The sequence below is a fragment of the Xyrauchen texanus genome, chromosome 6, assembly GCF_025860055.1.
Source record: "Xyrauchen texanus isolate HMW12.3.18 chromosome 6, RBS_HiC_50CHRs, whole genome shotgun sequence".
Classification (NCBI taxonomy): domain Eukaryota; kingdom Metazoa; phylum Chordata; class Actinopteri; order Cypriniformes; family Catostomidae; genus Xyrauchen; species Xyrauchen texanus.
The window spans coordinates 10,915,813-10,976,760 of record NC_068281.1 but is presented as its reverse complement, the minus strand read 5'-3'; the positions used below and the strand labels follow the sequence as shown (position 1 = coordinate 10,976,760).

At 38.0% G+C, this 60,948-nt stretch overlaps 3 protein-coding genes across 5 annotated transcripts; 1 reads left to right on the top strand and 2 right to left on the bottom strand.

Moving 5' to 3' along the window:
- Window positions 1–7,953: 7,953 nt before the first annotated feature.
- Window positions 7,954–19,513, bottom strand: LOC127645274 (guanylate-binding protein 1-like). Of its 2 annotated transcripts, XM_052128836.1 has the most exons (11): window positions 19,363–19,513; window positions 18,403–18,658; window positions 16,712–16,839; window positions 16,394–16,503; window positions 16,109–16,308; window positions 13,669–13,911; window positions 13,302–13,450; window positions 11,794–11,925; window positions 10,022–10,234; window positions 9,689–9,791; window positions 7,954–8,912 (listed from the first exon to the last, which is right to left on the bottom strand). In XM_052128836.1, exons 2-11 carry the CDS (start codon window positions 18,590–18,592, stop codon window positions 8,518–8,520), a joined length of 1,863 nt encoding a protein of 620 aa, XP_051984796.1. In that variant the 5' UTR covers window positions 18,593–18,658; window positions 19,363–19,513; the 3' UTR covers window positions 7,954–8,517. The 2 variants fall into 2 exon arrangements, with proteins under 2 accessions (XP_051984796.1, XP_051984797.1); XM_052128837.1 differs by lacking the exon at window positions 13,669–13,911.
- Window positions 19,514–22,191: 2,678 nt separating this feature from the next.
- On the bottom strand, window positions 22,192–48,296 carry cspp1b (centrosome and spindle pole associated protein 1b). 2 transcript variants are annotated; one of them, XM_052128833.1, is made up of 26 exons: window positions 47,905–48,296; window positions 41,267–41,365; window positions 41,131–41,188; window positions 40,944–41,038; window positions 40,031–40,182; window positions 38,993–39,052; window positions 37,796–37,884; window positions 37,151–37,247; window positions 36,821–37,018; window positions 35,830–35,924; window positions 35,600–35,693; window positions 33,523–33,634; window positions 32,903–33,050; window positions 32,694–32,753; window positions 31,884–31,999; window positions 31,299–31,448; window positions 29,258–29,401; window positions 28,906–28,974; window positions 28,702–28,762; window positions 27,241–27,367; window positions 26,021–26,130; window positions 25,755–25,783; window positions 25,535–25,595; window positions 24,276–24,373; window positions 23,612–23,726; window positions 22,192–23,532 (listed from the first exon to the last, which is right to left on the bottom strand). In XM_052128833.1, exons 2-26 carry the CDS (start codon window positions 41,363–41,365, stop codon window positions 23,375–23,377), a joined length of 2,595 nt encoding a protein of 864 aa, XP_051984793.1. In that variant the 5' UTR covers window positions 47,905–48,296; the 3' UTR covers window positions 22,192–23,374. The 2 variants fall into 2 exon arrangements, with proteins under 2 accessions (XP_051984793.1, XP_051984792.1); XM_052128832.1 differs by lacking the exon at window positions 47,905–48,296 and adding an exon at window positions 42,299–42,396.
- A 1,485-nt stretch (window positions 48,297–49,781) lies between these two features.
- On the top strand, window positions 49,782–58,220 carry vcpip1 (valosin containing protein (p97)/p47 complex interacting protein 1). The gene is given in 4 exon segments (XM_052128831.1): window positions 49,782–50,996; window positions 50,999–52,483; window positions 52,662–52,748; window positions 55,634–58,220. Coding segments are annotated over 4 exon segments (3,327 nt in total). The 5' UTR covers window positions 49,782–49,891; the 3' UTR covers window positions 56,284–58,220.
- Window positions 58,221–60,948: the final 2,728 nt, after the last annotated feature.

Below are 60,948 nucleotides of genomic sequence, written 5' to 3'. Positions count from 1 at the left end.
TAGTGGCGAGTTAACAGCAGCAGGCGCGTCGTTAGACATGGGCATCCGGGGCTTCAGCCAAAAATTGAATTTATTGATAATTATTATTATTTTTTAATAATTTTGTATTTATTTAAAAAAATGTACCGGGTCTTTTAATCTATCCTTCGGAATCATGTATTAAAGACGATTAAAATGTGTTCAAGCAGATCAACGTTACTATGGTTACAGAATGCTTGTATTTAGAGTGCGCACCAGAGGAGAGAGCCTGAAAGAGTCATCGGTTAACTTACAGCTTTAGGGCTTGACTGTCATTGTTGTTTGTGGCTTCTGGTGGTAGCTATTATGGACATTAGACACTTTTTAAAAAGTAAAATAAGGAGTCATGAACGATACGAGGGAGGCAAGAAGAGTTATCTACTGGCGCCGTTCCCTCATCATTAAGCTCAGGTCGGTGAAGGCTCTTAAGCAAACCCTGGTCTAACTTACTAGCCCTGTAAGTTACTCACTGTGGTATTAATGCAGAACATGTACTGTATATATAAAGTACGTGGGACCTTACTATTTCGCCTATAGCTAATCCATTTTGTGAGCCATAATCCGTTTCTCGTGAGGAATGTAGATGAAGTAGCCTATACATCTGATTTGGCGATTGAAACACGATGTGTAAATTAACGTTATTCAGGGATGTAGTGGAGGCTAAACGCACATAAACGCCGTTTACGCACCTCCCAAAATTCGGAAATAGCGTTTACCCACCTCCAAAGTGGGTTTATCCACCTCTAAATTGCGTTTATCCACCTCTAAATAGATAGTTCCTAAGCCATTTTAAATTAAGCTTATGTCGTTTTAGTTTCATAATGTTCATTATTAGTTTCATAGGTTGTTAAACCTAAGACGAAGTCTTTCATTATGCGCTGCTGCCAGTGTTTCCCATGCGCGTGCATCGATATTGACTACTACCAGCTATATACAGCGTGCTGTCTTGTTGACCAATCAGCAGGAAGCAGCAGACTGCATCAAGATTCATCCGTCACTCACTAGCCCAAACGTCTCATGTAAAAATGGATATCCGGCAATTTTTTAAGCGCCGTCAAGACGGCAGTCCTCTACCTCCTGAGGCCAGCAAACGGCCTCGGCTACAATCCCAAAGTGAGTGAGCTCGGAAAACAGTACTAAACTTCATGTTTTTGAGGTTAATTTGGTTAGATTAATAGATAATTAGATTCATGTCACTGACTCAACAAGTCACCTCTACCTTTTCCCATTATCCAATGTTACAAGTAAAATTCAGGATACATTATTAATTATTTAATATTCATGTATTATTTATTTGTGTTTCTGTGAATAGCTGTTACAGTTCTACAAATAAAGCATTCTATCTTTTTACCTATCATTTAAAATGCTAAAAAAAATGCACCTGAATGCAGGAAATGAAGTGTTTAATGGCCAACATTTCCTGGGGGAGGTCCCCCAGACCCCCCATTTATATTATTATTGCTTATTATTATGTGCCTATGAGTTTCAATGCTGGAAACGCCTCTGTGTCGTCCTGCCATAGATTAAACATAACCTGTATTTAATGTATCCTGGGTTGCATTTCCTTTTATGTTGCATAGATTTTCCAGTACAAGGACATGCATCATGTGACATTATTGTTGTTGTTGATGTCAAAATCTACAGAAACTGTACTTAATATGGGCCCATTATTATCTCATTTATTACATAATATTACATATTTATACACATATTACACAGAAGGAAAGGCTCCTCATTACCATGGTTAGGTCAGTGTGCTATAGTCTTAAATAATAATAATAAATTAATGTATTTATGAAAAATAAATACTAGCTGAAACACATCTTGAAACTTTAAACGGCCACTGTTGATGTCTAATAATAATTCTAATAATTCTACCTTTAGATTATTTCATATGAAACTGAAACATTTTACTTTTACTCGTGTAAAATCCTGAAACAAATTTGTAAAGGTGATGTGTGTAATTATTAATATTTGTAACTATTTTGGTAAAGGGGCCACATTGGGCTTTAAGTAGTGCATGGGGGGGCCACATTGTAATGCTTTTGTGATACAATGTTCTGCATTGATTTGGTTTGTTGTAACTTTTAAGCCCAGAAATAGTTGTGTACTCAATTTTCTGAAGTGTATCTGTGACTAATGGGACTATTCTGCAATTGTCTAAAGTATTATATTGCTCTCAAAGATAGATACTTTTCTATCAGGCATTACAAAACTCAATAAAGGTGGAGATTATACATTTATTTTGCCATCTCTACTTCCCTGTTAATTTATTATTCAGTTTTAATAATAATAATAATAAAAAAATAAATAAATAAAATAAAAAAAAAATGTATAGAACGACTAATGTTTGTCGCAAAGCGGACGAGTTTACTCTTTTTTTTTTCTTTCTAAAACTTGTCATGATGCGTTTCTCCTCGATGGTTTTTCAACACTCAACAGAATAACACAGGCTGCATGAATATGATAAATAATTACTGCAAGAGTTACATTAACATACAGGTGCGAAGGGACTTCAACGTTTCTAAATTGCACAAATAAAAAATAATAATAAAATAAGTGAATTGTAAAGTATTTGTCTTTGTTTGAATAACTACTCAACCCTAACTTACACATTAATACTGGAAAAAGAGCCCCTTTGGTGTAAAAACACATTAAGTCATTTTACGGCGGGATTTTAAATGATGACCATTCACCGTAAATAAGGGCTCCCCCTCCCTACAAAAGCCAATTTAACCACTGGAACCATGTAGTTGTTTTCCACAAAGTTCTAAGTTGTAGTGCCCCAAATATCCTCAAATACAAAGTACGCAGAAGTCATCAATATAATTTAGTGGTGCATTATTACAGGAAATACTTCAGCCAGCCTGTTTGACTTCCGTGAAGTTGTTAGGCTACAATTGCATCATTATGAAAATTGCTTCTAAAATAAACCAGGGTAAAGAAAACACGCAAATATTCGAAAGAAACAATGAAAGACGACAATGTCGTATATTAACTGCAGACAACAACGAGAGCGCGCGATGTATAAATAAATATACGCTAGGAGAAAAGTCGGCACGCGTAAAGAGGACCCCCAAATTGTTTCACACAGACAAAACTGTTAAATGTTTATTTAAACCCACATTTTACATTTCTGAGAAAAAAATATTTATGTTACCTGCACTCTAGCTGCCATCTAAACCACCACGGACATAATTTCAACGCGTCTGCATTCTGTAGGCTACTCTACCCTCATCCAAAAGGTTAAGTTTCGTTTTGGTGTCAGAGGGATAATGTGTGTCACCGGTCATGTCTGCCCTTCCCTCATGTTGTATCATTGCTGATAGTGTAAATGGACAAGCACGTCATTTTCAATGCAGGACATTTTCTGTCATCCCACAAGAAATTACTGAGAGAAAAAAAAAAAAGAAAGAAATGAAAATATTGCACTACATTGTGGGATAATAGTGTTTCATTTGAAGTCGTCATTATGGTGTTTAGTGTTCCCTTTGGATGGGAACTTTGACTTAATTAATTCTAATACATTTTCTTCTAATTGGTGCAATTGTGATTTAGAACTCTATGTGTTGCATCGTGATGTACAGAGAAAATTATTTCAATATAATGATTGAATTTATGTCTGGTCATGATGTGTAATTGGAAGTAAAGACACACTAGCATTTTAAAGATTAAAATGAGAGTGCTCACTGATCAGCGAGTATAGACGCTGACTACTGTCATATACGGTAGCTTAATGTTTCTGCGGGAATACTGTGTCATATACGGTAACACGGGAGTTCATGGGGGTGACTTATATGTGTGGTTGTGAGACCTGTGGAAAAATATATATATATATATATATAGGCCTACATGTAAATTTAACAACAACTGGACGGAAGTATTTAATTTAATATCTCAAAGCCATATCGACAATACCCAAGCTTTTGCAAAGTGTGTCGCACTGATTTTAATATCGGACACGGTGGGGAAAATTACGTTACTCACCACATTAAATCACAACGGCACAATTTGTATTTATTTAGACTGCCTCTGCCTCCCCCAATCTGGGGAGAGAAAGGGATCAATTAAAATAAATAAATAAATAAATATATATATATATATATATATATATATATATATATATATATATATATATATATATATATATATATATATATAAATTTAGAAGCATATACAGGATGATGATGCATCGTCCAATATTGTATATTATCATTGGAAATACTGTAAATAATAGATTTGCTCATTTATGTTGTCATAGCACCAAATTAAAAAAATATCAAAAGGGGCAATTTTACCCCACTACTGGGGTAAGGAAATTGAAGACAATTTACCCCCAGGGTAAATCTGGACCCACTATCATCTGATTTTTACAGAATGTATAAAATGCATCCGATAACAAGATCACAGTAATAAGGCAGCAGTTGGTTGCAAGACACACCTTATAGGATAAGAAAACCCTAAGTGGTAATACTCAATTACAAGGCCATAACCACGTCTTGAACATTGGGGGGACCAAACCATTTTGGGGGTGGAGGATTACGGGTGTTGAGGTCAAAAATATAATGGTCTACTTTGGTCCTTTAATATAGTAAAGGTGCTGAATGCAATAATTTTCTGAATAAATGCTTGAAATTCGATAAAGGCACAAAATTAAAATAAATGTTGGTTTTAAAAGATACATGTGAATTTAAAGTACAAGACAACCACTGTGTCTGGATTTCTAGCAATGTGCCTCTTACAGTCATCTTTCCTTTCTTTTTTGTGCTGTCTCAAAGAAAAGATTAATATAATTTGAATAAATTTTTATCACTTATATCTGTAAAATGACATTACTGGTCTGACTTTTTGCTGGCAAGCAAAAAGAAAATACACAACATTTTTTACTGCCCTCAAGTTGTCCCTCACAGTTTTTTATCCCAGTAGAATTTAACACAATCTTTTCTTCAAGAATCCTAATGCTGCTCTTTTCCATACAAAAACAGTTCATACCATAAAATAGTCCATACAACACATAGCTGTTGTGTGGCCCCAGAAAGCTTGGAATATAGTGCACTTGTCTTATGGACTACTGTTATGTTGTCTTTATACTGAACCTGTAGTAGTGCTTTTTAGTATTTGTCCTTTTTGAAGCTTGACAGCTCCTGCTCACTATAAACTGTTATTCTATTGAATAGAGCAGCTTAAAATATCTATTTTTATGTTTCAAGAAAAAAACCCAGCATATGGGTTTTGAACAACATAAGGGTGAGTAAATGATTGAGTAAAAGTACATTTTCCATTTTTAGGTGAACTACTCCTTTAACTTGTGGCTCATCTTTAAAATAAAATGGTCTCTTTTAAAAGAAGACTCTCTTCATATGTATGTAGATAGATATACTGATATGTCCAGCAAGTTTGTCCAACAAAAAGCAGTCATGTCTCTACAAGGAAGAGACTTCAATGAATGGGAAAAAATTATAATCACATAAATCAGTTTTATTTGCACAGCACTTTCACAATAAATGTCTTTTCAAAGCAGCTTTACAGAAAACTCTGTAACTCTGTCAAACTGGAAATTTGAATGTTTTTGATATACTTTTAAGTGTCTACAACTAATAGTTTTATTGTATAGTTCACACACTGATGGGAAGATCTTGAACTTGATGTCCACTTATAACCTGTCCCTCCTCCAAAACTGTATCAACATAAAAATACAGAGCATAATATGAAACATTAGGGGCTGCACTGGCCAACTGTGAACTGACTTGCTAGAAAGACTTTGGCCACACTCAGTCCAATGTTTACCTCTTGGCATCGCCAAAAGACGATTCTGTTATGTACCACAGTGAAAAAAAACATTAAATGTGCCAACTGGCCCATATCGGCATGGAATGTTATAGTTTTGAGAAGAGAACTGTTCAGCCTGATGGTGGAAAAACGGCTATATGGATTACTTTTATGCTGCCTTTATGTCCTTTTTGGACCTTCTGAGTGCCAGACACCATTCACTTGCATTTTATGGACCTACAGAGCTGAAATATTCTTCTAAAAATTTTCTAAATCAGGGTGAGAAATGTAATTTATAAGAGAATTCTTGTTTTTAGGTCATGTTTATTCTGTTGGTTCATGTTTATTTTGAAAATCTAGTTCCTGTTGTCATGTCATGTGATTTCCTGGTCCCTCATGTGATCTTGTCATGTGTTTCCCCTGTTCATGTGTCTTGTTTTCATTTGTTAGTTTGATTACTTTGTTATTAGTCTTGTCTTTTCATTGGTTTATGTTCATTTAGTTTTGTTATCTTGTGTATAGTTTAGTCTTGTCATTGGTCATCTTTGTCATGTGTTCTCCCATGTCCAAGCATTTAAGCCCTCATGTTTTCCATCGTCCTTGGTCAGATATTGTGTATATAACTTTGTTGTATCCAGTCCAGTCTAGTTTAGTTTAGTCATGTTTTATTTGTCAAGTCTTTAGTCAAGTCATTTCAAGTCTAGTCTAGTTGTTCATGGTTATGTTTTGATTCATATTTTTAGTCAAGGTTTTTGGATATCACATTTTGGAAATAAACTGCACTTGGGTTCATCACTTTGCCATCATCTCTTTGTCTGCCTGTCATTGCCTGCCAGCATCATTACAATCCCTTTAAAAGCCGAGTATATTTACTTCAATGCAAGCACAAGCATTTGTGAGGTGATCATTACTAAACTAAACTTTTCAATATTTATTATTTAATTTATTGTATTTCCTTTCAATTTATTCATACAATCTGTGACTCCTAATGTAAACTTTATTGGGGACTTCAGAAAAGCTATTTGTGAACACAGTTTCCTATTCTCAAACTTTAATATTACACCCCCCCCCCAGGGGGGTAAGACACCCCAGACCTTTATGTAGTTGCATATCAATATTGTAACTATTGTTTAAAGCTTTAACCAGTGATTAAAACTAGTTATTAAAAGCATGTGCAGTTATGAATTTAAACATTTAATTTTATATTTAATCCATTGACCAACCTGAAATAGAGACCAACAAAGCAAGTAGAGAAAACGTTAAGAGTTAAGGTATGACAATATATTGATTTTACCTATTAATCTGTGCTGATAGTTGCTTTTTGGAAATATCCATGCAAGTAGTTTTAATCTGGTGAATATTGGCTATAATAATAAGAGTAATAAATACTTAAATACCTTTTACAATGCTCTAAATATAGAGAATTGTAAAGGAGCCAATTCACCATCATTCCAAAACAAGAGTCGAGAAATAAGTAAGTGTATTCCGGGCTTGTTTATAGTTAAAAGTCCTGCATATGCACCAAATCTTCATATTTTTATGTCTTATATTGGGATTTTGGTTGTACAATAAACTTCATCTGAGGTTTAGTATATTTTGGACTTTTGTAGACTCTAAGTCTCAGCCTGTCATAGTAAGGAATGTCTAAAAAAAAGTTTAACATTATATACAGTAGATCAATTTTAAAAACGTAATCTATTAAAAGCCTTTTCCACTTCCTAAGTTCTCACTATCAGCAAATAAAAATTGGTCAATCTCTATTTTAGAGTTTAGAATACAACATAAACAATGGCAATATGGTGAGAGTGGTGGTGGCGTAGTGGGCTAAAGCACATAACTGTTAATCAGAAGGTTGCTGGTTTGATCCCCACAGTCACCACCATTGTGTCCTTGAGCAAGGCACTTAACTCCAGGTTGCTCTGGGGCGATTGTCCCTGTAATAAGGGCACTGTAAGTCACTTTGGATAAAAGCTTCTGCCAAATGTAAATATGGCAGTATACTTGAACACACACACTTTTATGTTGCTTTTATGTCCTTTTTGGACCTTCTGAGTTCCAGGCACCATTCACTTGCATTTTATGGACCTACAGAGCTGTATACTTGAACACACACACACACACTTTTAAGACAGCAATTAATAACTGAGTTTAATGTAAAAAGGCGTTTATTTACTTTTTCTGAGAACATACAGAATCAAAATGATGGTTTACAACTTGCACTGATATACAGATATTTTATTTTAATTTCTGGTATTTTTCATTTCATAGGATTTGCGATGAAGCACACTATCGGGTAGCCTACTGAAAGTCTTTCCAACATGCTGAATAGTTTAAAAAGTTAAGGCTTGGTGCTAATATTTTAGTACATAAAATCAAGTTATCAAATCAAATGTCACAACTTAATATGAGCACTTGAATTGGTCAGCAAGAATGACTACTATCTGAAATTGCATTGTAATGATGAGAACTTATAATGTTTCTGACTTGGACATAAGCAAACTCTACTAAAGGCCTAATCTCCGCAACAATACAATACATAGAAGACTATTTCAAAACAGCAAAAATCATGTTTAATTAATTTCACATAATCTAATGAATACTCATGAGATTAGCCTTCACAGTTTAACAACAAGCACGTCTGGGCAACACCCTCAACTGTCTCTTTCCCACACATTTATAAATGAATGAAATGGGATGTAACAATGTTTTGCATTTTTTATTCATGGTTCATTATTTTAGTCCCTTCATCATCACTCTGTGAGTGAGAAAGCTGGGAATCAATTGTGCTGCAGTGCTGATAAGAGGCATTAAAACTCCCTTAAAAAAGCCACCAGAACTGCTCTCTTTCTGTTCCGCTTTAAGATTCCTGATCTCTTCATCAAGAAAACCAGCTTTCTCCTTAAAGCCTTTGTTTAGCAGCTCTTCCTGCTCCTTCAGTTTGCTCTCCAGAGCTCGGTCCATCTCCTGCTGTTGCTGCTGCATCTCAAAGCTAAACTTCTCCTCCATCTGCCTCATTCTGTCCTCCTGCCGCTCCTTCTCCACCTCCATTATTCGTTCACTCTCAATTCGTTTCTCTTCCTCTTCTTTACACCGCTGTTCCATCAGAGCTGCCTTTTCTTTTTCCTCTGACCATTCAGCCAAGATAAAAATGAAGAAAAATAATATTTAAAACAAAATGTATGCATTGGTCAAATATATTTCTATGACTTATGGTATTATTATTTTTGGTAGAAGACATATTCATAATTTATAATCAGTTAAGAAAGCTTATTCATTTCAATAATTAATGTTTCTGTAATCATTTATCTATACATTCATGTTATCGATGAACTTGTTAATATTTAAAATGTATACAGAAATATCAAGGATTTATTTTATTATTATGCTAAATAAGATGTCCATAGTTACTTTGTTACTTCTGAGAGATGTTTATGCCTCCTTTGACATTGTGTAGCAGAGATACAAGAACAGATGTCTTTGCCAATTTGCCATGTTTTGCTCTGTGTTATAGTTTATGATCTGATCCCATACAAACCTGCAGCTGGGGTGTTTTTATGTACCTCTTCCTTGACCTATTCGACCGAACCACACATTTCTCACACTGTGGCACAATAGGTTTCAAAATATGTTTAAAAAAAGTGGTGAAAGTTGTCTTTTTATAAAATGCACTCTGCCTATTTTAAGGGATTTCACACACATATAAAGGTCTAAAAGAGCTTTCGAGTTCACTTCGCATTTTTCCATCATAAAAGCAGATCCTCGTCTGTTGGTTTGCATGAATCCAACAAGAACGAAATACAAATACATTAGAATTCAATAAGGATCAACATATTCATGTATCTTCTCCCGTGGGGTGAGTAAAACACTGACTACCACCCCTGGATTCATAATAAATATTTACCTTGAATCTTTCTGTCATTTTCAGTGAGTTTTTTATCAGTGAGAAGGATGCTGTTTGCTTCAGCTCCCCGCTCCTTCAAAAACTCATTCAGCACGGCCTCCGCCTGCACACAAAAAGATATCTTAGAAACACTTAAACAAAGATACAAGCATCCACTCTAACGTGTTTATCTATCATGGTGGTCTGTGGAATGATAAACCAAACCCTAAACCTAACTCTTACAGAAGCCTTTCTGCATTTTTAGACGGGAAGCCATTTTTTAATGGATCCCCACACAAATGCATACACTAACAAACACAATCTCACAAAAACAAACACGGTGAATGTCCTCACCCTGACTCCTTTGTTGGGCTCACTGCGGTATTCTGCAACGGCGGCGTCTCGGTCCCTGCAGTAAAGTTCGTATCCTCCAGGCTGACTGTACAATCCATTCTGCATCTGTTCACTCATCTCAGAGAACAAATTCTTCAGCAGGTCTCCACACTTTTTCTCTGATGTCTTTTCATTCTTGTCTATCAGGTCGATATAGTTCGTATCTATGGCTTCCTGTAATCATACACATGTAAATCGTATCTACACACTGTCTTTGTATGTCTGTGTGCATGTCTACAAGTTAATGGACCCTATTTTAATTTACAATGCCATAAGTGCAAAGAAGTGGGCATGGCCATTAATTATTGGTATTTTCATGTAAGCATGCCCCAAGTCTCGGCACAAGTAGGTTTGGTGAAATCGCCCACGAAACACGCAATTGGGTTGGATCAAGTACAATTGAATTTTGAGGTTCTTCTCTGGGATTTCCACCATCTGCATCCTATTATATATAGTCCATATATAATATAGTCCACGAACTCTGGGCATATTTCTATGACAGTGACGCTCCTTTTATACACATAGAAAATGTGACTCTCTTCTGAATTTGTACGCTCAGTTAAATTAAAGGGAATATAAGTATTAATAATTTTCATCTACTGCTAGTATTAACAGTGATTGTATCGGCATGCACTTCACTTCTACCAGTCGATTTGGATTTTAAAAAGTATGTATTCAAAAAAATAAACCAAAAATATTTATAAATTCAAATGACACTTTAAACAAAACGAAAATATAATCAAAATAATAAAGTGGTAAAAATAATACCAAACCCAAACATTTTAGTCCATCCTTCTTCCACTGGCCCCTTTTGCAGTGATTTAAAAATCAATCTCAACAACAGGTGGAAAATTACTAGTTTATTACTACTTATTATTAAATCATAAATCCAATTGTAAATATACAATAATACTAATACATATGACATTACAATTAAAATAATAATAAAAATAACTGAAAAAAATAAACCATGACCTCAAAAAGTTGAAAACAAATCTCAAGTGATTACCCCTGAAAAATGTTGATATCCAGGGACATTATTTGATGTTCTGTACTTTCCTAATTTGGACATGAACTTTATTTCCACCTGCTGGTGGAATCTCCAAACTGCAAATGCAGGAACTGAATTAAGAGGTGGTATTGAAACGTCTTAGAGCAAAGACCTGTTTCTCAGAAAAATAGCAAATTGCACTTTGCACCGCTTCATTTACATACAATACACCCACAATTTATGCGCATACACCAACAATAGCGCAAACACTCCCACCCATGCTCATTTGCGAGTTCACAAAATTGTACTTAGAATTAGCGTTCTCATGAAAATTTAATAAGACGTTTGTGCACTCACGAAAATAGAACCCAATTGGTTTTATTGTTGATTAATTTAGTTTAATTTGTTGGTAGAACCTCATATATGTGTACACAATGTAATCAAGTTTGAAATTATGATCATGTCTAGAGACTGCAATTGCAAGATGTACAGGAGTTATAATCTGGTCCAGTTAAAACCAATTGGATTACTCCAGAATACATGGATTAAACCTCTGGAGTTTTATGGATTATGTTTCTGCTGCATTTATGTGCTTTTTGCAGCTTTAAAGTTTTCATTACATTTCACTTACATTGCATGGACGTACAAAGCTGAGATATTCCTCTAAAAATCTTTGTGTTGTTGTCTTTGCAGAAAAAATTACAAGTGTGTGTGTGTGTGTGTGTGTGTATTTGAAACTCACCATCAGATTTCCAAGGTACTCTCCTTTATCATCTTTAAAGGAACATTTCATGAACTCCGAGGTGGCCAAACTGCTAAACTTCTGGTGCTCCGCAGTAAGATCAGTCACATTTACTGGGAACTTACTCTTCACCTGCAAAACACATGTAAACACATTTCATTTACATGGTGTTTACTGTATGTGAGTGCTTTCAGTAAATGACTGCAGCAATTTGATTGGTGTCTAGCTAATAGTAGTGCACAGTGAAAGGGAAGGTTTTAACTGATGAGTTGAAATAACTCCAACATGGTCTTGGATTAAAAAAAAAATAACCTATATAACAATAATGTATATAAAGTTTTATTTATATAGTGTCCCTTTTATTTATACATAGTAAACCCAAAGTTGCTTCATGCTCAATGCATACACTGCAAACTAAACAATAGGCTGGTTATGCATAAGTGTCTACTGAAAACTGAATAAAGAAGATTATAGGTCTTTTGCTACCATAATACTTCCCAAATGACAATTGTATTGCTCAGAGGTTGCTCTTTCAAAGCTCGGGAGTCTTAATGGAGTTCTCACTTGTCTGGAACAGACCAGCATAACAAATGTCATAGGATGGAGCCCAACAACATGTTAGCACAGTGGGAAGAGTTGTTTTTTTTCGGGAGGGTTGTTTTGTCTCTTGTATGTCTGTTGTGAATGAAGCCCTACAACTAATTGCCCTGTGTGGGATTAATAATTTTGTAAACTTGAAATAAACATTTCTAGGAGTACAATGGGGAAATCACTTACTGTGAGAAATATGAAATTGTACATGCTGTTCTGCTCCATGTGTGTGTGTTTGTGCTTCTGACCTTCCATGTGTGTTCAGTTGACCCCAGATGCAGGCTGCAGTGAGCACGATAGTGAGTCAGTATATTTAGCATCTGCTGACCATTTTTCTTTTCCTCTTTATCATGTTCTGCATACTTATTTCTGTGATCTGATTAAGGTCACACCCGTCCACAAAGTCAACCGTAACGTAATCACGCTGGAACATCTGTATATGGCCTCTACACCCATTTTCTCCCCCTAGACCCTAGGCCTTGTTACTGCTTTTCCATTGGCTGTTTATTGTCTCATGAAAATATAAATGACTTGACGGCTCTAATAAACATTGAATAGATTGAATACAGACCGAGTGTGTGTGTGTCATTCTTTCTATTTCCTTCGCGAAGTCTACAGAGACTCAGACTCATGACTGCACTTCACTGGGCACGAACATAGGTAGACGGGACCGGGGGAATTGGAGATCGCGACCAGATCCAAAATATTCCTTCTGCTTATACAGTGCATGTAAACAGGAACGCTGTTTTCTCACAATAAGCCTCTTTCTGGTGTCCATGTAAATCTATAGAATTGTCAATTTAAACTTTTTGTAAAAAATAAAAAAAACCTGGGAAAGTTTAAAGCTGTTTTAGATAAATAGGTGTCATTTATTGAGTAACAGCATAGACTTCATTCTATTTCGGAATGTGTCTTACCTCTTCCATCCCACTCTGATATATTTTTAAGGCTTCTTGAACAGCAGCCTGGTTCTCTAGATTTGCCAGAGCAACCACGGCATTGTCCAGACAGGGCACACGACCACTGCTGATTGTATCCACATAATTCTGAACCAAATGACCCAGTCCTAAAAGCACACAAAAACATACAATTGCTCATTTAATTAGGTCAATCGATTGATCAATTCAGTAGATTGTGTGATTAGATTTACATTAGCTCAATTCAAATCTTGTTAAAATTGTGATGTTCTCATGACGAGCTTAAAAAGCCTCTTTAATGAACAGGCTTTTGTATTTAAACACAAACCTCTCAATGACTCTTCATTTACTATAGTAAAACACTCACTTCTTCCAGTAACTCTGTGTCCTCCTTTCAGTGTTTTCACAGCACTCTTGACAAACATGTAGTCACAGAAATGGCCTGTGACCTCAAGAAATTCTGGCAGTAGGTCCTGTTCTTGTAGAGTTTCTAAGCGTGTCATTTTTTCTGGTGAGGTTGGAGATGGGAAAACGAAACACTTCCGGGTAGGGAAATAATTACGGATGCATTGTCTGGGCAGGTTGTAGTCACTGATTTTCTTACTTACACCTAAATTAGGTGTTCAGGAGGAAATCACACATTGTTATGAAATCATTTGCTCTTCAGTCACAATTCATTTACATTCAATGAATTGTGTATATATATATATATATATATATATATATATATATATATATATATATATATAAACTCAGCAAAAAAAAGAAATACCCTCTCACTTTCAACTGCTTTTATTTTTTTATTATTTAACATGTTGTGGCAGGGCGGACACATACGGTCCCTTATAAGGTTGCACAATCCTCCGAAGTCGGCCTTTATCCCTCTCAGAGGCTTGATTAGCCGGATAAGGGACCGGGTGTGTAGAATCACGACCCAGCCCGCCCTCCCACACATGTGGAAATATTTGTATGAATATAAAAAGATTCAACAACCAAGATATAAACTGAACAAGTTTCGCTGACATGTGACTAACAGAAATGGAATAATGTGTCCCTGATCAAAAGGGGGTCAAAATCAAAAGTAACAGTCAGTATCTGGTGTGGCCACCAGCTGCATTAAGTACTGCAGTGCATCTCCTCCTCATGGACTGCACCAGATTTGCCAGTTCTTGCTGTGAGATGTTACCCCTCTTCCACCAAGGCACTTGCAAGTTCCCGGACATTTCTGGGGGGAATGGCCCTAGCCCTCACCCTCCAATCCAACTTGTCCCAGATGTGCTCAATGGGATTGAGAGTCGGGCTCTTTGCTGGCCATGGCAGAACACTGACATTCCTGCCTTGCAGGAAATCACGGACAGAATGAGCAGTATGGCTGGTGGCATTGTCATGCTGGAGGGTCATGTCAGGATGAGCCTGCAGGAAGGGTACCACATGAGGGAGGAGGATATCTTCCCTGTAATGCACAGCATTGAGATTGCCTGCAATGACGATAAGCTCAGTCTGATAATTCTGTGACACACCGCCCCAGACCACGATGGACCCTCCACATCCAAATCGATCCCGCTCCCGAGTACAGGCCTTGGTGAAAACTAACTCCTTTGTTGATAAACGAGAGTCCCACTATCACCCCTGGTGATACAAAACCACGACTGGTCAGTGAAGAGCACTTTTTTCCATTCCTGTCTGGTCCAGCGAAGGTGGGTTTGTGCCCATAGGCAACGTTGTTGCCGGTGATGTCTGGTAAGGACCTGCCTTACAACAGGACTACAAGCCCTCAGTCCAGCCTCTCTCAGCCTATTGTGGACAGTCTGAGCACTGATGGAGGAATTGTGTGTTCCTGGTGTAACTCAGGCAGTTGTTGTTGCCATCCTCTACCTGTCCCGCAGGTGTGATATTCGGATGGACCGATCCTGTGCAGGTGTTGTTACACGTGGTCTACCACTGCGAGGACGATCAGTTTCCCTGTAGTGCTGTCTTAGGCGTCTTACAGTACGGACATTGCAATTTATTGCCCTGGCCACATCTGCAGTCCTCGTGCCTTTTTTTTTTTTTTTTTTGTACAGGAAACTGTTCAGTCTGAATGGCTCCTTGTGTCATTTATTTCTATTTCTTATGGCTTTATGAATATTTTTCAGACTGCCTAAGCAAATGTAACATTATTTGACACAACTTTGTATGCCAAGATGACTGTGTCGTCAACCCCTGTTCTGCGACAGAATTTTTGTTTTTGAAAATCGGTTGTTTTCCAATAACTGACATTACTGGAAAGTGGTCAGAAGTACAGAAACATTTCAAAAGTTAAACAGTACTATCACTGTGTATAAAATAAACTTGCCTTCCCAAAGGTTATGATTTTCAGCAAACAACAACAAAGTATGATCTCTTCCTCACACAAATCTATTGAATGGTCTCACAGGATCAAATTAACTGTTTTTATGTTATTTTTCACAAGCACCACTTTTGTTCTATGTAACAGAGCAGCTGGAACATTCTGCTAAATATCTCCTTTTGTGTTTTTAAGAAGAAAAACATCATACCATGATGACCAAATAAAAAAAATTGAATATATTGTATGATTTACATATTTGCATTTTATAACAAAGCTCCATCAAATTTAATTGAGTAACCTTTAATAAAATACAACAAAAACTAAATATTTGAAAGTTTTATAAATTAAAATGTTTTAACCATCACACAATTCAATTGGATGGAATTCTGTTACACAATTGAAATACATTAATGAGGCTCAAATATTTTTGGGAGTGTACTCAGAAAACAGCAGGATCAAGTAATCTTGCCTAAAATACCTTTCTTCAGCTGGAGGGCAAAGTCAAGGTACTCGTCCTCTGATACTTTCTTTCTATCTATTTCCAAATCCAAGGTGAAATCTCTCACGACCCAGACAAATGATGGAAAAAAGCGCACAAACTGAGAATCCCCTTCCTCCTCTTCTGCTGCTTCTGATGGAGATCTGATCTTGATCTGCTCAGCAAGTTCAGTAACGTAGCTGCAGCACATTAAGAAACAACAACATCTTATGAAGTATGCGTATATGTGAAAGAGGGTCATGCATGTGACAGGCTAAAGGATACTGCAGCTGTTCCAGTGCATTGTTATCAATGGTGCCACGACTGTTGTACACCAGAGTGCTGCTAAGCAAAACAGCCAGACAGAAGATCCATCCGTCATTCTTGGAGTCTCCCTGAAACACACAGCTCAATGTCTTCAGATAAAACAGCTTAATATTCCACAACATACAACAATTTATCAAACACAAAGCGAATCCACTCGTTGGATCACACCACGGCATGATTTAAACATCTACTGCAGATGCTGCATAACTAAACAGACAAATATTTTATTTTTTAAATACTGTGGATACCGTGATGCAGTGAACATAGTGCACTCACCTTGTTCACATCACCCAGTCCTTCTGTGTCCAGCAGCACCAGAGTTTGTCCTTCTATTAAGGGGTGAGGCACACACCACATCCAAATGCCTTTGGTCTTTGACTCAATAGTGTTTCCGAGAGCAAAGCCTGAGACAATTGCATTGCCATTTACCAGCATTAGTATAATATACACCAAAATATACCAAACATATATCAAAATTGTGTCTTTAGTACAATATCAGCCTCTGGTACCAGGGTATTGATACTAAAATGATACCTTGGACAACAAATAAATGGGCAAAATGAGGGAAAGGCCAAACAAATAATTGTGCCTTGCCTAAAATGAGCAAATTCATTGCATCCTTTCAAAAGTATTGCAAAGAAACTAAACCCACATTAAAGGGATAGTTCAACCAAAAATAACAATTCTCTCATCATTTACTCACCCTCATGTCATCCCAGTTGTGTATGATTTCTTTCTTCTGCAGAACACAAATTATGATTTTTAGAAGAGTATCTTAGCTCTGTAGGCCCTCAAAAATGCAAGTGAATGGATGCCAAAATGTTGACGCTCCAAAAAGCACATAAAGGCAATATAAAAGTAATCCATATGACTCCAATGTTTTAATTCATATCTTCAGAAGTAATATTATAGGTGCGGGTGAGAAACAGATCAATATTTAAGTAAATTTTTGCTAGAAGTTCTTCCCCCTGCCCAGTAGGGAGCAGTATGCATGAAGAATGTGAAAGTGATATGTTTCTCACCCACACCTATCATGTCGCTTCTGAAGACGTTGGTTTGAACACAGGAGACTTACAGATTACTTAATGCTGACTCGTGTGATTTTTGGAGCTTCAAAATTTTGGCACAAATTCACTTGTATGGACAAAAAGATACATTTGTCTAAAAACCTTCATTTGAGTTCAGTAAATGAAAGAATTTACATTTTTGGGTGAACTACCCATTTACATAACCTAAATAAACTACATAACTAACTACATTACATAAACTACTATACAAATGTATTATTAACACCTTGCGTATGTGTAGGATGACATTTTTATGCACTACTTTACAGGACAGGGTAAATTGCAACTTACAACTGTTCTGTAGTCTGTAGTCTGTTCTGTAGCGCTTTGTGAATTTTCAAGACAAAAAAAATCTCCTCTGACAAGTTAGTCTTTTATTATTATTTACGCTTCTTTTCACCTAAACTGCAGAACTGTGCTTAGCGATAGTGGTAGGGATTTTCATTCATTAGTGACTCAAGTCTTTTGAATCTGTGCACCAAAACGATTAGATGAGTTCAGTGACCATTTCTGCAAATTATGTCTTTGCGACAGAAGGAGGTGACAATTGAGCATCTTATACGTGTTTTGAGGAGTCATTTCACGACCAAGATAATTCTGCTTATCCTTCATTAAAATCTCCTAATCTACAAAACTACTAAAAGATTTTAGCAAACTGTTTAAACATCATAAGCATTTTCCCCACAAATTAAAACAGAGCATATAGGCCTATCTATAAAAAAAAAGTTTAATTAACGTCCTTGTGTCAGCAGTAGGCTACGTTGTTTTCCCGGCTCGAGAGGCAAAAACTGGCCAACAATAGCATCGGTTCGGATCCCAACTATTAATATGGATAATTTTTAATGGCCTAACCCTAATATATACTACATATGATAAGAGAGTTTCAGCAGTTAATCTCACCTGACTGTTGTCTTGCCAAACGATTCATAAGGTATGATTTCCCTGTACGGTAGAGTCCCACCACAGACACCACCACCACCGGCTCATTGATCCTACTCAGGAACTCAATGGTGTCTTTACAGACGCAGAGCGATCCATTCACATTCTCCACCAAACACATGGGCCGTGGCATTGTTGTGGCTTTGGACATGCTGGCTCTTTAAGTCTTTCTGTTTGAGTCAAATCAGGTTGATTTTGCTTCCTTGTTGAAGATTGCCTGTGGGAAAATGTTTCTGGAATGATTGCGAGCTATCAGAAGAAAAATGGGCAAAGTTTATTGTCACAAAAATTGAAAACTAATTGATCACGATGGGTATATAAATTATATTTGTTTTCTCTTTTATCTTCACTTTTTGCAATGTTGTTAACTGAATGTCTGTTAATGTTTCTCATGGTCATTATACAGGTGCAAATTATTGTCCAGAGTCTTTTAAATCCTTAAAGCAAGACCAAAATTTTCAATTGTAACTCCTCCTAAAGCTTTCAAGCTACATCCACCAAATTTGGCACAAACCATCAGACCGTTCTGACACAGATTTCTACGTCTTTTACAACAAACTAATTGGATTTACAGTTTTCCCGTAACGGACCATTTGAAATCTGCAAAATCCCATAGACAGAGGCTTTCTAAATCCCTTTATGAGATCATTTTCTAGCTTAAATTCACTGGACACTACTCAGTGTTTGAACCCAGTGTGTGTTTGTTTTCATGCATTGCATGTTACTGCGCTAATTTTTAATTTTAAGTAAATCAAGTTAATACCAGTCACATTGCAAAGTCTGTGGAGTACAAATGTACAAACTTCAAAGGAGTACAAATGTTAATAAGGAAAAACATGAGTGCACCTTTACAATTTTTATCATCGAGGCTTAGACTCATTTATGTCGCATTTTAATACTAATTGAAACGAAATACCTTACCGACACTGTCTCGCTCTCGAATCCCGAATCTGATGGTGCAAACGGGGCGCTGGCCTTATAAATCACGAAGAGGGCGTGGACGGGGTTTCCTCCGTGTCCGCCCATATATTTTCATAGGAGTTTCCCCACTGAGCTGAGCTCATTTTTAACAAACAAGCGACTTCTGGGAAACTGGTTCAGTGAAACTTTCACTTTCACTTTGGTGACTATGGAGCCAGAAATATGCCAAAACAATTTGAATTTGAATTGTGTAAATTTGAATGATAGACTTTTGAATTTGAATTATAAGTGTGATTTTTGCCAAATGTAATATTACGTTGTATTTTAAATAGGTTTGAATTAGAATTTTTTAAACTCCAATCCTGGACATTTCATATTTACGGAAGAGGATTAGGGCCATCTCGAGAATAAAGTCATTATAATGCGAGATTAAACTCGTTAAATTTCGAGAAAAAAGTCGAAATACAATCTTGAGAATAAACTCATTAAATATCGAGAATAAAGTCATTATAATGCGAGATTAAACTCATTAAATATCGAGAATAAAGTCATTGTGTTTCGAGAAAAAACTCGTTAAATTTAATCTCGCATTATAATTACTTTATTCTCGATATTTAATGAGTTTATTCTCAAGATTGTATTTCGACTTTTTTATCGAAATTTAACAAGTTTAATCTCGCATTATAATGACTTTAATCTCGATATTTAATGAGTTTATTCTCAAGATTGTATTTCGACTTTTTTCTCGAAATTTAACGAGTTTAATCTCGCATTATAATGACTTTAATCTCGAGATGTTTTTTTTATTATTATTATTGCTTGGCCCTAATCCTCTTCCGTACTCTTCCGTACATATTTAACCAAATTGAATTATTTATTTATTTTTATGGCACAATTTTATAAATATGGATTTTCAAACAGCAATTTTTTGGTTCTGAATTCTTACACTGTAAATATCCCGTTTTAAAAAATACAGCTTCAAGTTTTCAAGATGAAGAAGAAATTCAGAACACCAAATTCAATATTCTAAAATTACAGAATATACAGAAATTCAGATCTACAGAAAGTGGGTCAGAGTTCAAGCTTCCGTGTTCCACAGGGAAGAGTAGAGGGTCTCGGAAAAGTCGAACGGGGCATTTTGGCCAATTACAGGTCGAAGTGCAATAATTCTCTGGCGCGAGCGTGATTCAAAAGTTCGCAATTCTGACCATGAAGTGGTTCTTAAACTTTTATGATTTATATTTTTATGGTTAGTACGTTAGCACATTCTCAGCACATGAGACATTTGTCTAAGCGGTCTCTGGTATTTGTTTTAGTATAAAGTAGCCTATATTTAGTATGAAAGTGATTCGTATGCAACAGGCATAACATATAACTCAATAATGAATGTAATTCTGCTTCATTCTGCGATCGGAATCCACATCAGATCCAAGTCGGATGTTATTTCAAACACTTGTTGGTGTTTGTATGTGCGTTTTGGGCTCAGGGCATGAAACATCACGAATGATCATTCAGATGTGTATGATTTGAAATGATGAATACAATTATGAAACAGTAAAAAGGCTTATACATTTTTACATTGTTATTATTAACAATAATCAACATTACCCAAAATCGAACCTTTTTATGCTGCTTGTTTAAACTTAGCCCTATATTGCAGCTTTGAAGATTTACGACAAGAACACGTGAAATGTTCCGTTTAAAGTGATTCTGACAGTCAAACTAAAAATAAATGGCACAATGAACATCAATTAGGGTTTAGAACATTGATAGGTCATTGCAACGAATTTGTAAATTTTGATGTAATTATGCAAAAAGGTTAGCCAGTGATTTTATCACACTTAAAACATTTACATTTTACATTTATTCATTTGGCAGACGCTTTTATCCAAAGCGACTTACAAAAGAGGAAGAACATCAGCGAATCATCTTAGGGAGACAGTGGTACAAAAAGTGCCATATTACAAAGTTTCACTATCATCATAATAGTATACAAAACAGATTTAAGTGCAACAAGAAATGTAAATATATATATATTTTTTTTAAATATATAACACATATATTTACATATTGTGGCTAAAAGTTTGAAACAGTATGTAATTCAACTTTTACAGATTGGCCTCCATTCACTTCCATTTTAGGTACCTCACTGTAACCCAGAATTTTGCTATTCTTTTTAAAGGAGGGACAAGTAAAAATAATTATTTGTGGGAATTAATATAATGCCCTATGGCTTTGGTGTGTCACTTTCAAGCTTTAAAAAGGACTCCAAATTATTGTGTCATATTCCAAGTCTTCTGAAGGCATGTGATTTTTTTTGGTGAGAAAAAACCTGAAATTCATTTTGCAGTGAAAATCTTGACATCTGATGTGAGTTCATGAAAGCTATGAGAGAAGCTTGTTCACAGTGGCATTCAGAATTTTCATATTTAGTGAACTATTCCTTTAACCTCGTTCAATGAATCTGTGAGTTTAAACTTACATTTTTGATTTGGGCTCAAAAATAAAAGGCAGCCATTTCTAAACACTCATCTAAAAGATGCAGCTTGAAAACAGACACCTAAAAGATTAAGAAACTGTATTTCAACACATTACAGCAGTTATAGCAATACTCAAACCAACAATTATGCCACGATCCAATCACGGAGATCACATTTTTCCCCATTCTGATGGTTGATGTGAACATTAACTGAAGCTCCTGACCTGTATCTGCATGATTTTATGCACTGCTGCCACACGATTTGCTGATTAGATAATCACATGGATGGTTGTTGGTGCCAGATGGGCTGGTTTTAAGTATATCTGTAACTGATGATCTCCTGGAATTTTCACACACACACACACACACACACACACACACACACACACACACACACACACACACACACACACACACACACACACACACACACACACACACACACACCAGTCTCTAGAATTTACTCAGAATGGTGTCAAAATAAAAAACATCCAGTGAGGGGCAGTTCTGTGGATGGAAATGCATTGTTGATGAGCGAGGACAACAAAGAATGGCCAAATAACCGTTCTGTACAATTGTGGTGAGAAGAATATCATGTCTGAATGCTATTCTGAGATGCAGGTTGGCGCTGATTTGGTGGCACGAGGGGGACCTACACAATATTAGGCATACAGTATATATATACACACACACACACACACACACACACACACACACACACACACACACACACATATATATATATATATATATATATATATATATATATTAGCGCTGTCGATTTAACGCGTTAATTCAGTGCGATTCATTTTATTAAAAATAATGCGATTAATCGCAATGTCCCCAGACCGTAATAAGGAAGATTCCTGAGAAATGCAAGCTTGTAAGGGCAGTAAGTGAAACTTCAGCTGTATGAGCAACACACAGTTTATACAGTGAAGAAAAACACCCTTGAGCAGCAAAACAACACAAACATGCGTTACGTTCTTGCACTCAAAACACTTCCGAACTAAGAGATCTCAAGATGTGTTCTAAGTATTAAACTATATTTAACTTGACACAGTGACCTAAAAATGTATGTTTATGACACAACGAACACGAGACACTACACAAGCATGTCTGATGCAGCTGTTCATTGACGGTCCTTAAACAAGCCCTCATAATAAATCTCCAACTGATTGACAAATTTACTTGTGAAATGGATTGCTGTGAACTGTATTCCTTATTTCATCATTATATATTTAATTATATTTATATGAGGGGCTTTCTCAGCAAATATTTGTATATGCGATTAAATGTGATTAATCGCGATTAATTAATCGGGACACCATGTAATTAATTCGATTACAAATTTTAATCAATTGAGAGCCCTAATATATATATATATATATATATATATATATATATATATATATAGCCTTATATATATATATATATATATACACACACACACACACACACACAGTATACTGTATATGTCCTTTTATAAAGTCACTGTTGTAAAATCACACACATATCCCACTGATCAGTGGCTCAGAGCTCAGAGCCACACATCAGCCTCCTGAGTGTGTCTGAAGACTCTGCTCGAATCCAGGGCTCTGCAGTAGCTGTATCGATGGAGCTAGGTCTGCCAGGAGACTGCAGGTTAAAATGCTCATCACCACGACCATCTTCATCATCAAAACAGCCTCCTAAAAACAATTTTTCTGAAATAAGTTCTTCATCTAAAGAATGACACACACACAGAGAGAGAGAGAGACAAACACACACCTGCTTGGACGTTGTGATGACTGAAGGCTTGTAGTTTATTCATCCTGAGAGTGTTTGTGTCTCTAATTTTCCTCAAATTGACGGACTGCTGCGGAACCTGTTGCCTTTCTGCTGCCTAAACACACACACATACATACATTTATACAAACGCGGTCACTACCAGTCAAAGTTTTGGACACACCTACTCATACCTACACTTTATTATCACCGTCTTCCACACTTTGGGAAGTATGGGAAGCATGATTTATATATGTCCAAAAAAAACTAATTTCAAGCATTGAAGTATAAGCATTTAGATCATTAAAGTTTTTTTAATGATGATGAGAAACTGTCCAAATGTTTGACTGGAAGTGTATAAAATGCTGCCTTAAGTAGACATGTTTGTATCCGTAATTAAAATTAGAATTGTTGAGTATCAATAAAGAAAGAACAATGAAGTCTGTCTGGTTTGATATCACAAGGGAAGTAAACTACATGTGTCCAAAATAATGCGTTTTAACGCATTATGAAAAGAAAACACATCTGAATGTAAGCATGTAATTCTGTCAGTATTAGTTTAAATTTAGCTGTACACCTGTAGTAATTGGGGGAAAAAATAAATCTGCCCTGGGAGAACCTGAGACCTTTATACAGATATATATTTAGATGGTTCAGTCAGAATTACCGACTGAAGGTTTGCTAGTCTGCGTCGTTCCCTTGCCGAGAGCTTATTAGACTTCCTTTCGACATCTGGGGGAATTGGAAAAGCAGCTCCGTTCAGATCTAATAATTAATAATAAGCACACAGTAAACTAGTTAAAAGCAATCCACAGTGGGAGATCAAAGAGTGAGCTAAGAAACTGGTATTTTAGCTTACATTTTTAGCAATATTAAAATAAAGATTGACCATAAAGAAATAGTTCACCAATAAAATTAGAACATATGTACCATATTTGAATGAACACAAGTGCAAAAGAGATTTGAAAGCTGTGACAGATGGAAAGATTGCCAGTAACTGGTGCAATTTGTCTGCTCCTCACATAAATCAATTTTATGACTTCAAAAGACTTCGAATACAGCACCGAAATCCTCATTAATTTTCACAGAATTGAATGTCTTAAAACAGCTAGGACATTTTAGAAAATATCTTTCTTTGGGTTCCTCAGGGAACATAGGTTTGGAGTGACATGAGGGTGAATAAATAATGACAATGTTCATTTTGGGGTGAACTGTTCCTTTAATTTTTAAAGAAATTGTTCACCCAAAAATGAATATTCTCTCATCATTTACTCACCCTTATGCCACCCCAGATGTGTATGACTTTCTTTCATCTGCTGAACTCAAATTAAGATTTTTAGAAGAATTTTGGCCCATATAATGCAAATGAATGGGTGCCAAAATTTGAAGCTCCAAACAAATCACTAAAGTCAGCATAAAAGTAATCCATAAGACTCCAGTAGTTAAATAAATATCTTCAGAAGTGATTTGATAGGTGTGGGTGAGAAACAGATAATGTTTACATTCTTCTTGTGTTTTTGTTGATTCACATTCTTCATGCATATTGCCCCCTACTGGGCAGGGAGAAGAATTTCAAGCAAAAAAGGACAAATATTGATCTGTTTCTCACCCACGCCTGAAGATATGGATGAAAACACTGGAGTCATATGGATAACTTTTATGATGCCTTTATGTGCTTTTTGGAGCATCAAGATTTTGGCACCCATTCACTTGCATTATATTGACCTACAGAGCTGATATATTCTTCTAAAAATCATCATTTGTGTTCTGCAGAAGAAAGACATACACATCTGGGATGGCATGAGGGTAAGTAAAATGATAAAGAGAATTTTCATTTTTGGATGAACTATACCTTTAAGAACGTTGCCAATATTACAAATGTTGTTCATGCTCATCAAACAATTAAAGATGTATGTGTGATCTCACCAATAAATTCACTCTCTGACAGAAGCACAGATCCTCTTCCGCCCTCAACATTTCTGCTTGTCTATGTTAGAGAAAAACAGAACCACCAAGTTAGCAGCTTTCAGACTGTACGTGACAGTCTGTTGAACGTGCTTCTGGTACTGCAGAATAAAGACTGGAAATAACATATACAGGAAATAACCACCTTAAATTCACAGTGAGAGAAGAAGACCATACTTACAGAATGTCGTGTTCTTGGCAAAAAGACATCTGAAAAATATGAAAATATAGTTCTACCTTATTATTCTATATGAAAGGCATTTTAAACAATGGCTTTCAGATCAAGCATTGAAGTGAGCTCTAATTTCATAGTCACAACATTTAATTTTGGCCAATATATTTTTGTGTGATTTGACTTGCTATTTGGTGATGGGAATGATGATGTAGACAATGTTACAAGGACCACTAGATATTGAGACATGCCCTACACTCAAACCCAATACGTACCCCTTTGCATGATGTCATCCTTTCCCTTTAAGCTTACTGGCTCAGTGCCACGAGAAGGGCCACGTACAGGCATACGCAAACGTGCCATGTCAAACACATCCACCCTGTGCCTGCACACACACATACAGTATATCTATAGCAGTAAAGTATGTACAGAATAATATATATCAATTACATGCAGGAATTTCTTCAACTTCAGGCACTTTTAGCATTGTGGACTAGAAAGTAAAGCCTGTTTCACGACCGGCCCACCGGGTTCTCCCTACGGCCAGTTCACCCCTGCAAGTCAGTGTTAATCTGACATTTATATAACGAAACATTAAAAAAAAAAAAAAAATCGGTTTTAATAAATTATATAGCTTTGAGTTGAAGCGCCCATATATACTGTATCAATTAATTTTAAATAACTGTTCCCTTTGTAATTTTTTTATATTCCCAAATTATTAAATATTTATAATATAATTACAAAATAAAAAATATTATGGACAAAACATTTAATTAAAATGTAATTTTATTGAAAGAAATCATTAAATTCCATACATCTTATCTAGAAAATATAGGCCTTGACATGTACACAAACATATTTGTATGGGTGAGGTACAGTGACGTACAGTAGCTAGGTGAATAGGTGCTTTGCTGTTACTATTAATTGTGTATTTTAGCACGTCCAGAATGCTGTTTTGACCAATCAGCATCCAGGACCAGAAATATCTGTTTTATAAATATACAGTATTTTACATTATTTAAAAATTCAATTAAGCATTTAATTGTCAACCAACTGAATTGAAACTCAACTTTGGCTCAGACCAACCAGTATACATAAACTAAAGGTGTAGAAAAATAATTCTAAAAAGGTATTAATGTCAGGAAATATATGTTTGTTAATATTGACATTTTCTTTAACTTGTATTTAACCAGGGACATTCCTTTAAGCATTTGAATGTGGACACCACCCAAACTGTAAGAAGAGGCTGAGATTTTTTGTAATAATAGGTCTTCCAGAGTTAATTATTTCCTTCCAGATAAATGGTAAAATAAGAAGCTATTTATTTAAGGAATCACAGAGGATTATATAAGAATTTCCCAGCCGCAGCCAGTACAAACCAGCCAAGATCAGACAAGACTGATTATACTTATGCCTCAGGTCATTACAGTTCAACTGTTGGATATGGCACATATGACTCACTGCTAAGATATAATTCACAACAACCATATTGTACCTGTCAGTGAGGGGGGAGGGGAGATGATCCCACTCTGTCTGCAAGAGCTGCTCCTCCAAACGCCGCTGTTCACTGTGCAGACATCTCCTTAATGCACATAGCTCATTAACAACCTCATTCCTGTCCTCTGAAGACAGAAGGAGATGTTCTCAGAAATGTAGTGAAACTTCTAAAAACTGACTTGTGAGGATGGTACTATCAGTAGTTGGAATTTACAGGCACTGTAAAGGACAATATCATGTATACAAACTTGTATATGTACAAGTTTGTGTGTGGGTCAAGTTTTGCTTAAATTGTGGGGATATTTGGACAGCAAAACCAGAAAAGACCTACATTATGGGGACCAGCCAACGATCCCCAAGAGGAAAGTGGCTTAATAAGCATACTAAACAGGGGCCTGGGTTGCTCAGTGAGTAAAGACGCTGACTACCACACTGGAGTTCATGAGTTTGAATCCCAGGGCGTGCTGAGTGACTCCAGCCAGGTCTCCTTAGCAACCAAATTGGCCCGGTTGCTAAGGAGGGTAGAGTCCCATGGGGTAACCTCCTTGTGGTCGCTATAATGTGCTTAACTCTCAGTGGGGCGCTGAGTTGTGGTGAGTTGTGCGTGGATGCCGCGGAGAATAGTTTGAAGCCTCCACAAGCGCTATGTCTCCACGGTAACGCGCTCAACAAGCCACGTGATAAGATGCACGGATTGACGGTCTCAGACGCGGAGGCAACTGAGATTCGTCCTCCACCACCCGGATTGAGTTGAGTCACTATGCCACCATGAGGACTTAACGTGCATTGGGAATTGGGCATTCCAAATTGGGGAGAAAAAATAACAATAATTAAGCATACCAAACAATAGTTTCTTTTCCACCATTTAGCCAAACCGTTCTCCATTCAAAACTGTGCTGTTCTGGGCCAGTTGGCATGGTTACGGTTTCTTTTTCCACTGTGGTGCTTAATATAGAAATATAATGATATATTATAGGAGTTTTAATGAGCTAAGAAGCATAATCTACCTCCCTGATGAAAAAGGCGTGCAGAAAAATAATAACTGTACTAGTTAAACCATCATCATAAAATCATGAAGATACACCAAACATACACAATTTATTTTATAAAATGTTATTGACTCCACCATAGCTAAATTTGATAGCTATCTAGAAACAAATGAGCTACATTGGCAAACTGACAACAGTGAATCGCCATGTACTAAAGCCATTTCACCTGTACGCTGTGAGTGCGGTTATCTAACAGTACCGAGAAATCTGGGCAGAGCACAGTTTGTGCTGAACCATGCTAAATGCTACAGGAGCCATTCAGCCCAAAGGTGGAAAAGAAGCTAAAGTCTTAAGTAAAATGTAATCGTGGAGAGAGGTTTCATGGTAGGGCTAATGGATATAAAAAGTGTAAAAACAATAGAAATCAATCGCAAGTCCCAACCATGATATTAAAACAAATGTTTAATTACTTTCTACTCTTAGCTGGTTTCTGTTGCCTGCAGATGGAGGAACCTGAAATAGCGAGAAATCCTGAAAAATATACCAAAAGATTATAATGGTCAAATCATGCTGTTTCAGAGTAGCTTTCCAGAAAATCATGCCAGTCAGCAAGGAAAAATGGGAGAAGTGAACATAAATCTTTGCATGTAATTGTGCATTTAAGTGTGTGTTACCATAGTATTCGGAGGGTTGCGATGTTTATTCTGCAAGGTTGGGATGGGGGGAGACGGCTCACGTGGAACCTGCAAACCCAGCAATGAGTTACTAATAACAGAACACTCATACTCATGAACACACACAGATACATCTAAATGGGCATTTACTATAGCCTGCTAATTTTTTGTCTCAAATAAAGCATTTTAAAAGTTTAGAGCATAAAATTAAAAACAAGCTTGAATTATTTTATTTACAAACCACAATGCCGTTAGAGGACATTCCCAGTAAGAATTTTTCCACATTTTAAACCAATATATCCTCTTAAGTATAACTATGTTAACAAACAAACACAAATTTTCAAAAACACACTTTCTGCAACCGTATTAGTTTCTCTTCCTCTTCTAATTTTCTGAGAGCTGCTCTCTCTTTTTCCACTTCTTCTTTCTTCTTTTTCTCAGCATCCTTCCGTCTCTCCTCCGCCAGTTGAGCAAGTTCTTCATTCTTTAGCTTTTGCTGCAGAGAGATCACAAATCTAAATAGAGATTTTCATAGAAAACATTCCCTGTCTTAGGTCAGTTAGGATCACTACTTTATTTTAAGAATGTGAAATGTCAGAATAATAGTAGAGAAAATTATTTATTTCAGCTTTATTACTTTCATCACATTCCCAGTGGGTCAGAAGTTTACATCGACTATGGTAGTATTTGGTAACATTGCCTTTAAATTGTTTAACTTGGGTAAAACTTTTTGGGTAGTCTTCCACAAGCTTCTCACAATAAGTTGCTGGAATTTTGGCCCATTCCTCCAGACAGAACTGGTGTAACTGAGTCAGGTTTGTAGGCCTCCTTGCTCGCACACGCTATTTCAGTTCTGCCCACAAATTTTGTATCAGATTGAGGTCAGAGCATTGTGATGGTAACTCCAATAACTTGACTTTGTTGTCCTTAAGCCATTTTGCCACAACTTTGGAGGTATGCTTGGGTTCATTGTCCATTTGGAAGACCCATTTGCGACCAAGCTTTAACTTCTTGGCTGATGTCTTGAGATGTTGCTGCACTATATCCACATCATTTTCCTTCCTCATGATGCCATCTATTTTGTGAAGTGCGCTAGTCCCACCTGCACCCCCACAACATGATGCTGCCACCACCATGCTTCACGGTTGGGATGGTGTTCTTCAGCTTGCAATCTTCACCCTTTTTCCCCCAAACATAACGATGGTGATTATGGACAAACAGTAAAAAAAAAAATTTATCCTCTTTTCTCTCCAATTTGGAAAGCCCAATTGCCAATACTTAGTAGGTCATCGTGGTGGTGCGGTTACTCACCTCAATCCGGGTGGCGGAGGACAAGTCTCAATTGCCTCCGCTTCTGAGACTGTCAATCTGGGCATCTTATCACGTGGCTCATTGTGCATGAAACCGCAGATACTCCCAGCATGTGGAGGCTCATGATACTCTCTGTGATCCATGCACAATTTACCACACACCCCACTATGAGCGAGAACCAATAATAGCGACCACGAGGAGGTTACCCTATGTGTCTCTACCCTCCCTAGTAACCGGGTCAATTTAGTTGCTTAGGAGACCTAGCTGGAGTCACTCAGCACACCCTGGATTTGATCTCGTGGGGTTGTAGTCAGCATCAATATTCGCTGAGCTACCCAGGACCCCTTAACAGTAAAAGTTTTGTTTCATAAGACCAGAGGACATTTCTCCAAAAAGTAAGTCCTTTGTCCCCATGTGCACATGCAAACCACCTTTTTATTTTGGAGCAGTGGCTTCTTTCTTGCTGAGCAGTCTTTCAGGTTATGTCGGTATAGGAATTGTTTTACTGTGGATATAGATACATGTCTACCTGTTTCCTCCAGCATCTTCACAAGGTACTTTGCTTTTGTTCTGGGATTGACTTTTTGCACCAAACTACGTTCATCTCTAGGAAACAGAATGTGTCTCCTTCCTGAGCGTTCCTGAGCGGTATGATGGCTCCATGGTCACATGGGGTTTATTATTGCGTACAATTCTTTGTACAGATGAACGTGGTACCTTCAGGCATTTGGAAATTGCTCCCAAGGATGAACCAGACTTGTGGAGGTTCACACACAACCTTTTGCAGAGTCTCCTGTACTAATATTTGAGCTACCACTTTGTTGCACATCAGTCTATAAATGTGGTGACATCAATTTCTGACCTATTCCTAAACATCACATGAAAAAAATAAATAAAAATAATAATAATCTGCAAAGTGGACCAGACTTTATGATGATGGTAAAAAGACTGACAGATTTCGTGCAAATATTATGAAAGTACTCTACTGACAAAAAAAAAAAATCATGCCGAATTGCACAAATTGAAAAATGGCTTCACAGGCTGATACATTTTGTAAAGAGCAATGCAGGAGTGTGTCTCACCTCCAACTCTCTGCGTTTCTTGCTCTCTTGCTCCTCTTCATACTCCCTCCTGATTTTCTCTCTCTGTTCAGCCAGTCTTCTCTCCTCCCTCTCCTCCTCCGCCCTCATACGCTCTCTCTCCTCCACCTGCTTCCTTTGCTTCTCTTCCATCTAATGTCACAAACACAAGGATGTACATATCTTCATATTCATAAATTTATATAAAAGCATGCATGACTGTGAAGATTTTGACTTAATGTGTGTGTGTGTGTGTGTGTGTGTGTGTGTGTGTGCGCGCGCATGCGTGCGTGCGTGTATTTATCACTTTGTGGGGACCAAATGTCCCCATAAGGACAGTAAAACCCGAGATTTTTGACATTGTGGGGACAATTTTCAGTCCCCATGAGGAAAATAGCTTATAAATCATACTAAATTATGTTTTTTGAAAATGTAAAAATGCAGAAAGTTTTCTGTGAGGGTTAGGTTTAGGGGTAGGGTTAGGTTTAGGGGATAGAATATAAAGTTTGTACAGTATAAAAAACATTATGTCAATGGAAAGTCCCTATAAAACATGGAAACCCAACATGTGTGTGTGTGTGTATATACCTGGTATCTCAGATAAGCTTTGTATTGGTCTTGATCCTGAAGTTGCTGTGGTGACAGCTGCTGATTGGTGAACACACTCCCTCTTGAAATTTGTGGAGAGTGTGTCTGTGTAAAACCTCCAAACACAGACAGACACACAACTTTAGGCAGTTTAAGACAATACAAAACATTCAAGTTGGAAATGTAAGACAATGCAAATTACATTATAAATATACAGACAATGAGCAAATATGAGATATGAGTATTCAGCTATCCAGACATTTCAAGAATGGGACCCAGGAGTCCATGTGTGTTTTAGTTGTATTGTTAACTATAGTTTTGTAGTTTTATTGTTCTATTGTATTAGTTACTAACATTAGTTAACTAAATAGTTTATATGAACTAATAATTAATAAAAAAAATACTTTTTAAGTCCTTATTAATCTTGGTTAAATGTTAATTTCAGCATACTATTTATTTATTTTTTATTAAGTTTTTGTTAACATTATTTATTGCATTATGAACTCATTTGAACTACCAATGAACAATTGTAGCTTTACAATTTAACATGAAAAAAAAATGTATAAATGCTGTAAAAAATATATTGTTCATTGTTAGTTCATGATACATAATGCATTTTCTAAAGACAATATTTCAAAGTGTTATAGTTTAATTTCTTAAACTTGCTGTTAATTTTAAAAGCTCTTTCACAACTCAAGCCAATGATTTATGCATAATTTGTGTATTGGGAGAAATTTGTGAAATTGTGGTTAAGCAGAAAAATTGTAGTTGCACCCATAACATATGTGTGTTGGTGTGTTTGCAAGTCACCTGGCTTCTCCTGTCTTTGTGTTGCTGCTTCATTGAAAAGGTGCATCTGCTTTAGATCAGCTACAAATAAACACACACACACACACACACACACACACACACACACACACACACACACACATTAACATTTCTATAGTCACATATGTTAATTAATAACATATAGGTTAACTGAAGAATTTTTTTCAATATTTAAATAACAAATGTCATACTGATGAGATTTCCAGTGCTGTCTCTAAGTGGGGCTCCAGCTCCTCCCCTTCCCCAGGGTTCATACGCTCTCATATTGGCTTCAAGCTCCGCCTCCAATCTTTGCCTCTCATCTCTTTCCGCCCTCCTCCTTGCTGCCCGCTCCTCTATCTACACAGGGGTCAGTGGCAATTGCATCAAGACTACATGTGAACCACGGCTTACATGATGATTACTTCAGCTCTCAAATGGGCGGGACTTCACGACAAACAGCAAATAACTGAAACGCTCATGTGTTTAATCGAAAGCAAACTAAATGTAAAATCAACACTGGCAGTGTTTGGCGTCTATGAGATACACACACAGCCATATGCAATCTGCTTTCATAATCATATATTTTGCCAATTGTGTTGCAAAAACAAGCTTAGTTAATAACTTTCATTAACCAATGTAACTGCTTGAGAAGTAGAGCAGCTTTTGGGAGCAACATTGCATACACCAAAAAAACAACCTGTGCTTCCCCACTTTTGCAAAGCACCGACCACAACTGGATAGATACACATCTACTTTTGACTATGTCATACAGATACACCATTTATTATGTAATAAGGACACACCCCATGTTCAGTATATTATAGCACACCTGATTGCGGAGCTCCTCTTTATAACTGAGTCTGTCTTTGTCTGTCTGAGGGTGATGCATAGGAAACAATGGCAGACCTGAACCCACACCTTCATTCTCACCCAGAAACATCCTGCAATACACACAAATACAAGCATTAATTGCAAATAAAATCTAGTAGAGAGAAAAATATTAGAATGACCTTTTCTGGTCATTAGGGTGAGAGTTCAGTTAGTCTTGGTGGTGGAATTGTTCTAATTAAGGCTTTGTACTGGTCACAAGTTCTTAACATCAAGATGATGGCACAAATGGGCACCATGGCCTCTCCTGTGTAGGGTTGCATTAACTGTTTGTAAGTTCTTACTTTCGTTCAAACTAGCATCTAATTCTGTACCTAATTTGCTGCATTACCTGTTCTTAATGCAAAACTTAGCTTTGTGCAAACCGTAATTCAAAACTTTCTGTACTTTAGTAATGGAAGTTGCATATAATGTGATCAGGGCAGAACTCGCTTCATTTTCTCAGTGGGCCGGCGCACTTTGTGTCCGATGAGGGGCGGACTGGCCATCGGGAGAACAGAGCAGGACGGTGGGTCGGCCGCAAAATGGCCGCGAAACTCATAAGCTATGAGTCGCCGCGTTATGCAGAACGGACCACAAAACGGCACCGTGACCCCCCCCCCATTTTGGGCCAGTTGCTCTATAAAATCCCGACCGATTTTTCTTCCCAGTCCAGCACTGAATGTGATGTTGACTAGTTTATCAAATTTTTAATTATGATTGCTTTGTAGTTTTATGTCTTTAAATGATCACCTTGACAGCACCACTACTACAGCAATTCACATGCACACAGATATCTTTGGCCATCTTGAACATGGCTACATTTTGATGCCATATCAAGATGCTTGACGATTCCATTCCGTTGCACTCTGTCTAATTGACTTTGAATGTGAGAGGCGTCTTTTTTAAATGGCATCTAAGAAATGTGTCCAAACGTGAAACCAAACAAGTTATACAGGGCCTCCTTAAGACAGATTAGTTCACTAGAACGCAGACTCAGTTTCTCCAACCATGCTTTAAAGGTGCACTAAGAAAAGTTTTACTCATCAAAAGCAGGTTTGCTACTAAAGAAATTAATTGTAATTTTGAAACGTGTGTAAAATCATAAGATGAAGACTCCAGTTAATTCAGTAACCTTATAAAAGCAGTTTTATTGTACATGGAGAGGGTCCCCTCATGGTGGCTGCCAGGCTAGAATCACATGACCAGCCGAATACTACTCGCTTTATCCCAGTAACCGCCCAATTATTGGAAACATTCACTCATGGATTAAATTAATTATGGCTGACTGTGAATAGTGAATTTCTACAGTGGCATTGGTAACTGAAAACATTTGCGTTTGAATGATGCTGCATCCATGCTCCTAGATGTAATTGCAAGTCCAAGATGACATTTTGTTTTTTAAATATTGAGTGCACCATATTATCTACTCCCTCGGAGCATGGTGCTCCCAAATTGGAATTGGCACTTTCACTTTCCCTTTGGTCGGAACCCCCTGGGGAATTTTCCCTCAAATTCTTGTCTCATTTCATTTGCATACATCTTGCGTCATGCCCGACTGTAGCTATTCACACTGCATCCCTGTTCTGTTAATCCCTGCATGCCAACCATTTCTTAAACAAGAAAAAACAGCCGCCTACATGATCAAAGTTTGGCCTGAGGTAGAAAAATCTATACTGCAGGACAGCTTGGATTTCATTGATGGGAAAATGATTCATGCTTGTTGTGACATCTGGAGGTTATCCAGACGAAAGGAGGATTTTCCCAGCTGAATGTTTTTCCTTATGTACTGAATACTTAGGTTCGTTTTCCTTGCCACTGTTGTCTTTTGGCTCACTCACATGAACTGAATTCAACTGAAAGCAGAAGGTAGCCTACATTAGCAGTCTGCAAGCTGAAGCTTAAACCTGGCTCTGTGTTACTCCGACCTGACCTGACCCAATCAATACTGTCAAATTATAAGCCTGAACCCAACATCTCACTCTCCTTTTTTCCCCTCTCTGAGCAAGCAAGTGTGTGTATGTTGGCTGCTTTCTTACTGTCTGTGAGTGCTTCTGCTGTGCACGTTGTTGGGACTGAGTTGGCGTTTCTCTCCCGATGGCATCAGAAGAGAAATTCCTGTTATTGTTCCATCTGTGGAAACAGGAACACCCACTTATGTTGTAGCACCAAACAGAATCTTAAACCAAGCTGATTTTAAAACATCTTGCAGTACAACTGGAGTCCTGTGTGCATGTTTGTGTGTATTCAGAATGTGTGCGCATCTTACAGGCTCTGCTGGAGTTCAGTAAATTCTCATCATTATTATGTGGTGTCTTGTAGGCCTCTGCATGGGACGGGAGGTGAGAAGGGACAAAAGGCATACTGCAGGAAAATAACAAATTGTGCATGCTTACAATATGTTTATGGGTGTTACTTAAACTACGGAACACCATTAGTCTCATCTGTGGATTTTTATTGAAAACAGATTTCAACTTTTTTTTTTGTTAGAAAGGGGTCACATTAAACAGATTTTAATTTTTTAATCAGACCTTCATCCAGACCATTTCAATATTTAATGTGTGAAAATTACTTCTAACAATTTTTTTTAGATCACGACTGTCCCACAGTTGTGGCATCATTTCCACCACACCAAACATTTTTGGCCCATATAATTAAAATATTATTCTTTACATTTTTTATGTTAGTGTACTTGTTAACCAAGTTGACAAAAGTGTCAGCGAAGAGCATGCTTGAAATGATAATATGAAAAAATACTAAATATAACACCAGTGATGCATAAAGAAAACAAAGAAAAATTAAGGTAAAATCACTTTTTTATATTTCCAATAAAGCTGTAATTTTGCCAAATTATGCAACAAATAAAATTAAATATTATTCAATTGTGTGTATTTAGGATAGATAAAATGTTATCTATGAAATAAGCTGGACACTTTATTTAAAAAATGTTAGGAAATGTCATTGCCATCACTGTCATTTCCACCACAGAACTGTATTAACACAATACAGAATTTGAGATGTGGTGGAAATGACATTTACAGTAAGTGTTAATTTCCATGACTTTCAGAAATAAATGACAAAAATGACACAAATATCCTATGATGTATGTACATACACTGTTGGACATTGTAAATAGACAAATTAAATGAACTAGTGAGAGTGTGATTTTATTTTTAACATAATATATTTCAAGAAATTCACAGGGTTGAAGAAACACATGTATATGGTGTTTGCGTGTGCTTGTGTATATGCAAGTGTACCTGCATGGAGACAGAGGGTCTGTCCTGTATTGCAGTACACTCTCGGGGGGCTCAGGCATGTCCAGGTGGATCATTTCATCCCTGGTCTGCTTTCTGTTAATTTCTCTTACTCTTCTGTAACCAGATGCCTCACTCACAATGGTTGTAAACTTTTTCTCAGGATCCATTACTGCAACTTTCAGGTCCAGTTCCTTCTCTCTAAACAGACACAGTTAAACTAACATTCACAATTCATCAAAACATCATTTCTTAAGTAGCAGTTTGAAATTACAATTAACTACACCTGCCAGAATATTTTACATGAACACGTGCACACACACACACACACACCTCCTTCTGTGTCTTTGTTTCTCTGCAATCTGTTCCTGTAGTTCACATCGATATCGCTCCTTTCTCCTCTTTAGTGTGGCCTCCAGATCCACTGAACCTGTCAATCAAACTCTGCTCTGTCAGTCAGTGATCAGAAGTTTGTGAAGAATCAGTGAATGGCAGAATACCAGTGGAAAACATTACCATCTGTTATTATCAGTACAACTACGAAAGCTTTGGCTTTGTGAAGCGTAAAAAAAAAAGATAGGGATAGATGGTTTTCTCAAAGGATAAATGTCTGAGAAAGTAAAACTAGAAAAATGTAGAGAAACTACAGAACAATTTTCTTTAATGACGTTACCTTCTCCTGTAAATAATTTTGTCAAATCATCAGGTATAAAAAAAATGATCAATGAAACTAATTAGTAAGATATCTGAAATACTTATTCTTATGAGAAAGGATAAGTTGTAATTGTAAAAAAAAAAAAAAAAATCGGTCAAATGCCCACTTTTGTCAAGGAGGGCAGGCCATTATCTCCATTATATGATCATAACGAAGCATCACATGTAAAATAGATGATACATGCTATGTGCTTCAGTTACTAAACCAATTAGAGCAGTGACACAGACTTCTAGCCAATCAGAATTCTTCAACTGAACTCTTACCTATTAGAAGACCTGAGGTACGAACTGTGTCCTGACTGGCCACTGATCCGGATCTTTCATTTGCCTGAGGCGCTATACATGCCGATATTCTAAAACAGAGTTAAAGGAATAGTTCACCCAAAAATGTTAATTCTCTCATAATTTACTCACCCTCATACCATGCCATATGTGTGTGACTTTCTTTCATCTGCTGAACACAAATGAAGATTTTTTGAAAAAATGTCTGAGCTCTGTAGGTCTATACAATGCAAGTGGATGGTGATCAGACCTTTGTAGCTCCAGAAATCACATCCATATCCATATGACAGTGTTAAAATCCATATCTTCAGAAGCAATATAACAGGTGTGGGTTAGAGACAGAAGAATATTTAAGTCCTTTTTTACTCTATATCTTCACTATAATTTTCACTTTCACATGTAAAAGTATAAGTTAAGATTTAAAGTAAAAAAGGATTGGGATTTTGATCTGTTTCCTCACTCACGCATATTATATTGCTTCTGAAGACATTGATTTAAACACTGGAGTCATATGGATTACTTCTATGTGTCCTTTATGTGATTTTTGGAGCTACAAATATCTGATTACCATTCACTTGCATTGTATGGACTACAGAGCTGAAATATTCTTCATTTGTGCTCTGCAGAAGAAAGAAAGTCATACATATCTGGGATAGCATGAGGGTGATTAAATGATGAGAGAATTTTCATTTTTGGGTGAACACTCCCTTTAATAGTGATGTGAGCATCAGCAAAGAAGCAATAAGAAAGACTGTGCCTGGGTTCGGGTGCTTGTGTTTTTGGAGTGGGGATGTAATTTCATTCAATAAGGATCCATCTGTATAAATGTTCAGTGTTTAATAGTTGGAAATCATCCAGCAATAGTTGTAAGTCTTTACAATAAATGCAAGTCTATCTTCGATGTGTTATTGTGCCTTGTTCTTGATTCACCAACTTGTTACATTTTTGAAGTTCTATCAAGTATCCATTTGCTATACATTGTGCAAGTTAACAACACTAACACCAACAGATTTCATCAAATTGTTAATAAAGTCAATAAAAGTATTAATTTGGTCCTGATAAGTGGTCATGACTGAACTGTCTATTTTATGTGTTTTAATTTCCAAACTGTTCAGACACTAAAACTTTTAGTTCGCAAATTATGTCGAAATTTGTGAAAGTTGTAGGTGTGTGTTATACCTGTTTCTGTGTTGTAGTTTGCTTGTGTGATGCCCTGTCTCTGTGTACAATTCCCCTCTTCTTATAAGAGAAACAGAGAAAAAGAAAAAACATAATTTTAAACAGCAAAAATATGATATAAAACATTCAGGCTAAAATGACCCAAACTAATAATTCTGTATCCCCAAATATGGATGAGATTAAAAGCCAAAACCCACACGTGAACGCAGATGCTTCTAGTCGCAAGCTTGATTTTGTGCTTGATGACATTCATAACAAAATGCAGGTACGTGCTGCATTCTCAGTATTGCCACAAGGGGTGCTATAGCAGACATCACTGTGAACTCTCTTCTTCTTTGGTGAGTTTCTCTTTCAAGTCAACTACTGTCATGCAAGAGCTTAGTCAGGAAACTACATTTGGGTGGGCCTCAACAAAAATGGATGGGCCAATTTCATGCCCCAATTACTTTAAATATAATATTCCATAACAATAGAGAAGTGACGTATTCAAAGTTCTTTCACTCTTTCAGAAATCCGAATTTATGCATTTTTTAAGCTATTTTATAAATATATATTTTAAGTCAAAGAATAATTTCTAATATTCTGGATACTCCTGGGTCTAATTTGGGTGGAACCAGGTGCACCCCGGCCCACCCTTGGCTATGGCAATACTGTCAATGAATACTATAAATAATATCACATCCAGTTTAACCGCACAGTCTTTGAAGGTTAATCTATCTATCGTCCCTTGAGTATTGAGGTTTGTTACCGCCACAGTAACACAAGAACGCACCCTAAGCATGTTCAGCCAGACCACGCAATGGAAATGCATTGGTCAAGTGCCAACATTTTATGCAATCGTACTTGTGTGAAGTATTTTTCTGGCCTTTTGTTAAAAAATTGTCATGTTTTGGGAACTGACAGATAATTAAATTATGTTTGCACCAATGTATAATCGATTGCATTCAGAATCAGCCCATAAAGAACATGAAATGGTTTGTCACTAGTCACTATTAGTCGACATCTCTCCCTTTCTCTTGCTGTCTCTCTCGATCTCACCGGTTCGCTGTTCTGGTGTCTCGCTCTCTCTGAAGACGCCTCCCTTGTAAAAGCAATAGTTCTTCATCACTGCAATCCTCCTCAGAGCTGCACACACTCCAGCCAAGCCCACACACCTCTGTAAGGGTGGCCACATCCCTCACACGGACAGTCTGAAAGAGAAAGAAAGACAAATGGCCATTACAAAAAAAGTACTATGGTGGAGCAACAGTACAGATATGGAATTAGACAGTAATACATTGGCACTTTCACCATATTCATATCCATATTCACCATGGTTTTACCAGGTTTCCCAACCTTTTTGACCAATGAATTTCCATTACTTTTCAATTTCCAAACATTTGTGATTACTGGTTACATGTACATTTATGCATTTGGCAGACGCTTCTATCCAAAGGGACTTTACAGAGCCCTTATTACAGGGACAATCCCCCCAGAGCAACCTGGAGTTAAGTGCCTTGCTCAAGGACACAATGGCGGTGGCTGTAGGGATCGAAATGACAACCTTCTGCGTCATAGTTTAGTGCTTTACATTCACTGTGATATGTCCATAACTTTTGAGATGTAAATCAATTCTGTGACTTTTTCAGGCCTGGAAAAACCATGGTAATACTGGTAACCCAGTATTACCATGGTACAAAAACATGGTAATGCAATGGTAAAATCAAACAAATCTTTTCATTTTACGGAGTAATAGAACAGTCAGAATAGTCAGTTGTCCAATGTGACAGAAGATATCAGTGAATGACACAAAAGAGATTTCTCAACATCATAGAACAGTAATTGTACAGTAAGTATTGGGAGGGATCAGGAACAAGGTTTTTGATACAGAACAGATTGCATCTCCACATCCACACACACCTTGGGTATTCGTCTTCTCTCTATATAATAAACAAGTCTGAGTGTTTGTTACCTCTGCCATGTATTTCCTGTAGTCTTTCCTGAGCTCTTCCTGCAGTTTGTGTTTTTTCCTTTCATATTTCTCTCCGAGCGGCAGGCTCACTCCATCTACACACAGAATTTACACATACATGCCTTTAAAATCAGGTACACAGAAATATATCTAAAGTCATATTAAATTAAAACACACAAATGTATACCTTGCTGGCTCGTGAGTGGAGAGATATTCTCTTTCTGGAGAGTGTGGCTTTTATGTCTCTGATGCATTAAAAGACACAATATTACAATGAGGACCAATCATACACTTATTTTTCTCTACTTCAATTTCTCGCTCACCCTGATCTCCATGTAAGGGGGATCCTGTTCCAGACAGGCCTTCTCTTCTGCTATCTTCATCTTCTGATCTTCCAGAAATGTTTCCAATTCCTCATCCATCTGGAGAACACAAATATTATAGCACAAACACATCACGCATTAAACGCAGCTCTAAAGCTCCACCTGTAGGTACAAAAACATCTGACCCCACAAATGCTCTTTCTAAAATTAACCATAGTACCATAGTTTCCATGAAAATACCACATTTTAGTGAAATAGGTTTAGGATAACCTATCAAAAGTGTTAAAACCTTTCAGAATCTTCCTGTGGTTTTGGTTAATTTCTTCAGCACACTATCACAGCTTTATTAATAAGGGTTTTTTTAATTTGTTGTGCGTAACAATACATTTAGTAACTACAGTATTTTGTCAGAAACATTAGTTACCAATATCAACAATATCTATTGATTTCTCCATTAAAAGTTAAACTTATTTTTTTTAGAAATGTTTTGCTTGAATCTAATGCAATGAGAGAGAGAGAGAGAGAGAGAGAGAGAGAGAGAGAGAGACAAGAGAGCGAGAGAGGTCATGCAAAACATGAGCTCCTGAACTTTCATGAGTTTTTGGCTTTTAAAATGAGGTAAACCTAAGAAAAAACACTAAATTTAGCTAAATTATCATGGAGAACACAAGTTCACTATAAACAGCATATCAATTTGGCAAGAATACACATTTGTGAAAAACTGTACTTGAACTTCCCACTGGAGTGGACCCTCCCTACCACAGGACACCAGACAGGGAAAACAAAATCTGGAGAATAAGGAACTACATTCAAACTTTATTTGAAAAACAAGGATTAATATATTTGGAAAAGGATTTGACCAAAATTAGAATTCATTAAATAAATAACATCAGAGACAAAAAATCCACCCAAAGGAATCCAAACAAAAATATCTTAATTAAAAACAACACAAACTTAAAATCCAGAAAGAAAACCCTGAGACCCTATTTAAAGACACATCACACAGTAAGGGTAAAAATCATCACCACCAACCTGCTTTTCTACACAGAATGCCCAACTGTCTGGCACACCGCATTCTGCACACTTCTTGAACATTTTACAAAACATGGAATTTGTAAAGGCAGACACCTGTGTATATATGAGGATTCAGAGAAGGACCCGGTAAACAGGCACTTTTATCAAAATGGGACTGTAATGGTGCAGGGAAATGATGTTGCCCTCACAAACTGGGAAGGAAAGGACCACTTCAGAGGAAACAGAGAACAATATCCTCCCCCCAAGCCCAAGTCTCCACAACACAGTTGCTCAACTACAGCACAGCTTAGCTTTACTGGAAGTGGAGATGGTATATACAGTGCAAGTCCATGCCCAGGCTACCACCACCAAAGACACGGAGCATCTCAGAGACCAGCTCTGTCAAATCGGAAATCAGCTGAAAGTGTCCATTCAAGAGCTTAAGTTGGAAATTAACACTCTGTCCCAGGACAGAGACTCACTCAAAAGAAACTTCACAGAACTGAAACACATGATGGGGAAGGAGCTTTCAGAAATGAAAGAGCTCAGTGGTCTCAAAGCAGAGATGGAACAGAGGGACACACAGACAAAAAGACCAAGCTCTCCCTGACCTCCCCCACCCCTATACAACCAACCCCCAGCACAACACTGCCCCCTACTCTCTGACCCCAGCTTTGGCACTCCCTCACACATCATCATACACACAGTCAGGACATGAGAACTGAGCTGGAAAGAGTTGGTCAGCTGGTCTGTAGAGTGCTGGTGGCGTAGTGGGCTAAAGCACATAACTGGTAATCAGAAGGTCGCTGGTTCGATACCCACAGCCACCACCATTGTGTCCTTGAGCCAGGCACTTAACTCCATGTTGCTCCGAGGGAATTGTCCCTGTAATAAGTGCACTGCCAAATGCATAAATTTAAATGTAAATGTAGAGTAGCAGAAAAGGCTACAGAGATCTGCCACAATGCAAAGATCATCACCTCCACTCTCATACCCTGCAGAGTCTTTCGCCCAGACACCAGTCAACGCTGATATCTCCAGAGGATGTACTCTCCTTCCCAATGTGCACCTGGCTCATCACCCTACCATCACAACCAGAGACCTCTATGGCCATGTGCACATAAAAAAGGAAATGTTTAAATGTGTTTGCAAAAAGACTGAACAACATTTCATGAGGCAGACAGACTACCTCAACACCCGTCAAAACAAAAAACCTTCCAAAAACAAATCTCACTTTTGCACAAGAATTTCAAAATATTCATGTTCAATAACATTATTAATATCTATTAAAGAATCTATTACTCTAGTTAGTATTATCAAATACTTTACATTCATATATCTCTTTTTTGAAAACAAGAACTCAACACCTTGAACTCTGAGAATGACCCTCTCAATTTCTGTGTGGAATATCAAAGGATTAAACAGAACAGATTTTGGACTGAAGAGTTCACACATCAGCATCAAGGACATGGACATTATATTTCTACAGAGACATGGAGCAAAGCAGACACCACCACCCAATGTCCCCCTAATTACAGAGACATAATTTTACCATCACAGAAACTTAGCATAGTTCGGCAAGGCAGAAACTCAGGAGGACAAATAATTTGGTACCAAATTCCACAACTTTACAAATGTACAAATACCACATCTGGCTCAAACTCCGTAAGGAACTTCTCCTGTCACAAAAAGACACATTCCTCTGAGCTATATTCATCCCACCATCAGAGCCCCCCTACTACAGTGAAAGCATGTTTTACACATTAGAAAACAAGAAATGCCATTTCCAGGACCAGGGAAATGTACTTGATTGAACACAAGAACAGGACAACAAACAGATTTCACAGACACACAGGGAAGTAAATACACTCACCTAAAGGATTATTAGGAACACCTGTTCAATTTCTCATTAATGCAATTATCTAATCAACCAATCACATGGCAGTTGCTTCAATGCATTTAGGGGTGTGGTCCTGGTCAAGACAATCTCCTGAACTCCAAACTGAATGTCAGAATGGGAAAGAAAGGTGATTTAAGCAATTTTGAGCGTGGCATGGTTGATGGTGCCAGACGGGCCAGTCTGAGTATTTCACAATCTGCTCAGTTACTGGGATTTTCACGCACAACCATTTCTAGGGTTTACAAAGAATGGTGTGAAAAGGGAAAAACATCCAGTATGTGGCAGTCCTGTGGGCTGAAAATGCCTTGTTGATGCTAGAGGTCAGAGGAGAATGGGCCGACTGATTCAAGCTGATAGAAGAGCAACTTTGCCTGAAATAACCACTCGTTACAACCGAGGTATGCAGCAAAGCATTTGTGAAGCCACAACACGCACAACCTTGAGGCGGATGGGCTACAACAGCAGAAGACCCCACCGGGTACCACTCATCTCCACTACAAATAGGAAAAAGAGGCTACAATTTGCAAGAGCTCACCAAAATTGGACAGTTGAAGACTGGAAAAATGTTGCCTGGTCTGATGAGTCTCGATTTCTGTTGAGACATTCAGATGGTAGAGTCAGAATTTGGCGTAAACAGAATGAGAACATGGATCCATCATGCCTTGTTACCACTGTGCAGGCTGGTGGTGGTGGTGTAATGGTGTGGGGGATGTTTTCTTGGCACACTTTAGGCCCCTTAGTGCCAATTGGGCATCGCTTAAATGCCACGGCCTACCTGAGCATTGTTTCTGACCATGTCCATCCCTTTATGGCCACCATGTACCCATCCTCTGATGGCTACTTCCAGCAGGATAATGCACCATGTCACAAAGCTCGAATCATTTCAAATTGGTTTCTTGAACATGACAATGAGTTCACTGTACTAAAATGGCCCCCACAGTCACCAGCTCTCAACCCAATAGAGCATCTTTGGGATGTGGTGGAACGGAGCTGCGTGCCCTGGATGTGCATCCCACAAATCTCCATCAACTGCAAGATGCTATCCTATCAATATGGGCCAACATTTCTAAAGAATGCTTTCAGCACCTTGTTGAATCAATGCCACGTAGAATTAAGGCAGTTCTGAAGGCGAAAGGGGGTCAAACACAGTAATAGTATGGTGTTCCTAATAATCCTTTAGGTGAGTGTATATGAACAATAAATTGATGTAAATAAACAACCATTTTTTATCTTCACAGAAATAACCATGACCGTATTGTCAATAAGAATAGGAAAAATCTCCTGCAGATCTGCCGAAGTTTGGGTCTGTACATTGACAACAGTAGGATATGACGGGGCACTTTAGGGAGATTTACATTTTGCTCAACTCTTGGGAAAAGTACAGCAGATTATATCAGACTTAGACCCTTCATCTCTCAGAGCATTCACTGTTAGAGAACTCCTCTGTCCGATCACAGCCAAATTACTATGTATTTCAAAAGGACATGGACTAACATAAATAACACACAGCCCAGTAAGCTGTACAATATCAGAAAACCATACAGATGGGCTGATAACAGCACAGAGGTGTACCAGAAAGCATTCAGAATCAGAATAGGCTTTATTTCCAAGTGTGCTCACGTACACAAGGAATTTTTTGGGGTGATAGAAGAAACAAGCAAGTGCACACATTACAGTGAGACACAGAATATTAAACAAGGTAAGATTATCAATAGACATGCAAAAAACTAGGATATATAACATAGAATGGCATATGCACATGCCCAAGTGGTAAGCAGCCAAACGATACAATTGCTCTCACATAACTTTCTGGATACCACTTATGCTCACACTAAAAAAAGGTGTTAATTTGGCTGTGAAAGATATCAATTATATTTTAGAAAAATCAGCAGAGTCAAAATGTAAAACCAAACTTACACAAGCAAAAAATGAAAACAATTGGTTTGATCAAGATTGTCAGGAAATTTGTCAAAATCTCAGAACTGTCTTAAGCAGGAGTCAAATTGGATTTTTACCAAATTACCATACATCTGACCATATTTTCACATTACAAACCTTAATTGAAAAACATCTGCATGCTTTATTGACTTTGAAAAAGCATATGATTCAATCTGGCACAACAGATTATTTCACAAACTTATTGAAAGTGGCATAGGAAGCAAAACCTATGACCTCAAATCAATGTACATTGAAAGTAAGGCATCAAAATTAGCACAAAAAGAACAAGATTTCTTTCCCAGGAGTGTAGAATGAGACCCGATTGCTTTTTAAGCCCAGCATTGTTTAATATTTACATCAACAAAATGACTACCAGTTTTGAAGGATCTACAGCACCTAGTCTCACTCTTCACGACTCCAAAATCAAATGCCTGCTTTATGCAGATGACCTGGTTCTGCTGTCTTTCACTTAACAAGGTCTACAGCGGAACCTGGACCTGCTAGAGCAATACTGTCAGACCTGGGCCCAAAAAGTAAACCTCAATAAAACAAAAATCATGGCCTTACAGAAAATATACAGATCCTAGGGGACACAATGAACATTCACATTAGGAGCGAACCAAATAACACACTCATCACACTACAATTATCTAGGATTAAAAATCACTTCCACTGGAAACTTCAACCCTGCAGTGAATAAACAGAGATAAAGCTATATGCCATAAAATGACGATGTCCTATAGAGATCAGATACCTGTCAGAATTTGGTTAAAAACTTCAGAATCAGCGATTGAGCAGATTGCCCTGTATGGCAGAGAGATGTGGGGTCCACTGAAAAATCCAAATCAAGAATACACCAAATGGAAAAAACATCCAACAGAGACCCTGCATGCAGAATTATGTAAAAATATTCTCCAAGTGCACCTGCACATAACAAGTATTGCATGTAGGGCAGAATTAAGGAGATATCCAGTAATTAAAAAAGTCCCAAAAATGGGCAATCAAATTCAGGAAACATCTAATACCCCCACTCATACCATTACAAAGCCCTGCAATACCAAGAGTTGAGCAATGAAACCAATCCCCTCTCAGTTGGTCCGGAGCTTTAGTCCTGATGCTTCACCAACATATACTAATCCTCCTCAAACTAAAGATCTGGACCAGAACAATACTGCTAATCTAATTAGATACAGCCAAATTACAACACAAATATAACAAAATTACATAACTTATTAGAAAACTCATAAACACAGTAAAATACGCTCTCTGGCCCTAAAAATAGAAAACACCATGGCAGAAATGGGCAGACAGGAAAGCATGGCTGCCACAGGAAGAAAGGCTGTATCCACACTATGCTCGAAACATGGGGGGGGGGGGGGGATGAAACATATTCACAGCACATTTGACCGTTTAACAAACACAGAAAAACTGCCCAACTTATTAGAACACATGGAGTACTGTATGATAGCAGCACAATATGTGTTTCCCTGCCACAGAATAAGAGACAGTGACCCGAGTATGTCTCCATCATATTTCACTATGGCTCTTCCTTATAGTTTTCTAGTAATATTTTATGTGTTACTTCATTTTTATTATTTAACATTATCCTTTTGTACCATATTTGTCAAGTAAACATTGCATATTTAGTCTTTTTCTTCTTACAATGTTTTGCACTGTTTTATTTGTATGAAGCTCAACTGTAAACGCTTTGGCAATACGAATGTACAAATATTTGTCATGGCAATAAAGTACCTTAAAACTGAAACCGAAAGATTACATTACACACCTCTCAAGAATTCCTCCAGTTTTTTAGGCTTGTCAACGCTGAGACTGAATACATATGTTTACCAAATGTTGGAATCAAATTATCAGCCACTTTTAGACAGTTATTAAAGTGCGCTATTTATTTGCCGTATGTTATATAGTCTCAGTGAAGAGCGACTCTATCATTAACCGATAACATGATCTAAACAGAACAACATATCTTTGTTTTGGCTTGTATCATCTATCTGTGTCTTATCAATACACTTATTGAAATTAGGCAACTTGATCCATATGTTGGAAATAATTGATCTGTTAAATAAACATGTGTTTTTATCTGATCTGATTTTCTGTACATAAACGGATTTTAGCCTATACAAGAAAAGCGCTGCTATTCAATAATCCGCCGCTCTTCCTCTCTTCTAGCGTCTTCTGTTTGACTTCCTCTCTTCCGCTAGTTCTCGTTTCCTCTCCTTCCGCTGATTTATAGAAGACTCGGATAAGCAGAAGCGGGATTTGGCGGAGCAAAATCGTTTGGAGGAGGCCTAAAATGCTTTGGACTACAAGAACATTTTTTTCTTTCTTTTTTTTTTTTTACTTTTTATTTATTTATATTTTTATGATTATGTCTCTCAAGGTTGTTTGTAAGAAAACGAATTATAGGCTGCTTTACCTTGAAAAACAAAAAACATTGTATTGTTTTTTTCCCACCACTGTAACAAAGATGCCAACCTTTCTTTTGTAACAAATTCCTCAATAATTTATTAAATAACTTTAACATAAAATTGTCGAAAAATAAACCACATTTGAATTCATTTCTGATATAATTGCTATGTATTCATAAGATGGTAAAATTTGTATTAATGTAACTAAACCGATTATTTATTTTTGTCTTTTGAAACCTTTTCTTTTGTTTGTTTTCTTATTAGTTTGTCTGTTTGTATTGTATTTGAACATGTTTAACATGCTTGCCGTTTTAATAAGGAAAGAACATTGAGGGGAAAAAAGAGGAAGGAAAAAAACCTTTAGAGACAAAGTACATACAAATATAACTAAGGGTTTTCTTAAATTAAAGGGTTTGCAACTAGGCCCAGCAATTCACCAAAGAAAATAAATAAATACATAAATACATAAAAAAGTTACAGATTGCACCTTCCTCCCAGTCCATTCCTTCTGTTATACACATGCACAATTCTGATGTTCTTTTTTGTGTATCAGGTCTTCTTGAAATTGTCTCATTTTAGCTACTACTAAATATGTATTCCTGGAAGAAATTGTCTGTGTAGCCAATGAAAATGCCATTGTATCATTCACTACAGAAAACAACTAAATATATATATATATATTTTTATATGTACTCCCTCTATTACGGTTCTGTAATTAGTGGGTTTGAATAATGGTCCACGATTATCAGCGTATTTGGTGCTTTTTTGATTCTCGAAATAATAATAAAAAATATTTGACTTGAATCTACAGTTTAGATATTTAGCTTCGTGGGAAACAAAACGAGATTTTTTAACTGATTGGATTTTTTTGCATTCATTCTAGTATATGTAAAATCAGCGCAACTGCCGTTTATTCTCACGCCCATATAAAGTCTGCTCTGAACTAATCAACACAACACTACATTTGGGCTTCTTTCTTTGCATTGTGGATATTGTAGTTTTTACAAATCTATTTAAATCCCTTTTAAGCCATCGTACAACGTGTGTACCTTTGTTATAAATAAAAGGCATTTAATAAGAGCGTAAAAATGTTTGTTCAATTTGTATTTTTATTTAGAAATAATATTGTTCATTTAAGGACTTATTTAAAAACAAAAAATAACTACATTTCCCAGCAAGCCACGCGCTGTCTATAGGGTCACGCCGTGACACAGAACCGCTTCCGTGTTGTGTTTGTTACTGGAAAACAGAAACTGCGTGAGGTGACAAAAATTTCTCTTGCCTGTCTGTGAGTAGACAGAAATGATTTTGTAAACCGTCACAACTTAAGAGATAGCATATTTGATTATGTCGTTAATTCCGGGCACGAAGAAGAAGGACAGGCGCATTTTGTGCGGGATGTGCCCGGACCCGCAGTGCCAGGCGAAGCTCTTCTTTCCCGCACACACCTCCATCAGCATCGAGTGCACCGAGTGCGGACAGAGACATGAGCAGAAAAACCTCGCTAACGTGGAAGAAGTGACCGACCCAGATGTAGTGCTCCATAATCTGCTGAGAAATGCCTTGTTAGGTGTGCCGGGCCCTCCCAAAAAGGGGTCTGAGCTGGTTAAAGTGATGGGACTGTCAAATTATCACTGCAAGCTGCTCTCACCCATCCTCACCCGCTTCGGCATGGACAAACAGACAGGCACTGCCAAACTTTTGAAGGAAATGAATCAAGGAGAAATTTTTGACTGCTCACTACTTGGTGACAGGGCATTTCTCATTGAGCAAGAGCACGTATCCACTATAGGCTATGGTAGGGATCGGTCAGGGAGCTTGATCTATTTGCATGACACTTTGGAGGAGATAAAGAAATCAAACTCAAATAGAGAGTGTCTCATTCCAGTACATGTGGATGGAGATGGACACTGCCTGGTCCACGCCGTATCCAGGGCATTAGTCGGGCGAGAGCTCTTCTGGCATGCCCTTAGAGAAAACCTAAAACTTAACTTTAAGCAGAATATTGGCCGCTACAAAGCTCTTTTTCAGGACTTTATAGATGCTGCAGAATGGGAAGACATAATTAACGAGTGTGACCCATTGTTTGTCCCTCCAGAGGGCGTACCGTTGGGCTTACGGAACATTCACATATTCGGCTTGGCGAATGTGCTCCATAGACCCATAATCTTGCTGGACTCCCTGAGTGGCATGCGCAGCTCGGGCGATTACTCCGCCACCTTCCTGCCAGGTTTGGTCCCCGAAGATCAGTGTCGGGGAAAGGACGGCACTCTAAACAAACCCATCTGCATTGCATGGAGCAGCTCAGGTCGAAATCACTATCTGCCTTTGGTGGGCATTAAGGGTCTGGCTTTGCCGCGTTTATCTGCTGCGCTGCTGCCAAAAGCGTGGGGTGTTCCTCAGGAGCTGATACGCCGGTACGTGAGTCTGGACTCCAATGGCAGCTGTGTGATTGGGGTGACCGCAGCCTGCAGGATAAATACCTGCAACGACTTGTCTGTGCCATGGAGGACGTCTTCATGGACAAGCACGGCATCAGCCCAGCTCTGGTCGCAGATGTTCACCAATACATCTATCGACGCACTGGAGTGATCGGCGTGCAGCCTGAGGAGGTGACTGAAGCGGCCAAGAAATCTGTTCAGGAGAACCGTATGTACCGTTGCCTAGTCTGCAATGCCCTCTCGGAGCTTCACGTGCCAGCTGAGTGGCTCATACCGGGAGGGAAGCTCTACAACTTGGCCAAGTCCACTCACGGGATGCTGCGAGGGGATAAAAACTACAGCTTTCCTCTGAATAGTGTGGTCTGTTCTTATAACCCAGAAAAAGATGTTCTAGTGCCCGACTACAAACTCAGCTCCCTCCCGGCTTGCACCTGGTGTCATGGAACCTCAGTTCGGCGTGTCCGTGGAGACGGCTCTATGGTGTATTTGGATGGAGATCGCACCAACACGGTCTCACAGGGTGGGAAATGCGGCTGCGGGTACAAGCACTTTTGGGAGGGGAAGGAGTATGATAATCTACCTGAAGCTTTCCCGATTACTCTAGAGTGGGGCGGCCGTGTGGTCCGTGAGACTGTTTATTGGTTCCAGTATGAGGTGGATCCAACGCTTAACAGTAATGTTTATGATGTGACCATGAAGCTTGTCACAAAGCATTTCCCGGGTGAATTCGGCAGCGAGATCCTAGTGCAGAAAGTGGTTAACACCATTCTGCATCACACAGCTAAGAGGAGCCAAGATGAATACAACCCAGTTGCCATAGAGGGTGCTCATGTGCAGGACGGGGGCGATGCGGGTGCTCAACCTCCTACTAAAATTATCCTGACCGGACAGAAGGGCAAAACGCTGCATAAGGAGGAGCTGGTGATGAGTAAAACCGAGAGGGTCTTGCAGCACAGCATCAGCGAGCAGGCGGCCCTCTCCCAGCGGCGCAGTACGGACCGTGTGCGCCAGCAGGACAAGGCCTCAGATCCTCGCCCATCATCTCCATCCTCTTCATCATCCTCCGCTCCTCCCACACCCACTAAAATGCCGCCCCCTAGTGGAGAGAAGAAGATACGCGTAACGACTAGTGATGGGCGGCAGTCCATGCTTACATTACTGCCACACACCACCTACAGTGAACTGCAAAACTCTATTGTCCAGGTTTTCGGCCTCCCACCTGGCCAGCTGTGCATCCGACACGGCTTCCCGCCCCGAGAGCTCCCCCCCCCACGCCCAGAAGACCAGAATCAACCTGTCGCTCTCCAGCACGGTGACCGCATCTCTGTGGAAGTGCTGAAAGAGAACTCATCTGATACTCACATGACCCAAGAACACTCTCACACACCTCAAACACACGCTCAGTCTGATCCAGGTCTCAGTCGTGCCAGCAGCAGGGAACTCCAGGACAACATAGACCTTGAGATGTCATCACTCTGTCTACTAGCAGCGCTCATGGGTAAGACACACCCTTCTTATATGTGTTATTCTTTACCGACGGACTTCATTGTTGCGGTTTACTGTCTCATACTAGAACTCATGTCTGTATAATACTTTCACTACTTGTCCGTGTGTATGCCTGCTTGACTGTATACTGCAAATCCATTGATGTCGTTTATGCTCACTGTTTCCCGTAGGTGAAGACGTCTGGTCATATGCCAAGAAACTGCCTCATCTGTTCCAGCTAGGAGGAATCTTTTACAACATTGTCAAGAAAGACATGGGTACATCTCTCTCTTTCTCGTTATGTTGCATAAGGTTGGTATGTGTCGGATGTTTAAAGGGATAGTTTGAGCAAAATGCAATGTTAACTTTACAGTGCATTAAATGGGAGGACATCATATGATTGCAAACAAAATATGGAAGACAGCTAAATATTATATTATGTGGTCATTAAAATAAGTAATTAAAATAATAAATATATTAATATAGGTTATCTAACACATCTAATAGCTCTCTATCTCCAAAGAGCCTGGGTTTTGGGCCTTTATTGCTTTAATAATTTAAGGGGACACCAATATACCCTATTTGTGAAAAGTGTAATATCTTTATGACTGAATTGCCTTTCAAAAAATGTCCAGGTCACATTTTCTTCTGAAACAAAAAAGGAAAATGAGATTTTGGGAAATCTAGCTTACCATTATTTAGGAGCATTTGATTTTTTTGCATTGTGATATAATTTTTCAGCACATTTATGCATATTTTACCCCATTAATTCTCATTACTGTAATGCGTCTGGAATTTGTCTGGTATTATCTTTCCCTTCATTTGAATGATTATTTGCAATTTAAATACATATACAGCTATATTTTGCAATATTTTTAAAAATTACATTTGGGGGGCCTGGGTAGCTCGGCGAGTATTGACACTGACTACCACCCCTGGAGTTGCGAGTTCGAATTCAGGGTGTGCTGATTGGCTGCAGCCAGGTCTCCTAAGCAACCAAATTGGCCCGTTTGCTAAGGAGGGTAGAGTCACTTGGGGTAACCTCCTTGTGGTCACAATTAGTTGTGTGTGGATCGCTGCGAGTAGCATGAGCCTCCATGTGCTGTGAGTTTCCACGGTGTCATGCACAGGGAGACAAGTGATAAGATGTGTGGATTGACAGTCTCAGAAGCGGAGGCAACTGATACTTGTCCTCTGTCACCCGGATTGAGGTAACCGCGCCACCACGAGGACCTACTAAGTAGTGGGAATTGGGCATTCCATATTGGGAGAAAAGGGGATAAATAAAATTAAAAATAGTCATTTTAATTTAGGCATTACAACAAATATTACTACGTAGAAACTTTTGTAAATGTATTTATAGACATCTCTCTTCATATTACAGTAATGAGAATGAAACTCTGTATTTTGCATTACAGTAGTAAGAATTGGGGGATAAATGAGCTTAAAGGGATAGTTCACACATAAATAAACATTTTATTTGCTCAACGTCATGCAATTCCAATCCCCAATTCCAAATTTTTTCATTTGTGGATCACTAAAGGAGATCTACAGAAGTAAAGCCTAAAGCCCAAAGTATACTTCGGTTTTATTGCGAACGCTTGGCCTCTGCGTATAGTCGAATGCTCAGCCTTTCAAAGTATGCTTCATGTGACTGTGCGTGTATATGGAGGCATTTGGCGCATGAGTGCTATGACTGCTATGTGATACTGAACTATTTCTCTTCAGGAGTTTAGACACATAAAGATGTCTTTATATTCCTTCAGACTCGAGTTATACAAATGCAAGTATCTCCTGACCTCCTCACATCCACTGTTGTTGTTTCCAGCTTCTCCTGATGTTTAGCGGTGTTTTACATCTTCTAGCGCTTCTTCGTGACAGCATAGGCTCAACTGTGAGTGTTGCCACCACGTGGACCAACTAATTACTGCAAATAATTCCCGGCGCATTAGGGCTGGGCAATATGTAAAACTATTTTAGCAATAATTAATAAAAAAAATCACGATAACTGATTACATTCTCAACACCCCCGCCAAGGGTCAGTAAATGTTGTTACTTTATTGATTTTGGTTTAAAATTTGTATTAATTTATTGGAACATGAAAAACATAAATCAAAAGACAATAAAATAACAAAGTGATTAAAAAAAATCTTATTTAACCACCTCACCAAATCCAAACATTTACCGTCTCCAACGACTCTATTTGCCATCCATCAAAACAACAGATGGAAAATTACTAATAGCCTACATATTAAGAACTAAAGACAATTATAAATGTAAAGATGATAACAATCCAAATAAATTTTTGTTCCCAAAATAATGGTGCCAAATGTGTTCTTATCAAATTTGTGTTTGTATTGCGCTTTGGTAATACAGATAATGCTGCCCAAAAAAAAATTGTGTCTTGCATTACTTTGATTTAATCACTTTCGTCTTAATTGTATACAAATATATAGATTACTGAACCAGCAGAGTTCCGTTCACAATGCATGTTATAAAGCGAACTAAACTCACAGCACCTCCCATCCTGTGAAGATCAGAGATAATATGCAGCATTCTCTCAGACGACATTATTCTTGCAAATAGTTTTCAGATGAATGAAAATGGTGAAAACTCTTTACGTGCGCTTGTTCCACAATACAGGCTCGTGCTGCATGCCTCTGAACAAACAGCAAATCAGACATGAGCACTGGCGGCTTCTCTGTTGTCTGTTCTTAAAAATATAATTGTGTTTCTTCAAGTGCATGTCTTTGTGACTAACAAAGAAAAAAACGCATTTAAAGTACACACGGTTAGAAAAATCGGGTCTCATGCGTTCAGTGCTTGTGCTTTCTGCTAATAGCGAAATTTGCGTCCTGTATGCATATACGTGCCATTCGCGTCTGACCGAATTTACTTTTGGCTTTAGTTACCATTCTATTTTTATTGAATGGAAAAAAAGGTGCAATGAAAATCTCCTTTTGTCATAACATCTTAGCATCTCCTTTTGCCTTCCACGGGAGAAAGTAATATGGGTTAGGTACAGCATAAATGTAAGTAAATGATTACTTAATTTCCATTTTTGGGTGAACTATCCCTTTAATTGTTCTGAAAATAATGGCACAATTCAAAAATAAAAATGTGTTTATGTGGGAAGTTAATTTTCTCTCTCATCTGTGTTCAGGTCTGCTGGACGGGAAGCACTGCACACTGCCCCATTTGACGGGTAAGACGTTTGTGTTCAATGCAGCAGAGGAACGTTTGGAGCTGTGTGTGGACACCGCCGGTCATTTTCCAGTGGGCCCTGATGTGGAGGACCTTGCCCAGGAAGCCCTGTCCCAGCTCCGTACAGATTCAGCCTCCCGTAGCCGTGAGGGAAGTCCCGCCCATAGCCTGCGATTGGGCGCTGGTGGCGCAGTGCGCAGGAAAGAGCAGAGCGTCACTGCTTTCCAAGGCAAAGGCCACTCGTTGGGTTCTGCCCCTCCGGAACACCCACCAATCAGGCGGCAGCACAGCAGCGGAGTGGATCTCAGCAGCAGCGTTCAGCAGGAGGAACTAACATTGTCAGGGGAGGAGTTAGTACGTGTGGCCCCAGGCATGCTCACTCTACGTGAGGGTCGCGAAATGGGACTGGAGCCTGCTGTGATCGAGGCCCAGCGGCAACGCCTGCAGGAGATGGTTTCGAGCATACAGGCATCCATGGACAAACACCTGCGCCAGAACGCTGCAGCAAGGCATGATGGGAAGGAGGAAGAGACTCCTGATAAACAGGATGAGATGGAGAGTCATGGGGCGGAGCCTCCCAGCACTTTTGAGCCCATGGACCAATCCTGATGCTTCATTACCCTTTGAGCAGAGCAAGCTTCGTTTATGGCATAACACTCACATACACTCACACTGTGATCCAACTAACCAATAATGGTGCCACTGATTTATGTGTCTTTTCAGTACAAAATGCATTTCTTATGTATTCTCAAGTCTTAAGGTGTGAAATTTGGAGTGATTATTTACTAATTCATGCATTGGCTTGCATTCGCCCAAAATACTTGCATCAAAATGCACATTAATTTAAGGTCACCCCTAAGCTTTGCTAGTATGCACATGCATAGTGCTTAAATAATCAAAGTGCACTTTGACCCTCATGATGGGTATATGGCTCTGTTATCTAAACATAATTACAACCAAATGATTACCAATTCACAAAACTGATTGTCTCACACTTGAATGGGCATTTCTCTATGTGTGTGTGTGTGTGTGTGTGTGTGTGTGTGTGTGTGTGTTTATTATAGAACACATCTGAAGGTGCAGTTTATCCTCCATCATAGCTTGTATCCTCAGCACATTTCTGCCCATGTTTTGCCATGAGGAACAAACCAGGTGTCATGTGTCAGCTCAGTCATGCGGTTGTCTTTTGCACCTCTCCAACCTGTATTACTTGTAATGCACTGCTGTCACGCTCAGTCCAAAGAACACTACTTGAAGACTAGAAAATAGTTCTAGTGTTTGATGTTTACTTAAACATCTCACTATACACACACACACACAGAGGACTGAGAAGCAGATCAGCATGGAGTTGCCCTTGCATAGTCCATACATGAGAGAACGGTTTGTGTTCTATAATGTCCGATTGGACTGAACTCTAATGTCAGTGTTGCCTTTTGTGCAGCCCAGGGCCTTCTGGGGTTAGTGGTCAGGGTTGCACATTCACACGCTCATTATTTGACTAAATTTGGTTTTATTGTGTCCATTTGCATGTCGTTTCTTCTTTTCTAACACTGTTCGGTGCAGCATTATTTGCCTTTATATTCGATTTTGGCAAAATGTAAACTGAAAGTAGCAGAGAGGGTGATATGTTCAGGATGTTTTTATTATAGCACTCAATAATATTGTTACTTGTGTTAGTCTATGCTCATGCACAAATGAAAAACTGATGTAGAGGAAGGACAGTATGTATCAAAACAGTTTGTGTTTTGATAACCATTTTCTTTTTTTATCTGTTCTAGACAAGTTTACTAGCAACCCTGATTACTAGAGCTTTGATCTTTACACTTCAGTCAGTGGGTAGAGAATATGCCTGAAAAGTTCTAGAAATTCAAATACCGATTGAAAATTGGAGACATAATTTGCATATGATCAAACTTGGGCGAGCTGTTGCATTTACAACTGGTATTGCCAAAAACAGATGAACAAACCTGTGATTAACAGCCTTAACTAGTCCCCTGCCGTGCCCTGCTTTGATCTGCAGTGTTTGCGCTTGACACAATTTCTCAATGGTGCCGTGTGTTTGACGATCAGTTCCAAGTGAAACGGAATGTGGCTTGCCCTTGGTTTCATCTGAGGTCAAAGGTCAAGTGCATGTTTTCCCCCTCTTGAATGAAGCTATTTGGAGGCCTGATAAGTTTAAATGGTTGGCTTTGATTTTAAGTCAACAACTTTATCTATACTAGAGCACTTTTCTGTGTGGGAGTGTTTATTAGCTCTTGAGCATAATTGATATTGTTGTTTTACTGCTTCATGTAACAGACTTAAGTGCAGGTTGTTTCTCTGTGACTGCTGCCCTTATGATATATTGTATTCTGGTGTACAATAGTGGTATATATTGTATTATACTTTCAGCTGTACAGATATTGAATCTGTTTTTTTTTTTTTTTGTATTATTATTATTGTTTCTCCTCCGTTTCTTCCAATAAAACAGTTGGATTGATTCTACGCAGCTGAGGAATCTGTTTGCATGCGTAATTACTTTTCAGCCTAACAACAATAAAGTTATTCCATCTATATGAAATGCGTTCACTGTTTCTGATTCAAGGTTTTAAGGCACAATATTTCCGCAATTTAAAAAAAATATATTTATGTCCTTATTGTTTAAATCATTAAAAATATGCAGCTTCTATAAAAATGTATATTTAGATAATGTAGAGCGGAAGAGGGCGGGCCGGGCTGGAACAATGCATGCCCGTGCCCCCATCAGGCTGATTAGAGACCGGGCGTGCGTTGTTCCAGCCCTGCCCTCCTCCGCTCTACAGATAAGTTTCATATATTCAATTTAACAGCACCCAGGGTGACCTTCACTTCCTCATTTAAAAGTGTGTGTGGGAAATGGATTCATGGGATATCGTTTAATTTACATTACAGACCTTAAAAAATAAAAGCTTTCTTATCAGTTCTAATCCACTCAATGTCAATAGTGTGACCCATTTTAGGGCTGGGTAAGTGTTGAAAAGTTCCTCATAATGTGTAGAATTAAAGAAATGTTCTGGGTTAAATACAACTTAAACTCTGATGCAAATCTCATGCCCATGATTCCCACAGAAAACAATTCAGACTCGATTCACCCAGTAGGTGGTGATATGCACTAAGAATGTGAATCGCTACAAAACAAATGAAGAATGTGAAAGTGAAAGGATATTTATAGTACAAAAAGGACTTAAATATTAATCTGTTTCTCACCCACACCTATCATATCTCATCTGAAAACATGGATTTAACCACTAGAATCGTATAGATTACTTTTATGTTGCCTTTATGTCCTTTTTGAAACTTCAAAGTTCTGGTCACCATTCACTTGAACTACAGAGCTGAGGATATTCTTCTAAAAATCTTAATTTGTGTTCTGCAGAAGAAAGTAAGTCATACACATCTGAGATTGCATGAGGGTGAGTAAATTATGAGAGAATAAAAATTTTGGGGTGAATTATCCCTTTAAAATCGCTTAGCATGTGCACTTTTTAAGATTCCCTAGACTTTTATTTGCACACTGATTACAGCAATAAGCACTGAAATGACAAGCCTTTTAATAAAAATTATTTATAATATTTACATACCAGTGGGTCACTGTGGGTCAGCAACCTCATAGTTAAGAATCTGGACACTAGTTGCAGTTAAACAGGTGAGTTACTGAGGCTCCAATCCTTCGAGCAGGACTCTGAACTGCTGGTTTCCTGTGCTGCTGTTTGCTCTCTGCAACTGCAGATGGAGCTGTGTACGAACTAAAAAATATGCCAACACACTAGCATCATACGCTCTATGGGTGGGATTTAGTGCTGATGGAAAGGGTGGAGCTCATGAGCAGAATCAGTCTAGATGGAATGCAGGTTGATGGAGATGACTGAACATACGGCCTGCCCTGCACTGTGCTGAAGCAGTTGAGGTGAACCCGATCCTGCTGAGATGCTCCCTGTGGCAGTTTCAGAGAGCACCCTCTACAGTTACAAACACAAACAATCCATTTAATGATGCAAGCCACAGCAAGGCAAAGGTGTAAAACAGAAAGGTGTAGCTTTGGAAAACCTAAACCAAAATTGTGAAGCTTAACTGTAGAAATCTACATGTTTAATGCGTTTGCGAATGGCTGTGCACTTTAGGGGCAGTGTATTACTGCATTACAGGCTGAGCATCCTGTCGGTCCATGTTCTGGACAACTAGTTACAACTTTTAAAGGTGCACTCAGTAACTTTTTGCTTGTGTCATATTGGACTTACAGTGACACCTAGTGGGGTAGATGCAGCATCATTCAAAATCAACAGTTTTCAGTTATAGATGCCGTTGTAGAACTTCACTTTTCACAATCAGCCATGATTAATTTAAACCAAGAGTGAAAGTGTCCAATAACAAGACGGTTACTGAGATTAAGCGAGTAGAATTCAGCTGGTCATCAAGACTCAGGGGTGCAGGCTTTATGGGAAGATTAGAAAGAAAAAAATATTTTAGAGTGGGAAAGAAACATACATTGGACAACAGAGTTATCTGTTGGAGATCTTAACCCCATTGAGCTTTTGTGGGATCAGGTAGATGTAAGGTGCATGAGAAGTGCCCGGCAAGACAGCCACATCTATGGCAATATACAGGAAGTGTGGGGTGAAATGTCACCTGAGTATCTGGACAAACTGACAGCTAGAATGCCAAGGATCTGCAAAGCTGTCATTGCTGCACGTGAAGGATTTTTTGATGAGAAATCTTTGAAGTAGTTTAAGAAGTTCAGAAAAAAAAATTCAAATTGTAATAGTACTTTTTCACGTTATTAATGTCCTGACTATACATCGTGATCAGTTGTATAAAAGTACCAATTTCTTTCCATAAGAGCAAAATAAAATTACAGTATTCCAAACTTTTGGCCATGTATATGTTTATTATGTGTGGAGATGAGTCATGCTTGCTGTGTGTGTGTGTGTGTGTGTGTGTGTGTGTGTGTGTGTGTGTGTGTGTGTTTTATTTTTAGGTTACAAACTAATAATTACAAGGGTATTATGCGATAAATGTGGTTTATGAGGACATTTCTAGTGTCCCTATAATTCAAATCACTAAATAAACATACTAAATTATGTTTTTTTTGTTTTGTTTGTTTGTTTGTTTTCCATGTAAAAATGCAGAATATTTTTGTGAGGTTTAGGATTAGGGGATAGAATCTATAGTTTGTACAGTATAAAAATATTATGTCTATGGAGAATCCTCATAAGGATAGCCTCACCAATGTGTGTGTGTGTTTCCATTTCTCCTGGG

Bases quoted from the DNA above. Each gene is read 5' to 3' on its own strand.
- cspp1b (XM_052128832.1), bottom strand. From the start codon at position 42,373: ATGTTTTGTAAAATGTTCAAGAAGTGTGCAGAATGCGGTGTGCCAGAC. The intron at 41,039-41,130 runs GTATACATTTGT...TTCTGTGTGTAG, and splicing joins TCCACTCACGAGCCAGCAAG to ATGGAGTGAGCCTGCCGCTC. The intron at 35,925-36,820 runs GTACACTTGCAT...ATTTTCCTGCAG, and splicing joins GACCCTCTGTCTCCATGCAG to TATGCCTTTTGTCCCTTCTC.
- LOC127645274 (XM_052128836.1), bottom strand. From the start codon at position 18,592: ATGTCCAAAGCCACAACAATGCCACGGCCCATGTGTTTGGTGGAGAAT. The intron at 16,840-18,402 runs GTGAGATTAACT...CAATTGTCTCAG, and splicing joins TTTGGCAAGACAACAGTCAG to GCTTTGCTCTCGGAAACACT. The intron at 10,235-11,793 runs GTGAGTTTCAAA...GTATGATTACAG, and splicing joins AGTACCTTGGAAATCTGATG to GAAGCCATAGATACGAACTA.